The sequence below is a fragment of the Talpa europaea genome (genome assembly GCF_964194135.1).
Source record: "Talpa europaea genome assembly, chromosome: 9".
Lineage (NCBI taxonomy): Eukaryota > Metazoa > Chordata > Mammalia > Eulipotyphla > Talpidae > Talpa > Talpa europaea.
Genome location: NC_140076.1, coordinates 8,363,548 through 8,432,529, shown reverse-complemented (window position 1 = coordinate 8,432,529; position 68,982 = coordinate 8,363,548). Strand labels below are relative to the sequence as shown.

Genomic DNA, 68,982 nt, shown 5'->3' with positions numbered 1-68,982 from the left:
AACTCTGCACTGCCCGGTGCTCTGGTTAAAGGTGCAGACGCAGACACCCAAGCCCCTGAAGCAGAATCTCTGGGGCACGGAGTCCAAGAATCCATGTTTTGAACAGACTCCCACATCCACAGAAGTGTCCCCTCTATAAGCTCCCGAGGGCAGGGAGGGCCAACTGCCCTCACCTGCTGAGCACCAGTTCTTCTGGTCACCAGCCTCCCTAACTGCACATGTCGTCTGGCCTGCCAGTTAACTGGCAAGCTCGCTCTGCCGACTCGCCCTGCTTCCCCACACTCTGCCTGAGCCCCCAGGAGCCAAGCCAGGACAGTGCAGGCTATGGTCTCAAAACCCAAGGATAAGTCAGGTCAAGCCCTGCCACAGAGGCCCTTCTGGTCTATGGAGCAAGGTCCACAGAGCTGTGGACATCCCTGGGTCTGGGCGGATGCGCCCAGAACTGCAGGAAGGCAGATCGAGGAGTGAGCAGCCTCCATTTGCCATGTTTCTGCCCTGCTGCCGTGGACGCAAAGCCAGGGTAAGGCTCCGTCTTACACACCCACGCTGCCCCCTTGGATACAATGGGCCTCAGCGATAGGCAGGTTCATGACCCTCTGGCCACTTGCAGCTTTACTAGGAACAGCCCCCCTAGTTGCTGAGAGCAAAGCTGAGAACACAAAACCCAACATATGGAACAAATCCCACTTCTGAGTCCAGGGCCCTGTGCCCTGAGCCTGTTTCCACCCATAGCCTGTGTGGTGCGTGTTCAGATAATCACATCTGGAAAAGAAATGCAAGAGGACATTTCCCACACAGCTTTGTTTCTTTTTTTTTTTTTTAATATCTTTTTTTTTTCTTTCTAAAGATTATTTATTTATATAAGAACCGGGGCACAGGCCAGATGCACGGGAGGGTGAGAGGATTCACCAGAGACAGAGCAGACTGATGAAATACACTGCTGAGGGGAGCAGTGGGCGAGACAGAAGAGTTCTGCCTCGCCATGTGGGTTGCTCCTTGGCCAGCCAGGGACCCAACTTGTGCTGCAGAGGCTGTGGATTGCTTCACAATGCAGTGCTTAACTCCTTGTGCCACCGGGAGGCCCTAGTGGTTTGTTTCTAGACTTCAGTGAGGTAACCTCTATAAAGCCCCCACCCCAGCCTGCTGCTTAGCTGGCCTTCAACAAAGATAGCTCACAGGTCAGTCCTCACAAAACAGGGATGTACTTTACTTGCAGGCATTACCAGAAAAGACTAGTAAGAATGAAGTAGAACAGTCAACCTCTCAGCAGTGACCCATCTGCATCCTGTCTGAACACCCAACATCTACTCAGCACCCACCCCCTGGGAAGAAGGCCTGAGCTGCCTGGAGCTGTGCAGAAAGGCTGATGTCAGCTCTGGAAGTGCAGACACTTCTGTCCACCTAGGACAGACTGTGCTCAGTAATTATATTTTGAATGAATGCAATGGATCAATCAATAAATTAATCGATAAGTAAATGGCTGACTGGAAGGTACTATCCAGGGAAACGCTGACTCATTTTGAAGATTTTTTTTAAGAATTTGATTTTTAAAAAAGATTTATTTATTTATGCATACAAGAACTGGGGTACAGGCCAGAGGTGCAGGGGGTGGGGGTGAGAGGATTCACCAGAGACAGAGTGGGGAGCAGAACAGGCAGACTGACGAAATACACTGCTGAGGGGGGCAGCAGGCGAGACAGGAGAGGTCTGCCACGCCATGTGGGTATCTCCCTGGCCAGCCGGGAATCGAACCCGCGCTGCAGAGGCTGCGGACAACTTCACAGCGCTGCGCTCAACCCGCTGCGCCACGGCCACCGGGGAGGCCCCTCATTTTTAAGACCTTGAGCGGGTCCGGGAAGCCAGAGGTCTTGCCAGGCGGGGTGACCCGCCCGAGGGGTCGTGGTAGTCACAGCAACGGGCACCTCCGGGCAGGCGCCGTCGTCAAGAGCCCGGGGAGGAAACCATTTTATCTCCACTTTACGGAAGAGGAAACTGAGGCGCAGAGGGACGCGGGAGGATCCTGGAGAAGGGATTTGATCACGTTTTGGAGGAAACACTGGGTCGAGCCCAGGAGCTGAGGCGAAGGGGCGGGGCGCCCCGGGGGCGGGGCGGGGGGCCCGGCTGGCGTCACCCCGCAGCGGCCTCGGCGGTCCGGCGGGACCAACTCCGCCCCTGGCGTCTCCATGACAACAGCCTCCGCGCATGCGCCTCGCGCTGGCGGCGGGGCTGGCGGAAGCCGACCCCGCGGGGCGGGCTTTTAAAGGGGCGCCCTCCGCCGCGGCGGCTCCCGGCTGCGGGCGCAGATGGAAGGACCCCGGCGGCCGCGGGAGTCGGGATCGAGGAGGTAGAGAAGACGCGGGCTGTGTGACCACCCTCCCCCTGGGGGGCCAGGGGCAGAAAATGCCCCCGGGAGGGCGTCCCCAGTGGGCGAGGCAGGGGAGAAGGGACGGTGGGTGACGGTGACAGAAGTTCACCTTGTGGGTGACAGCAGGGGTGCAGGATTGTAGCCCCCAGGACAGTGCGGGGAGCTTGCACTCTGAAATTAAGAGCTGGGATAGTAAGAAGGTTTGGGCTCCACGACTCCCTCATGCCCCAAGAAGGACCTGGGGCTCCAGAGGGCTGGGAAGAGGGGGTGCGGGGCCAGCTTGGGACAGGTGCCTTTTACCTTCCCTGCTTTCAGCCTCCCGCCGTCTCCGTGGCCCGCGGCGGCGCCCAGCCATGCCCAGACCGCCCGCCCCAGGCTCAGTGATTGTCCCGGGCTGGCACGAGAGTGCGCACGGCAAGGAGTACCTGGCCTGCGTCCTGCGCAAGAGCCGCCGGCGGGTGTTTGGTGAGGCCCCTGCAAGCCTGTCGCGTCACTCCCTGGGGAGAAACATGTCACCTGTCGCTCCCCTGGGGGAGCAGAAGTAGAGGGGCAGAGTGTTCACTGCATTCCTCAGCCGTGGGGACCCCTGAAAACTCTATCCCCAGGGCCCCCACCCTCCGAATCTCCTCGGAGCTAATTCCATCGTCAGAGCCAGGAGCATGGAAACAGCGACACCCAGCCAGGAGCCACTGTCACCGGAGATGCTGTTGATTGAGCCCCGCCCCATGCCAGGCCCTCTGCTGGGTACCTTACACACCTGGTCCCATTTAACATCACCAGCACATCTTCCAGGCTGGTACAGGGTCCACCCTAGTAAGTAAGGGCAGCCTTTTGCATATCCTGCTGTATCCAGGATCAGATACAGCATGTGTCCCCCCAGGATGAAGCCAACTCACCCTGGCAGGGCTGGGCTGGCAGGTCAGCAACCTGGCTGAGTATCAGTTGCAGGAGTCAGGCTGCAGCCAGGAGAGACAAGTGGGCAGAAGACTTGGGCCCAGCGAGGGAGAGGCAGCCCACAACTAAGGACTCTGGGGTTCTAGGCCTATAGAGATGTCATAGTCGAGACTGTTCTTTTGCACATTTTAAATTAAAAATATTCACAAAGATCTTGACATATTGGGCCTCCCCTGGTGGCGCAGCAGTTGAGTGCTGGGCTGCGAGGCTGCCCACAGCCTCTGCAGCACCAGTTCGTTCCCCGGCTGCTGGCGAGGGTCCCACAAAAAAAAAAAAAAAAAAAAAAAAAAAAATCTTGACATATTAATTGATTCCAAGGGGTTTATTATAAGAATTGAGAATACTTCTGCTGATACGTCTCCATTAAGGAAAGAATTATGAAAAACCTTACTTTTACATGTGGGAAACCTAGAACATGTGAGAATAGTACCAATAAAAATCATACATGTAGCAATTAAAAAAAAATTCAGGGAGGAAGGACAGGTCACCTTCTGGCCCACAGGGATGCCCCTTAGAACCTCAGGACCTGAATGTCTTTATTCTGCTGCCTTCTCCCTCCAGAAGCTACCATCTGTGCCCCAGACAGGGGAGAGGAGCCCCTGAGAGTGTGGTTACAAGTCCAAGGCAGAAGCAAATAACATGTGGTGTCCTTTGAAAAGAATGATGATAATAATAATTCAGTGGTATTGGAGCAGGCCTCAACCCAGCTCCCCGAGCACCAGTGTTCTCAGCAGAGCTTCACATCAGGGGATCCTGTCTCTGTCATGGAGATCAAGAAGCTGGGCGGGTAACACTGAAGCCCTTAGAGATGAGGTTGTCCATCTAGGTCTGACAGGGCAATCTCAGGTTGACCCCCCACCTCACCTGGCTCCCTCCTTATCCTAGGACTGCTTGAGAGACCAGTACTGTCCCCATCAGTGGCCATTGACACAGCCAGCTATAAAATCTTCGTGTCCGGGAAGAGTGGCGTGGGCAAGACAGCCCTGGTGGCCAAGCTGGCTGGCCTCGAGGTACCCCTGGTGCACCATGAGACCACTGGTGAGTGGGGCCCTGACCCTTTGCCCACCCTTGAAGGCCTTCACTGGGGTGGAGAACAGGATCTGGCCCTGGAAACTGCCCCACCATTTTTTTTCTTTTTTAAATTTGTTTACTTATTTATTTTTGCACAGGAGAACTGGGGTGTAGGCCAGAGGTTTTGGGAGGTGAGAGAATTCACCAGAGATGAGTAGGGAGCAGAACAGGCTGATCTACTGAAATATACTGCTGGCAGGGGTGGCAGGGGGGCGAGACAGGCGAGGTCTGCTGTGCCATGTGGGTCCCTGGCTGGGGCTCGAACTCAGCGCTAGTGCTGAGACTTAACCCCTAGGCCACCAGGGAGGCCCCAGCCCCCTTTACTCTGCCCCCTTGGCAAGTCAGCTCACCTCTGAGCCTACAGTGGCTCCTCTGTCCAATCCCTCAGGGTTGTTGTGGGGTAGGTACTAGAGATAGTGCTGGCAACATGCCTGGCATTGAGCTGGCACAGGTAGGTGCTCAGGAAACTGATCATCCTTCTCCTTTCCTTCTACTGGATGCTGACTGACCCATCATATGCAGCCCCTTCAGGATCCCAGGGCCTTCAGTACCCTCTGTACATACAAGTTATACTGCTGAGTCATGGTCAGGGCCAGGCTAGGTGGGGGGCTCTTCCAGGCAGGTGCGTTCTCCCCCCTGCCCAGAATTCTCCCAGGTCAGGGACTGTGCCTTCCCTGCCAGACTGGGGACGCCCCAAGGCAGGAGCATGTCTCTCCATCCTGTTCCTTCCTGGCCCCCCTCCCTCTCACCTCTTCCTTGCCCCTGCTGAGTGGCCAGTCCTGCTCTCCAGGCATCCAGACCACCGTGGTGTTTTGGCCTGCCAAGCTGCAGACCAGCAACCGCGTCATCATGTTCCGCTTTGAGTTCTGGGACTGCGGGGAGTCGGCACTCAAGAAGTTTGACCACATGCTGCCGGTGAGCGGGCAGGTGGATCCGGGTGGGTCCAGGAAGGGCTGGTTATCTGAGGTGGGCTTCTGAGCACCCCAGCCTGCCTGTTCTGCTGGGGCCAGAATTCACCAACAAGGATGCTGCCCGGTGGGAGGGCTCTGAGCTGGCATTGGGGGCTGAGGCCCAGCCTAGGCTCAGCCCTGGGGCCAGCCACATCCTGCTCTGGGCCTAGTTTCCCACTTTGTAAAAGAAGGGATGGTGCTGAGATTCCTCAGGGCCCAGCGCTGATAAGAAGGTTCTGGTCCCGTGGTCAGAAGCGCTCATCCGTGTCCTCCTCCCCAGGCTTGCAAGGAGAAAACAGATGCTTTCCTCTTCCTCTTTTCCTTCACCGACCGTGCCTCCTTCGAAGACCTCCCTGGACAGCTGGCCCGTGTAGCGGGAGAGGTCCCTGGTGTTGTCAGGATGGTGGTCGGCTCCAAGTATCCTTTGGGTGGCCCCTCAGGCTGTCAGAGGCCAGCCTTGGAAAGGTGCCAAGCAAGAAGGTCAAGGGCCCCACCTCTGCCCCACCTTGGGTTCCAGCCCCAAGGGATTTATCTTAAAGGCTGCAGCAGGGCCTCCCCTAGACCCTGGGCATGGGGCTCCAGGTGGAAGAAGACTGGGTTTCACAGGTGCCTGGCCAGGCTCCTTGACCGTCCCTCAGATTTGACCAGTACATGCACACAGATGTGCCTGAGCGTGACCTCACCGCCTTCCGCAAGGCCTGGGAACTGCCTCTTCTGCGGGTGAAGAGTATGCCAGGACAGCGGCTGGCAGATGGGCGCACCCTGGATGGGCGGGCCGGGCTGTCCGACATTGCCCATGTGCTCAACAGCCTCGCAGAGCAGCTGTGGTACCAGGACCAGGTGGCAGCTGGCCTGCTCCCCAGCTCCCCAGAGGACCCCTCAGCGGAGGCATAGTGACATCATGAGTGTGATCCCTACTCTGATCCTCAGATGACCCAGGCCAGAGGGCGGGACCCAGGGCCTAAGGCTGGGGCAGGAATGTTGAGCTCTTCCTGAGGGTTGGCCTGAGGGCCTGGCCAGGGTGGCAGCCCAAGAGGGCCCTACCCCAGCAGCACTTCCCTGGCAAAAAGCAAGGCAGTGAGGTGGCGGGGGGAGGGGTAGGCGCTCTAGGGCAGAGGTCTGAGGGCATCCAGGTGCCCTCTGGCCTTCTCCCTCTGCCCTGGGGGTCTGGGCTCCTGGACACTGAACAACTGTTTGGGCGGCCCCAGGGCTCAAGCTTCTCCCCCCTGCCTCTTGCTCCCCTTCCCGCTTCTGCAGACCCATGGAGGGTGACTGCACAGAGCAGGTGCCTGTCTGGGCCCTGGACCTCAGGCAGTGTCATCAAGAGCCTGTATTAGTTGATGATAACATCTGTTGTATCAGATAAACTCTGCGCTTGGTGACTTAACACTGAAGTTTTTTCTTGCTTTGTCTCCACCTCAGGTGAAGGTGGGCTTGGGGGTGCTGCTCTACGCACTCATTCAGGCACGTGGGCTCTGAGAGCTGCAGCACCTGGCTTTCCATTGTGTCCTGGGCATCAGCATCCCATCAGCACACAGGAAGGTGTCACATCAAGGTGGCCCAGGGGGTTTCTGTGCACCTGGCCTAGGACCCTGGGCCTTATGTTGGCCTGCATGCCATTGGCCAGTCCCGTGGTCATGTGGGGCTGCAGTGGAGGCTGGGAAATGTAGTCCACTGGTGTGTCTAAGCAGTGGCCCCTCACTCTGCCGTACCTTTCTTGATCATGAGGCTGTCAAGCTAGGCTTAGAATGGGCCCTGCCAGCCTGGGGAGTCGGAAAGCCGCCCTGAACAAAGCCAGGAACTGAACCAAGTGGGCATCAGGGTGTGTATTGGCTTGATGGTAGCTCTGGCCTGCAGCAGTCCAGCAGGGACAGGAGCAGAAAGGTAAGTGACCTTGCCTATCAGTTCCTGTGTCTCACCTCTGCCCCTTCAGCCAGAGACACTGGTGGATGCAGGCCACGGTGGCAGGGGTGTTGATAAGGGGGTTTACACGTTCTCTCCCTGATGACAGCCCATAGATGAACTCTTGGGTTGAGGCCTGGCCTGAGTCTGACCCAAGTGGAAGGGCTCTGGAGGCCCAGGGGTAGTGGCTCCCAAAGTCCTGAGAGGCCCCCCTAGAACAGGCAGCACCAGCAGCCCTGCATGCCCCACACTCCGTGATCTTGTGCTCACATCAGCGCTGCCCTGTAATGTCCCTGTGCCTCCCGCTGGGACACCCCCGCCCACCCTCCTGCACACACGTCATGCCAACCTGTCTGCCCTGTGCTCTGGCCATAGGTTTGGCCATAGGTTTGTCACCCTTCCAGGGCTTCAGGGACCTCTTCCAGCACCTTCATATCCTCAACTGTGGTTTGGAGCTAGGACTTGAGCTTATCCCAAACCCCAGAAAAGAATGTCCCTGGGCAGGACCCCAAGCCTCAGGCCCAAGCAGGCCGCAGGCTCTTTCCACTCCTGGGCCCTAGGCCTTTCAGCTGCAGTTTCTGCTCCAGCTCTGCTTCCAGGCAGCTGGCGGTCAGCCCGTTGCCTCTGTTCTTAGCTCCAGGAAACCTAACCCTGCCTGGGCAGAGCAAAGTGTGAGGGCGGGACCTGAGGAAGGTATCCCTGGGCCTGACTGTGACCTATCAGCTACCCCACATCCTAGCCAGTTATCTATGGCTTCCCACTCCCTCAGAAAGGGAGCTTCCACCTCTGCCAAGAGCCACAAGGTTGTTCTGGAAAAATAACCCACATCCCTTCACCACGGGGCAAGCCAGGTTTCTCTCAGCTCTACTCCAGGCAGAATCCAGCCCTCACCACCTTCACTCCAAACTGAGATGTGAACAAAGCCCTTCACTGTTCCCCCCAGCTCTCCCCAGGACCTCCAGTCCAGGGCTCCTTTCTCAGCCCCTCCAGCCCCTTTCCTATTTAGTAGGCTCCCCCGTCAGGGGCCTGCACAGACATACAGAATTGGGAACCCAGGAGGAGGGGGTTCAGAGCCATAATTCTAATAGCTGGTGGCTGTGCCTGAAGGGGGTCATGGGGCAGGGTTCGGCGGAGTGCTGAGAAGCGAGCATGTGTACATGCGTCCAGATTCAGTGGCTAGCCTGCCACCTGAGCAGCCCACCTGGCCTGGAACTCAGAGGGGCCCACACCTGACTGCAGTTGTCATCTTGAAATTCTTGTGCATTCTGAAATAATTTTGCACTGGACATCGCTGATGCATAGCAGGCCTGGCGTGTCCTGGGAGAAGATCTGAGCTCCAGATAAAACTCCTTTTCTCAGGGCCACTCCTATGGAATACCGAAAGACCACCGGGAAGTTGCCTTCTCATTTTGCCTTCAATTTCTGGAAGGTGCTAGAAATTTCTCAATTGGGTAAAGCCTCGCAACAGTTCAACGACAAATAGCTCTCCACTCACCCACCCCTCTGGGCCAGAGACTTCGAGAAGGGAAGGTGACTATGTCCCCAGGGTGTTTCCAGGGTGGGTCCTAATTTGGAGGGGATCTTTGGAGAAAAGGTAGCTAGCCATGCTCTCTCCTCAGGGCCCTGGAGTTTATAAACGTTGGGGCCCTGAAATGAAGCTGGTGGGAGGAGGGACTGTATTCTGAGTGGTGTTTGTCCATCCCAGAGTTGGCATTTCCAAGCCCTCTCCCCAAGCTGGGCTCAGGGAGCCCCAAGCTCTTTCCCTGTGGATGAGGAGTGCTATGGACTGAATGTTTGTGCCCCCCCCACCACACCCCTTCAGTGTGCATAGGTTGAAACCCTAACTCCCGCGGGGATGGTATTAGGGGTCATTGGGACTGATTAGGTTATGAGGCCAGGGCATCATGAATGGAATTAGTGCTCTATAAAAGGACCCCACAGAGCTCCCGGACCCCTTTCACCACATGAGGGCACGGGGAGAAAGCCCCTGCTATAAGCCAGAAACAGTTCTCATCAGGACGCAACTGTGCGGGCACCATGATATTGAGGTCTGCGGCCTCCGGATGGTGAGGAATAAATGTCTGTTTACAAGCCACCTGCTCTGTTGTATTTTGTTATAGCTGCGAAATAGACTTAGATCAAAGGCTGAGGCCCCAAGAGGGTCAGTTTGCCAGAGTTTGCAGAGTCCTGAAACAACCCGGATGCACTGACCCCTCTGCATCCCCTCCCCCAACCCCCTAATGCTGTTTTCTGGATCCATCCCCTCACAAACTCTCACCTGTCTTCCCTGCTTTTCCAGCTGAAAGCCTGGGGGCTGCCTGTAGGAGGGGGAATACAGTGCTAGTTCCCTCCTCCCTCTCCCTTTTCTCTACTGGTGCCCCTTCCCAGGCTAGCTGAGCAGGTAAGTGAAGCTCCTGCCTGCTTGCTGCCCTTGTGAGCAACAGGGGGGACCCCAGGCAAGGTCCTGCCCCAGGATGAAGAAGGGGACACAGAAGCTGGACCTACAGAGGCTGCTGGACAGGCCTCCAGGGACTTGGGTGAGTTCAGGCTTCCTGGTCACGCCCGGGATCCACTTACTCCCTGGGCAACCTGGTGCCAGCTGTCAACCCCACATGCCAGGCAAGAATTGAGGGGAAGAGGTGCCCAGGTGCAGACAGGTGGGGCTCAGGGCCTAGGACAAGTTGGAGTTGTGTGGAGGCAACTCCCCAGAGGACCAAGCTGGGCATAGCAGGGCATACGTGCTCTCCCGTGGCCTCGCCCTGGGCAGGACAGTGGTGGGGGTGTGGGGAGCCGGTGTTCCGCTCTATTCTGGAAAGAAGGGATTGATCCTGGGAGCAACGTGCATGGACTGAGGCTGAGGGCTGGGAGAGGTGTCCAGAAGGACGGTGGGGGGAGGGAAAACCATGCACTGTGCGTTCGTTCCTGTGTTCACCTGTGAAAGGGAGTTCAAGGCAGCACCCACTTCTTTGAGTTGTGAGAAGGACGTGTAAGATGGCAGCACGTGCGGGCACAGGTGAGGAGCCTGATGACCTGCTGTGCGGCGTCTTGTTCTGGTACTGGCGGCGGCTGTTAGGGTCGTGAAGAGAGAAGAGTCGCAGCTGAGAGCGCCTCCCCCCTACGCTTTATATTTAGCCAGGGGCGGGCGGGCCCGTGGGCGGAGGGAGGGACCGGCAGAGCTGGGCCCGCGGAGAAGCTCCGGGCACCTGCCCGGGCCCCAGGCCCGTCGCCCCCCTCCACTCGGCTGCGCGCAGGACAGCGATGGCCACGTGGACGAGAACCCAGACGACGCCCGTCTCCGCTCGTCTCGCGGCAGCACCGATGCCCCCGGCTCCAGGGGCCACTTCTCCGCGACGGGAAAACCAAAATTGGTGAGATTTGGGCCCGCAGGACTCACCCCCATCTCACCCGGGCGGCCTGAGCCGCTCCCCACGGTGTCCCCCTAAAGCCCCCTGTGCTCCGCGAGGAACCGCGTCCATTTCTTGCAAACGGCAGCCCCTCCTTCTGTTATAGGGCAGCCCCGATACTGAACGGGTTCCTGGCTGTGGGTCCTCACCCGCGCGCTTACAAGGGACTTATGAATACTCCACGACAGGCACACACAAAAGGTTCATAAAAGGTTTATTTATTTTTTTTTAAGATTTATTTATTTATTTATACAAGCACTGGGTACAGTCAGAAGCGCGGGAGGGTGAGAGAATTCACCAGAGTCAGAGCGGGGAGCAGAAAAGGCAGAAGGACCGAAGTACACTGCTGAGGGGAGCAGCAGGCGGCAGGAGAGGTCTGCGCGCCATGTGGGACCCTCCTCCGGTGGCCGGGGAGCAGCCCGGGATCGAACCGGCGCTGCAGAGGCTGCTGGCAGCTTCACAACCCAGCGCTCAACCACTGCGCCACCAGGGAGGCCCCATAAAAGGTTTATTTACAAGGGAAAAGGAAAGAAGGAAAATGCACAACTCAGGGAGAAAATAGGGAAATAAAGTCTTTAATGCGTCCTACCCGATCCGCCGACCTGGAAACCCAAGTCACTCTCCGAGCTGGCGGGATGCTGCGAGCTGGCGGAGAGCCAAAATGGGGGAACCCCCCCCCCCAAAGCCCACGTGTCTGGCTTTATACCAACCTGGCTGCTTAACCCCACCCTCAGGTCCCAGCCACCCTCCCTTGGGTGGTGATGGGATTTGGAGTTCCCAGTGTCTTTGGCTTTGGCCTGGGGTGGGGGTGGCGTCCACAAAGCCCGTATGGAATCAGCTTTAGGACATCCTGTTCCCCCTAACACTTGGAGCTAGTCCCACTCCCTCTCGACGCGGCGCACGCGGCTGCACCCCATTTTGCCCTCAGCGGGACGGACAAGCCAGCTCCCCGCGCCCCAGCCGCCACCGAAGCGGGCCAGGCGGGCAGGCGGCTCCTAACTGCGCCTCCGCCGGCGGGACGGGCTTCGTGCTCGCGCGGGAGGAGCTGCGGCCCCGCGGCGGCCCCAGCGGCAGCGACTCCTGCTGCGGCGCAGGCGAGGGAAGCTCCAGCGGCACCTGCGCGCGGCCCGGCTGCTCCTGGCGGAGGGGGGCGCGGCGGGGCGCGGCGGGGCGCGCTGCCCGGCTCCGGCCGGGGCCCGCGGGGGTCCCTGAGCCAGCTCGGGGAGCTGCGCGCGCGACCTCAGCACCTCGCCTGTAAATGGGCTGTGAAGTGCATCGTCGCTGACGATGCAGTCGTGCAAAGCGCCCCGCAGGCTCTGCACATGGGCGGCGCCGCGTAAGTGGGAAACAGCGGCCGCTCTTGCATGACTGCGGGGACCTAGCGACTCTCCCCACATTTATAAAATGGGGGTGCTAGTTCCCGCCTCGCTTGAACGAGGAAACGCGTGCCAAAGCTCTTTTGAGGGCGGCAAGGACCTGTCACACACACACACACACACCCCCCTCGGTGCCTGCCGGCCGGGTCCGACCAGGATCGCGGGGGGAGGCCCACGGGGCTCTGGCCCCCTGGGAAGCCTCCACCCCGCAGGAGCGCAGCCCGCCGAGCGCGGCGTCGTGCACCTCACCAAGCTGGGCGCACCCTGGGAGCTGCTGGTGCTCCGCGCCGGGGGCCTGAGCCTGCCGGCGCCGCGGCAGGCGGGAGGGGTGGGCGGCGGGAGGGGTCGGCCGGGGAGGCGGATTCTTCCAGGGGCCGGTGACCCCGCCCTTGTCCCCCAGGCTCGACCCAACCGGACCTGAACGGGTCGGCAGCGCTGCTGCGGCGCCTGCGCCCGCGCCACCCTCTGCGGCAGCACAAGCCGCGGGACTTCTGCACGCGCCCCTGCCGCCGCGCCAAGCTGCACAGGTGGGGCGGGGCGGGGCCTCCAAGGGGCGGGGCCTCCAGGTGGGCGGGGCGCCTGCGCGGGCTGAGCCGGATCGAAGCTCACGGTTCCTCTTTGGTTTGCCTGGAGGCAACACCGGCCTAGCTCGCTGCAGGCTGCTGGCCTGTCTTCCCGTGTGCCAGCGACTCCCATCCCTGATTCCCACCCTACAGTCTCCCTCAAGATGCTCGCCTGACTGGAAGACACCCAGCCAGGTGAGCTCTGTGGGTAGGTAGGTTCTCAAGCTTTGGCGGCTGCAGGCCTCCCGCCCTCGGTCCCCGGCTGGAAACTGCGTTCCCGTTGTGTTAGTCTCAGGCTGGGCAGAGGGGTTGGCTCCTGAGCGCTGTTCTGCTCACAGATTCCTGGGCAGTGACTCCCACGACTCCTACTTCTCCAACACGCAAAGGCACCGAGTGGTGAGCCAAAGTCCTGGGAAGGGTGCATTCAGCTGGCACCCTCGGGGCGAAGCTGACGCCAGGATTCTCCCTGGCAGGTGGCAGAGATCCTGGCCCGCACAGTCTCTGGGAAGCAGAAACGGGCAGAGATGGGCATTGCCTGACTGCTGGCCGGGGCGTCTACACAGCATTCCCACTGCATGAGGTAGAGATGACCCAAACTCAACCTTCCCCACTGCTGGGCACCAGGAGAGAATTCTGGGACTTCCCTGCAGCTCGCCCTCCTTCTCGCCCCTTAGGGCTTCTCTGAACTGCCTGGGTACCAGGTGCCTGGTGCAGACCTCAACCCTCGTCAGTTGCTGTACTTATACTGGGCCCGCTGGGGATGCTGGCACAAGTACCAGCCCCTGGACCATGTACTTTGGGGAGAAGGTGGCCATCTACTTTGCCTGGCTAGGTGAGTCTGGCACCAGGGGTAGGGAATAGAAGGGGCATCAAGTGCAGAGATGGGGACTCATGAATGTTCTGTCACCCCTGCAGGCTTCTACACAGCCTGGTTGCTGCCTGCTGCCCTTGTGGGCACCCTGGTCTTCATCTCTGGCCTTGCCACCATGGGCACCAACATACCAGCATGAGTGGCTATGTGGGGGAGGGTTGGGGGTGGACTGGGCCAGGAGGCTGGCTGAGGATAGGCCCTCCCAGGATGGACAGTGATTGCTCCTAGGGAGGAGATCTGTGCCAGTGGGGGTCAGTGGGGGGCCCACTCTGCGATACCTGTGCCACGTGGAATATTTCTGAGATCTGCTCCATGGCCAAGGTGAGCCAGGGAGGAGAGCAAGTGAAGGGGCAGGTATCTGGGACCCAGCACAGGGCTGGCTGCCGGGAAAAGCAGTGCCTGGCCAGGCCTGCAGGGAGCCCTCTCTCCCCCTCCCTCGCAGCTGGGCTACCTCTTTGACCATCCAGGGACTGTGTGACTCAGCATCTTCATGTCCTTCTGGGCCATGGCCTTCCTGGCGCACTGGAAGCGCAAGAGCATCACCCTGGCTCACCACTGGGACTGCAGTGACTTCCAGGAAGAGGAGGTGACACCCAGCTCTGTCTTCCAGGCCCGGAACCTCCCCCTAAGTTCCCAGGGGCCACAAGAAATTCTGGGAAGAGCTCAGACCTTGGAGTCCAGCATCCCAGGCTCCAAATCTGGCTTCTTCCCACACTTCCTAGGTCCCTTTTCCACCCTCCCGACATCTAGGCCACATAAGGCTTGGCGAGGTTACATGTTGGGAGTATATAGGATCTCAGTGAGAAACCCTGCCCGGACCAGGGAAGAAGGCAAAAGCATTCCTCTCACCCACCTGCCCACCAAACATCTAACCCTTGATCCCGAGTCTGGTTGCTTCTTTCCACTGCCACCTCCCTCACCCCACTCCACCCCAGTCTGAGCCACCACCTCACCCGCACCACTGCTGCAGCCTCTCAACAGGTCTCCCTGCTCCTCTGCGTGCCCCACTTAACCCAGTCTTAGCTGCCAGGACTATCTTTTGAAAACACACATCACATGCTGTGCTATCCTCGTCAATACGTGCCAGTGAGTTCTCAGAGGGGATGTGCTTGGAAAAGCACTGAAGCCCTTCACGGCGTCTCCAGGGATCTTTGTGATCAGGCTTCTGCTTGCTCTGGCTTCTTGCTGTTCCTTGACTAGGCCAGGTCATTTCCATACCAGGGCCTTGGCACTGCCAGAGTCCTCTTCCTCCAGACATTGTAAGTCCTTGTCATTTAGGTCTAAGTTAAATGTCACCTTCTTAGGCCTTCCTGGGCCAATCATTCCAAAGAGTCTACTGATCACTGTTTTTATTTCATCACAGCATTTATCACTATAACTTCTTTGTTTCTTGTCTGTGCTCTGCCACTAGAATGTGGGCTGAATGAGAGTAGAGAGCTGTGATGCTCACTGCTACACTCCTGGGGCCAGAATAGCCTCAGCATATAAAGAGGCTTAATAAATGTTTGTTGAATGAATCTACAAACCACTAGTGTACCTTTATCTAGCCATCTAACCATCCATCAGCTGGAATAGACAGCAGTGGAGCCAGACTTGTCATTTCAATAGAGAATTTGATGAAAGGGGCTGATTGCTTACCCAAGCTTGGGAGGACTGAAAACAGAAAGGAACATTACCGTAACAAAGTCAGCATGAATGGTGCCCCCTGGAGGACAGGACACAGCAGGCTGCCCCTACGAACTGCCCCCCACACACTGCAGAATGCTCCCCCTCTACTCCCTCCTGGCTTGGCATTTTTTTGGCTTTTAGGTTACAGTGACCATCTCTGACACAGTTTTCCTTCATAGGATTTATTCACACTCTCATATTTAATTCATTTGGTTTGTGTCTAGTGGACTAGACTCCCTTTGGGGTGTGGACTGTAAGCTCCCTTCAGGGGCCTGCCTTGTTACCAGATAATGCTTTAATCTGTCCCTTCACCCCTCCCTCCTCTCTCCTTTCATCCATCCACCCCTCCGTCCACCCATCCATCTATCCTCATGTCCACTCACCACACAACCACACTGCCATCTGCATCCCCACCTCGTTATCTGTCCACCGACCCTTCACTCCCACATGTACAGAGATTTGCTGTTGGCCTGTCCAGTTCACCCACCCATCTGTCCTCCTGCTGTCCACCCAGCCACCAGTCTATCCAGCTCTCTCCTGCACGTGCATCCATTTGCTGTTTACTTCTGTCTACCCGTCCATGTACCCTCCCATGCATACATCTAGTCAGACTCTGAGGGATAAAGGCCTTACAGAAACAAAAATGGATCAGACCCCCTTCCTGCATGTCCAGAACTCTCTGTGCAGACAGGAAAAGACAGGGGTCTTCCCTCACCGTGGAGTCCTAACCCCCAGCCTCTTGGTCCCCAGAAGGTGCATCTCTGTTGTCCCTCTGATAGGAGTGCCCACGCCCAGAGTTTGCTGCCCTGGCCCCACAGATGGCCCAGAACCCAGTGAGAGGCCTGAATGAGCCCTACTTCCTGGTGTGCACCCACCTTCCACGCCTGCTCACCGGCTCAGCGGCCATCCTCATCATGGTGAGAGGCTGGAGAAGGCTGACCCCTCTGGGGTGGTCTGGGACCCCAGGGGCCTGCTCTGCAGCTCTGACAGCCCTCTTTGACGGCCCCCAGCTCTGCGTGGTGATGATTTTCCTGGTATCTGTCATCATCGACCGTGGCATCGTCAGCATTGCTATGTTCCACACGGGCAACCCTGTCCTCATGACACAAGTGAGTGCCCCTGGAGTGGAGGGTAGCAGCACCTTTCCAGGCCCAACCCCAAGGTAGGTGTTCTCAGGCTCCTCAGGCCCCCTGCGGCTGGGCTCCAGGTGATGGCTATTACTCTGTCTAGGCTGGCAACATTGCCAACATCAGCAGCACTGTGCTCAACCTGGTGCTAAGCCTTCTCTTGGGCCAGGTCTATACCTCGCTGGCTGAGCAGTTCACCAGGTGGGGTGAGTTAGGGCAGGGGATCGCATGGGTGTCCTGGCATCCGTTTGGCAAGTGGGAACCCTAACACAAGGCTTCCTGAAACTCAGAGCCTGCAATCCCCACCGTGGTGTCCCCATCCTCAAATAAGGCTGACAAGAGGCACGTAACAGGCATTAGGGGAAGCTGGGGACAGAAGCATGTGCATTGATCCCATGGGCTGTGCCTGCCCCTGATACCCAATAGAATTCCAATCACCTCTGCATTTTGCCTAAAAATGCACAGAACCCAGACCCTCCATGAAGACGCCTTCACTTTCAAAGTCTTCATCTTCCAATTTGTCACTTTCTACTCTTCTCCCTTTTATGTGGCATTCTTCAAAGGCAGGTGAGGACCTCTCCTCCCCCCAGGCTGCTGCCTCCCAAAGAAGTGCCCCAGCAGAGGGGTATATCCTTGAGTCTCCAGGTTTGTCTCTACCAAGGTCTTGCTGTTGACCTTGACCTTGGTCCTTGAATTCCCTGAGTTTCAATTTTCTCAACTATAATGTATCAGCATATCCTTGGGTAGAGGCAAAACTCTAACGCCTGCATGCATTCATTTCTCGCCCTCCATGAGTGACCCAGGCCTGACAACCCCACCTCCCAGGGCTGTAGTTTGGGTTCATTGCCATTTTTGTCATGGACTTCCTGGACCGGGCACTTGGGACACACAAATGACCCAGAATTGGGCTTTTCCTCTAGGAGCTCCCAGTTTTCAATGAAGACTGGTTAGGAGAATTTTTGATATGCTAGATCCCCAGGAAGTGGTATAATGAGTATTGTTATTTGGTGGGGACTAGAGGGGGACTCACCAGAAGCCGGTCCCTGGCAGTGTGACTGTCTTTTCCTGGGCCAGAAATACCCCATTGGCTTCTCATGGGCTAAGCAGTAGATTTGGGCCATGGTCCCAACAGGTCCATGGAGCATAGCTCTCTGGGGCATGTAAGGGGGGTGGGGTGTCAAGGCTTTCCAGAGCTCTGTCACCAGAGTTAGCTGGTGGGTGGGTGGGAGATCAGAGGGTCAGGAGCATAGTGGGGCGAGGGGATCAGCCTTAGCATGGAGGTTAGCTGTGGCCTGGCCCCAAAGGGCAGGGGGCATGGCCAACAAATGCAGTGGGCCTACAGGTTTGTGGGGTACCCTGGTCAGTACGGCACACTGCTTGGCATGCGCAACGAAGACGTGAGTAGCCTGGGTAGCCGACTCTTGGCGAGGGCAGGGCGGGAGTTATCATGCCCTTAGGTCTGGCCGGGCAGGAGCTGCCCCCAGGGCCTCCAAGGGATGGAGGGTAGGCTTCATGCTCTGGCAGAGAGGTGGGACACCCCTGTGCAGCCCCTAAGCCCTGAGTAAGGTGCCCTGTGTCTGCCAACCACAGTGCGGCCCTGGCGGCTGCCTCCTGGAGCTTGCTCAGAGGCTCTTCACCATCATGGTGGGCGAGCAGCTGGTCAGCAACGTGCAAGAGTTTGTCTTGCCATGAATGCGGGGAGTGGCGAGGGCATGGGCCAGGCCTGGTCAGGCCACGGGAAAGGCTTTTATGAGAGCCAACAGAAAAAAACCTTGAGAGAGGTGGTCAGGAGACAGGGACATAAGTCCAAGTTTTGCCTCTTGTAAGCTCTGCGGCTAAGTCTCAGTCTCCTCTCCCGGATAATGGGGGCAGAGGTGACACTCGACCAGGGTGGAGAAGATGAAATGAGATGCTGAACAGGAAAGAGGAGGGCTTTCTGTTATTATTTTTTTGGGGGGAGGGGGCTCCCCAGACCAAGAATGAACATTTAGGAATGAAGAGCACTGGACTCTAGGTCCAACGGACTGAATTTGAGTCTGGTTTCCCCTTACGATTTGGGAACTCTGGGCAAGGTCTCTGTCTCCTCATTTGTAAAGTGGGGATGATCATGGTTCCTGTCACCGATAGCGCTGGGGGGATGGAAATGGCACCATCTGTTTTCCCTGCCCCCCAAATCCCCCACCCTAGGAAGCTGAAGGGCTGGTGGCAGAAGAGGCAGCTGGCAGGGTTGCTGGGCACCGAGATTGCGCAGGAGCTTTGGCGTTGGGAGGACTATGAGCTCATCCAGCGCGAGGGCCTGTTTGATGAATACCTGGAGATGGGTGAGCAGTGAGTGACCCAGTGGTACCAGGCCCAGCAGGGTCCCTGGAGCCCTGGCACAACTGGGGAGGTGACCCCGGGCCTGACCCTCCCCACCTCCCAGTGCTGCAGTTTGGCTTCATCACCACCTTAGTGGCCGCCTTCCCACTGGCTCCCCTGTTTGCTCTGCTCAACAACTGGGGGGTGGAGATCCGTTTGGACGCCCACAAGTTGGTGTGCGGGTACCGGCGGCCTGTGCCTGAGCGGGGACAGGGCATCAGGATCTGGCTGCACCTGCTTGAGGCCATGGCCCACCTTTCGGTCATCGTGAATGTGAGTGTGGGCAAAGGAGGGGCCCCCGGGGCTCAAGGGGGACACGGAGGTTGGAGACTGGGCAAGAGGCTGGTGTAGGGACGTGGGGTCTGAGGCTGGAAATCGGGGTCAGAGACGGGGAAACAGGCGAAGGGCTGGGCGCTGGGGCCTCGCGCTCAGCTGCCCGCGGGCGTGGCCGTGGCCCGGAAGAGCGCGAGCCGGGCCCTGACCCTTCGGGCTTTCCTGCTCGCCTCCACCTCGGGCTTCCTGCCGCGGCTCCTGTCGCGTGGGAGCAGCAGGGCCGGCTGCGCGGCCCGTCAACCTCACGCTGGCGCCTGCACCCCCGGCCTACCGCGCCCGGGGCAACCGCAGCGGTGCAGGTCGGACGCCCACCAGGCAGCGGGCGCAAGCGCGCGCGCGTGTGTGTGCATGTGTGTGTGCGCGCGCGTGTGTGAGTGTGTGTTACGGGGCGCGGGGCGGGGGTCGGGGGGGGCGGGTCCCTCCGTGGAGCCTGGCTCTGCAGGGCGGGAGGGGCGCGGGCACCGGGCCTGGAGGCGGGGCGCGCGCGTGCGGGAGGCGTGTGGTGGTGCCTAACTGGGCGGGCAGGGAGCCGAGCCCGGGGTCTGCACCGGCTGCGGGACGGCTGGAAAGGCGGGGCCAGGCCCCGCCGCGGGGCGGGGCGAGCCCGGGGCGGAGTCCAGGCTGAATCCAGCCTCCCGGACCCCGCGCCCTGCAGGTACCAGGCCTTTCGCGACGCGCAGGGAAACCTCACCCTCTGCTACTGGCAACGGCAGGCTGTGCGTCTGGGCTCCATCATCGCTTTCGAGGTAGGCTGTGCGTCGGGCAGACCTAGGCTCCAGCTCAGGTTCTGCCGCCGGTTGGCTGTAATGGGATGTGTTGCAGAATAGGAGCTGCTGCTTGCATCGCGGTGAAGACCCAGTGCCAAGGACTCGCACAGTGCCGAGCGCATCTCAGTGCTCGATGGATTCATATCACGACGACCGGACGCTTCTATCTCATGGCCACAGACCCATGAGAAGAGGAAACGCGCTCCCCTCCGCTTTGCTCAAGATCCCCTTTCTCTAACCCCTCGCCTCTAACGGGATCCCTTAGTGCGCCTTTGGGCAAATGACAACCTCTTCATGCTTTGGCTTCACCTGGAAATGAGAGTCGGGACTGCACCCACCTCCTAGAGGTGTGAGGATTAAATTAATCAGTCCCCGGGAAAGCCTGGACGGGCGCCTTGCACTCCTAGCACCCCCTAAATTAAGATTGCTAAGGCGGCCCTTCTGTTTGGCCCCTCTTCTCCCCAGTACGTGGTGTTCTTCTTCCTGCGCCCCATCGCCTGGCTCGTGCCCCCCGACGTGCCAGCCGCCCTGGCCACCGAGATAAAACGCGAGCGCTGCTGGGCCAGGCGGGCGCTGGCGGGCAACCGCGGGGCGCAGCTCTCGGGCGGAGCCCGGCCCCACCCCTGACCACGCCCCTCGTGCCCGCCCAGCTTTTAGCCCCGCCCCTCGTGCCCGCCCTCCTGCTTGGCCTCGCTGAGAGGGAATGGATTTCCACTGGCCCCGCCCCCGCCAAGCCCCGCCCACTCCACGCCCCGCCCACTCCACGCCTCTTCTATTATCTCCACCCGAGTCCCCTGGGCTCTGGACGTCCAGTCAGCCTGCCCAGCCTGACCAAGCCGTGCTTTCTGTCCACTGCAGCAGGGGCGCTGTCCCCGGAGCCCCGGACACAGGGACGAGTGAGGCGGGACGGCTCTGCTAGGACCCTAGGTCTGTCCCATGCTCATTCCACGGGGTCCTCTGCGCTGGCTAGGGCTGGGGAGTACCATGGCCAGCAGCCCCAACTCACCCGGGGCTGGGACAGGAGGATTCGAGTTCCCTGTAGAACCCTAGTCCTGCAGTGTCCCCCTCTTCCTGCTGCGTGTCTCCTGCACTGTGCAGTGCTGACAATAAACCTCTCTCTGCACCCCACTGTCACCCTCCTGTGGGACCTGGTCCCTTCCCACTCTGTGCAGTGTCTCACTATGTGATAATACTCTGGGGGCCAAAGTGGATATCAGAGAAAGGAGGGATATAGTCACTCTGAAATGAATAGTCCCCAGTTTTGGTAGGAAGGTGCCGCAAATAGTTGGGGGTGGGTCCTGGATCCCCATCCCAAGTGCTCATCAAGGCCTGTGGTGCATGAATAATGGCTAGGTCAGCTGGGACAGCTGCTAATGGACCTGCACACACTTCTCACCTGATACCCCTAAAGGTCAGCGTGGATGTACTGGACAGTGGCTAAGGACCTGTCAGTGGTGGAGTTAGATAGACCTGGGTTTGAATATTAGTTCGGACTCTAAGTCATCATGTGACCTTGGCCAAGGAATATATATAGTTCCTTGAACCTCAGTTTCATCATCTATAAAGCAGGGACTTCATAGAGCCGAGGAGAGATTTAAAATGGGGTGGCATTTGTGATTTAACCTGGACAAGCCTCCTGCTCTCATGTGATGAGTGAAAGCAGTCATGGCACCTTCCTAGGGTCCCAGTGGAGCTTAGATGGGTTGAAGTGCTGAGCACACTCCCGGCACACAGAGTTATTAGAAAGTGGGTATTAGTATTTGTGCATCTGTTCACAGCAGCGCCGGGCCACACTGAGAGCTCTACAAATGGCAGGTAGCGTTAGGAGAAGGCCACGCCCCTCTCGCCGGGTTGGGGAGACGGGAGCCCAGCACACAGCAGGCCACAGCGGAGGCTGCTTCTCCTTGGGCTGTTTGAGTGCGTTTATGAAGGGCTGCTTCGGTGTGGACTAGAGTCAGGCTGGTGGAGGCTGTGGGTGAGGGTGGCGAGGTGGGTCTTCCAGGCAGCGGGGAAGGATGGGCGATCACGGGGAGCTGTGATGCTGGAAGGACTGGCCAGGCTGATGCCAGACGCCTCATGTCACCTACTTTCCCGATTTCTGTCTCCCAACTACAGAGATGGGTTCCCACTTAACAGATGCTGTAGCCGGTCGAGAGAACACACCAGCGTTCTCATGCTCCCTGAAGAGCCCAAGGCTTGGGGGGCTTTCTGGGAAGCTCCCAGGATGCTCCCCAGTCCCAGCTCACATTTGGGAAGCCCCAGAAGCGGGTTGACCTGTCTCCTGGAGGAGAAAGCAGTACCTTCCCCCATCTTTAGGAAGTCGGTCTGGGGTCCTTCAGAGCCTCTCCTGGGCATAGGACTCCCATTGTTCCAGCCCCCTCTTGTACCCCAGACTGGCCAAACCGGTTCTGGGGAAGGGGGGCGGGGAGCAGGCACGTTGAGACAGCCACCTGCCCGCCTGCGAGGTTCCCTCCGCCTTCACCTCCCCCCTCCCCGCCCCACACAATACCCAGCCGCTTGCCTGGCCCGGCTCAGGGGCCATGCTGACATCGCCCCCTGAGGACCTGGCTGCAACCCCAGAGCCCTCAGGGCGGCCTGGAGCCCTGGACCGTGCTGGAGGCTGGACGGAGCTCCCTGGCTGAGGTAGGGCCCCTCCTGCTGCCTGCCTGCCTGCAGCCCCATCCTCCTCCCGCCAGTCTTCCCCTTGAGTCCTTTGTGCTGCCTGCCTGGCCGCTGGTCCTGGCCCAGACCCACTTCTGGCCTCCTGGGACTCTGCAGCTGGCCTGGCCTAGATACCCTGTCCAGCTATGACCTCCCGCTTGGCTTTGTCCCTTGATGGGCAGAGAGGTTCTGGCGGAGACCTGCTTCTGAGAGCCAGGGAAGGGGCAGCTGAGGTGGGGGGCAGGGAATTACTGGGCATGGGGTCAGAGGGCCTCTACCTGGACCACAGTAGTGCCCAGGGCCTTCTCTCCTAGCTTTGCCCAGTAGGCTCATTGTCCCAGTGATAGCAGAGCCCCCTGAATGGAACCCTCCCTGGCCCCTGCCCATCCTTCTCAGCCTGCAGAGACGGTGACACAGGTTTCCTAGAGAGGGCAGCATGCAGATGAGGACACTGAGGCCCAGGGATGGGCTGTGATTTGCCTAAGGCCACATAGCTGGTCAGTGTCAACCCAGGGCCTTGAACCTTGACAGCGGCTTTCTCTGTGGGTTCCAGAACCTACAGAGTTAATGTTCTGGTTTACTCATATCATTCTGGAGCCCACAGAGTGGGCACTAGAGTATCCTCTGGGGATCATATCTTGGGCAGCTAATGCCCCTGCCACCTGGGGGCAGTTCTTTCCCTGAAGATTTTTTCTTTTTCTAGCAGAACACACAATATGAAGACACAATATGAACCCAGCTCTGCCCTCCTTGATCCCCAGCATTTTTACTGGGTGCGCCATATCCCTAGAAGGCCGCAGGGCCAGCATCCCAGCTAGAGTCATTCTCTGCACCCCCTGGACTGGACAGAGTTGAAGGCTGACTCACTCCTGACTCCCCCACCACCCTCTTCTAGGGACCTGCCGCCTCTAGCATGGTCTCCCCAGAAGCTTCCTCCAATGCCCCCCCCCACATCCACCCAACCTTCTCTGAAGCTTTAATAGGAGGTGCTTCTGCCCCCAAAGGCACCATGTTTTGCTCATTTATTCCTGCAGTTGACAAGGGGGAAGGGTTCCTCCCTACCCTTCAGGGACTTCTAGAACCCAAGTGGAGAGAATCTTCCAGAATGCAAGGAGTAGGGTGTGCATGCTGACACTTGGATCCATGTTGTAAAGGATTTCTGATTCCTGGAGACAGAAGCCTGTGGTCCCTGCGTCTCCTGCCACATGCTCCTAAAAAAGTAGGGCGTGTCTCATCCTCACTGCCTCAGTTTCCCCATCTGTGTGATACCCAAGGATCTCCCTGACTAGAGAGAGACACTCAGAAGAATGTCCACTGCAGAGCTAGCTGTGGGTTAGGGACGTCACACATGTTCTGGTTAACTCACATCAGCCTATGAGTCAGTCAATTATCCTATTTACCAGTTGAAAAGAGACTTGTTCAGATGGACATTCAGGATGGGGTCAGGTGTGAGGGACAGAGGTTTAAGGTACAAGGTAAAGATGTCCCTGTAGGGATGACCTGGAGGAATAACTGTCTCAGGACAGCCAACCACACTTCCCTCACCCCAGGCAAGGGATGAAGAGAGGAGGAGAAGCAGTTAGGAGGCTGTGTAGAGAGTTGAGGGCGGCCCAGTCAGAGACCCAGCTTTCCCCCCACTGGGTCTCCCAGCCTCTTTCTTCCAGTGTAGCTGACAATGTCACTGTTTCTCTCCCGCCAAGACTTTCTCCCTAAGTGCCCTGGGTCCTTGAGTAGTTCAGGAGGGAACAGTCAGCTATTATTTCCTCCAGGAAGCCTTCCTGGAATGCTCGAGTTGAGCCCAGCACCCTTGGATGCTTTCTCTGGCTTGGCTCTTGCCAACCTGCATTGTAACTGTTTTCATTTGTGGCTCCCCACCAGAGTGGCAGCCCCACGGGGCACAAAACATTTGTCCGACTGTCTCCTCAGTTTTTCTGAGCTCCACATCTGTCTCTGAGTATCTGGGTTGTCGGAAATTTTCAGTCTTTGTCTCCGTTTCCATCTCTGGGTCCCTGAATGTCTCAGCATCTGTGGTTTTCTGGCCTCAAGTGTTTTTGGGGTCTCGGTTTCTGAGCAGCTGTCTAAAGGATCTTCCTTTCTCTCGGTCCGTCTCCTGGGTCTCCTGGCCTTACCAGGCCTGGCACTGCCCGTTTGGCCTGAGGGGCCTCTGGAGGGGGTCCTTGCTGCCACGCCTGCCCACTGTGAGGCCAGGCTAGGGTAGGCCCCCGCCCAGCCCGCTGCCTGCTCCCTCCCTCCCTGCCTGCTTGCCTCACCACAGGGTTTGATGAATCAAACTCTTTGTCTGGGTGGGATCTCCCCCAGCCAGCTGGGCAGAGAGAGGGCTTCCCCTGCCGGAGCAGCTGAACAACATCAGAGGCAGCCTGTCTGCTGGAGAGGTGAGGGGCTGCAGGAAGGCAGCCAGCTAAGGGCCTGGGGCAAGAGCTATGGGGCTCAGACCCTTGGATCCCTAGGCCCGGCCCCCGGCCCCAAGCTCCGGCAGCCTCGCTGGGATGACTCCCTGCCCAGAGAGGACCCAGTCGATTTGGTCCGCTCCCGGGGCTTGGCGCTGGGGCTGGGGAGAACCCCTCTCTCACACCAAGCTGGGAGAGGGGCTGCGGCACCTCCCTGCCCTTCTCTTGGGAGGGCCAGCCTCATCTGGGTGGTGGCCTGCCTGCCAGTCCATGACCCTCCCAGCCAGCTTGGCATGGGTGTGGGCAAAACTCAGTGCCAAAGGCTGCCACTCAGCATGGGAGGGGAGGTTGGATAACAGCAAAGCCAGGACTCCTGGGCCTGTGTGTTTGTGTCTATATCCTGGTGTGAGTGTGAAGGTATCAGGAATATGAGAAAGCTTGAGTGGACCTGTAAATATCTGATGGGACAGTGTGTGTGTGTGTGCATGCGTGTGAATATATCTGGTGTGTATATAAGTATGTGTGTGTTAATGTGAGAACCTGTGAATTAAAAATGTATGTGCAGATGCCAACATGTGTACTGGGGAGAACATGCATGGAACATACCTGGATGCATGGGACAGTGGGTGTGATCAGATGTCAGGGGGCTGAAGTTAGACTGGCTGGGTGCAGTCTGGCTCCACCACAACCTCTCTGTGTCCTATAAAATGGGGATAAAAGTAGCATCCCCTCGGGGTTGTTGTGAGGCCTGAATGGGAGCATATGTGTAAAGTCCTTGGCCAGTATAGCCATTACTATAGATTTAGGCATCTGAGTGTGCTTTTTTTTTTTAAAGATTTATTTATGCATCCAAGAACTAGGGTATAGGACAGAGGTGTGTGTGTGTGTGGGGGGGGGTGTGGTGAGAGAATTCACCAGGGACAGAGTGGGGAGCAGAACAGGCAGATTGACTGAAATACACTGCTGAGGGGCGCAGCGGGTGAGACAGGAGAGGTCTGCTGTGCCATGTGGGTAGCTCCCTGGCCGGGGATCGAACTTTTGCTGCAGTGGCTGCCGATGGCTCATAGTGCTGAGACTTAACCCCTTGAGCCATCAGGGAGGCCCCCGAGTGTGCTTTGCAGAGATGTGTGTACCAGGGCTTGTCCAGGTCTCCTGGACACAGTAGCCCACTGGCAGCCCTGGAGTCCTATGTCTGCCTCTGACACCTTCTCCCCTGCAGGCCCAGGTGGGTGGCAGAGCAAAGGAGGAATGGACTGTAGGCCACCTGCCACCCTTCAGTCCCACCTGGCCGGGCCGCCTGGCACTGTGCACCGCCCAGTAGCCGTGTGTCAGCAGGAGAGTCTGTCCTTTGTGGAGCTGCCCACCCTGCAGCCCCCCAGCCCTGTGTGTCTGGATCTCTTTCCTGTCGCCTCAGAGGAGCTGAGGGCTCCTGGAAGCCGCTGGTCCCTGGGGACCCCTGCTCCTCTCCAAGGACTGCTATGGCCACTATCCCCAGCAGACCCAGACACCGAGGTCTCCACTGGTGGGGGAATGCGGCCCAGCAGGGCCGGCAGCTGGCCCCACTGTCCTAGTGCCCAGCCTGCAGCTCTGGAAGGACCCTGGAGTCCTCAGCACCCACAGCCACAGCGCCGGGCCAGCCATGGCTCAGAGAAGAAGTCAGCCTGTGAGTCACCTGGGTGAGGGGGTGGTGGCCCGGCAGGGTGGATGATGGAGAGCTTGCATGGCTCCTTTAGGTCCCTTAAGTGCCAAAGTTCCCAAGTGGGCAGGACAAGTGGGAGATTTTAGTGATGAGGAAACTGGAGCTCAGGGAAGGCAAATGACTTGTCCAAGGCTCCCTATTAAGCGAGCGGCTGTCCTGGGCTCCCTGGTCCCTCTGCCCATCTTTTGCCCACTGCTGTCAGGTTCTGTGCTCTCTCTACCCCCCTCGACATCCCATTGTTCTAAGGACAAGTTCCCAGGAAACACATGGGCCTTGCCCTTGGGCACTTCCCTCAGATGCTCTGGGCCACAGGGAGGTCCCTGCAGTAGCAGGAAGGAGGTGGGGACAGTCCCCAGAGGACACCCGCCTGTGCTCTCACCCCATCCTCCTGCAGGGCGCAAGATGCGGGTGTACCAGTGTGAGGAGGCCCCTAGCAGCCCGGAGGCCCATGCAGTCTTCCTGGAGCCTGGCCAGGCAGCAGAGCCGGCCCTGAGCACCGAGGAGCCTAGGACCCTGGAGCTGTCCGGGCCCACCCGAGTGGGCATCGAGGGGCCTGAGCGGAGGCGCTTCTCAGCCTCGGAGCTGATGACCCGCCTGCACTCTTCCCTGCGCCTGGGACGAAATTCCGCAGCCAGGGCACTGACCCAGGGGTCGGGCACCACAGCAGCCCGAGAAGGTACCAGCTCCTCCCCCGGGCCCTGAGAGCAGCCCATGAACCAGATGGCCAGTGGGGCACAGTCCACACTCACCGCACACCTGCGCCTGGTGCTGGTCAGCTGCAGTGTGGCACCCCAGTGCCCAGGGCCACTCTTGGGCCCACACCCTCCGCTCTCGCCCTCTGCAGGGAAAGCGTCTGCAAGGGAGTCGCGCAGTGCAGAGCCGAGGGTGGACGGCGTGGCGACGCCAGCCCCTGCTGACCCGAGCGCGGGCCATGGAGGCTGGCCCGAGCCCAGGTACCACCTGCCCCTCGGGACGGGCTCTGCTCTGCGGCGAGGCCCCTTGGAGGAAGAGGCTGACCCTGTGCCTTCCCCAGGCTGGACGCGCAGGAGGAGCCGGCTCTGGGTTCCAGGAGCGGCAGCGAGCGGCGCCAGTCTCGGTTTCTCCTTAACTGTACGTGGGAGGCGGCCCGGGCCCGGGCCCGGGGACCGGGGAGCTGGGGCGTTGCGGGGTACAGCCCGCGAGAGGCAGAGAGCGGCCTTCGGGACGCGGCGCAGGGGCGAGAGCTGCTCGCGGCGGGATGAATGAGCTCGTCCCGCCTCCGCCCGCCGGGGCTCGCGGAGAAGCGGTCTGGGGGGGATACCGGGGGGGGGCCGGGGGGGCCGGCCGGCAGGTGCCCCACGCCGTCCCCCGCCCTTCTCCCCGCCCAGCCGTCCTCTACCAGGAGTACAGCGACGTGGCCAGCGCCCGCGAGCTGCGGCGGCAGCAGCGCGAGGAGGAGGGCCCGGGGGACGAGGCGGAGGGCGCGGAGGAGGGCCCGGGGCCCCCGCGCACCAACCTCTCCCCGAGCAGCTCCTTTCGGGCGCAGCGCTCGGCGCGGGGCTCCACCTTCTCGCTGTGGCAGGACATCCCCGACGTGCGCGGCAGCGGCGTCCTGGCCACGCTGAGCCTGCGCGACTGCAAGCTGCAGGAGGTGGGTGCGGGGCCCCCCCGGGCGGGCCCCCCGGGCCGCGGGCAGCAGGGGGCGGTCGAGGGCCCGGAGGGGTGGGCGGGGCCGGGGGGCGGTCGAGGGCCCGGAGGGGCGGGGCCAGGGAGGGGAGGGGCGGGGCCTTGGGGCGGAGCGCGGGTTCTTGGGGGCGGGGCCGGGGCTGCCTAGGCCCGGATTTAGCGGGAGCAGGCCCGCGGGATTGCGAAAGGCAAAAGGTGGGCAGGGTACCCCGCGGGCCAAGGGGGGCCCCAAAAGGGAGGGGTTGGCGGGACTGTCAGCGCGGAAGGTGGGAGCTAGGGCCTGTCAAGGTGGGGCTGACGAGAAGCGAGGGGAGAAGAGCGCGGGCAGAAGGCGAGGGGAGTCAAGCGGGGGCGGGGCCAGCGGGACACGCCCCGGGGCGTGGCCAGAGAAGGGGCGGGGCCAGGCTCGGCCCCTGCCGCGGATCGCGGGAGGCGGGGACGAGGCAGGCGGACCCTTGCTGGGCGCAGCACCAGGCGGGGCCCAGAGCAGGGGCGTCCCTCTCGCCGCAGGGCCTTGGAGGACCCGGGCTGGGCGCGATGGGCGGGGCTGGAGGTGAAGTCCGGGGCCCCTAAGGGGCTCCAACAGTGGCGCACTGCGGGAGGCCTGTGCCCTCTCGGGGTCTGGGGCGGGGCGGGGCTCGAGAAGGCGCCGAAGGGGGCTGTGCCGTCGAGGGGGGTTGCAGTGGGGAGGCGGGTATGCCAGACAGTGTCTGGCCCCGCTCTTTCAATCCCCCACCTCCATTCCCACCCCCACCCCGTCCGCCCTCGCCCAGGCCAAGTTCGAGCTCATCACGTCGGAGGCGTCGTACATCCACAGCCTGTCGGTGGCCGTGGGGCACTTCTTAGGCTCCGCGGAGCTGAGCGAGTGTCTGGGGGCGCAGGACAAGCAGTGGCTGTTCTCCAAACTGCCCGAGGTCAAGTGCACCAGCGAGAGGTGAGGGGGTGGTCTGTCCTGGACGGCCCGAGTCCGAGCCTGCCGTCGGCAGGGCTCCAAGTTCCGTGGTCTCTCCCCGGCACCCACCACCCCCCGGACGCCTTGCTGACCCCTCAGGTTCCTGCAGGACCTGGAGCAGCGGCTGGAGGCAGATGTCCTGCGCTTCAGCGTGTGCGACGTTGTGCTGTACCACTGCCCGGCCTTCCGCCGAGTCTACCTGCCCTACGTCACCAACCAGGCCTACCAGGAGCGCACCTACCAGCGCCTGCTGTAGGGCTGGGGGCTCTGGAAGGGAGGGGGATACAGGGAGCCCCAGGCAGGCGTGGGTCGGGGAGGACCGAGGGAGAAGAGGGGTCCTGAGAAGGTCTGTGTGACCAAGATAAACTAGACCCAAGCCGAGGGGGAGGGAGCATGTGCTGAGAAGGCATCTGAGAGGCCAGTGGGTGGCAGGGGGTCCAGGACTAAGTGTTCATAGGATCCATGAACCCACCTGTGATGCCAGACACCTCCCCCCTTTTCCAGTCTGGAGAACCCCAAGTTTCCCAGCATCCTGGCTCGCCTGGAGGAGTCTCCTGTGTGTCAGCGTTTGCCCCTCACCTCTTTCCTCATCCTGCCCTTCCAGAGGATCACCCGCCTCAAGATGCTGGTGGAGGTACCTAGTGGGCACCAGGGAGTGCTGCGGCTGGGCAAGGGAGATGCTGCTGTGTCCTCCACAGCCCCTGCCGGCCTTCAGGGTGGGCAGGGTCGAGGCGGAGATGACAGCCTGCCTGATGGTGCCAACCCCACCCTCCAGAATATCCTGAAGCGGACAGCACAAGGCTCTGAGGATGAAGATATGGCCACCAAAGCCTTCAATGCCCTCAAGGAGGTGAGCTTGGTGGGCAGGAACCTCCCCGAAACCCCAGCATGTCTCTGAAAGAGCCCAGCTTTCTGAGTGCTGGGTCCCCAGATGGGGTCTGAGGCTGGGCTCTGGGAGCCTGGCTGCAGGTGACCCACCCTTGGCCTTCCCAGCTGGTGCAGGAGTGCAATGCCAGTGTGCAGTCCATGAAGAGGACAGAGGAGCTCATCCACCTGAGCAAGAAGATCCACTTTGAGGGCAAGGTGCATGCTGGCAGCTGGTGGGGCGGGGCACACAAAGGGGTGGCTCTTGGCCCCACCTTCCCTGGGGGCTGCACTTCATCACTTCTCACGCCTCTGTCCCCTGTCCTGTGCTCTCTGCCTGCTGCCCCTGGGCCTGACCTGTCCTTCTCCTCCTTCCTCCAGATCTTCCCGCTGATTTCCCAGGCCCGCTGGCTGGTTCGGCATGGGGAGCTGGTGGAACTGGCACCCCTGCCCGCAGCTCCCCCTGCCAAGCTGAAGCTGTCCAGCAAGGCAGTCTACCTGCACCTCTTCAATGACTGCTTGCTGCTCTCACGGCGGAAGGAGTGAGTGGGGACACGTGTTGGGGATGGGGGAGGCTCCCTTCATCCCCACCAAAAAGGCGCAGGAGCCCCACAGCCCATGGAAAGGCTATACCACCAGGGCACCTTGCACCTTGGAGGCTTCCTCCAGGAAAGCACAGACAGAGGCAAGTCCATCTTCGGACTTGAGAATCAAGGGCTGGACTGTGTGGGGAGGACTTGAAGCTGCTCTGAATTTAAGCCAATTAGAGCAGAGATTAAAAGCATGACCCTAGAGCCCCAGCTCTGCCCCGAGGCATAATGGTAACTGTCAACACCTATGTTACATGCATGGATTACTCCCTTTAATCCTCTCAACATCTCCGTGGGAAGCAAGACCCCTTGTTAGTCTCAAGATCATGGAGCACAGAGGTCAGGTCTGTCTGCTGCCAGATCCCAGGCTCTTATTCACGCCACTATCCTGTCTTCCATCTGTGGAATAGACACTACCATGTGGGGAGATTCAAATGGAGAATAACACGTGAAAAGAGCTTAGCACAGTGCCTGGCACACAGTGTTCACTGTGCTTATTAGAAATTTGGACGAAGGAGAAGACTTCTTGAATGCGATAAGTCTTAAGGCTGGATGGGATGAAGACTGTCATCTTGTTCTATGGGAAGAGTTTGTTCCCGGTTGATTGACTCATTTACTAAGATGTCATTGGACCCCTGTTCTGCGCCAGGTCCTTGATGAATGCTGGGGACACAGATGGAGAGACTTGTTCAGTGAAAATACATCCTAATAACCACCTCGTCAGGGTTTTGAGGAAGGGTGTACTGCCACGATATCATCCTCTGTTTTTGGACGCTCCACAATAAACTTCATAGAGGAAGGAGCATTTGAGCTGGGTTTTGAAGGATACATAGGAGTTTTCCAGGTAGAGGAGGAGTTTGCAGCGGGGTAGGGGGCATAGCAAAGTCACAGTAGGCCCGCTGGCCGGTTCAGCAATGTGTTTGAGGGATGGTGGTTTCTAATGTGCCTGGGTTTGTAGAGAGGAAGGTCGGGAGAGGGAAGTTGGAGTGTTGAAAGTCATGATAGAGCAAGAAAGCATGGAGAAATAAGCAGAGGAGTAAAATTCAACTCCTGGCCAATTTGGAGGATGGACTGGAAGAGGGGAGACCAGACTGGAAGAGAGGGGTAATTGCTCTTGCAATTACCCAGTTGCAAGCAGGAGGAGCAGGAAGTGGCAGGGGCTTGGGGATAGGGGGTTCCGGGATATTAATGCAGTAGACAGATAAGGCATATCTGCTGGTGGGTGTGGGGTGAGAGAGAGGAAAGAGATGAGAAGGACTGAGTTTCCTCTTGGGCAACTTGCTGGGATGTTTCACTAGAATGGGGCCGGCGAAGGGATCTGGTTTGGAGTGGGAAAAACTGGGTTCTCTTTACATGGGCTAAGATGAAGGCTCCTCTGGCACAATCTCTCCCCACCCACCCACCCTTCCCATGAGTATTGAACCCACATTGTGAGCCAGGCAGGGGCAGGCACTGGCTTATAGCAGCCAACGAGAAACAAAGCTCGGCCTTCGTGGACACAATTAGAGTCAGACACCAGACAATCCACGGGTCTCCTCGGGGGCTGCCTGTGTGCAGGGATGGGTCTCCATGGCCTCCCCCTTGTCCATGACCTGGGGGAATGGCTGGCATTCCTGACTCCTTTGGAGAACTTGGCAGGCTGTCGGGGAGGCTGAGCTCTGTGCAGCCAAGCTTCCTTGAAATCACCTGGTCCTGGGGGTGGGAGCTGGCACCGGCGGGCTGACCACCCCTCCACTGGTCCTGCAGGCTGGGGAAGTTTGCCGTCTTTGTCTACGCCAAGATGGCCGAGCTGCAGGTGAAAGACCTGAGCCTGAGGCTGCAGGGCATCCCTGGCCACGTGTTCCTACTTCAGCTCCTCCACGGGCAACACGCAAAGCACCAGTTCCTGCTGAGGGCCCGGACGGAGTGAGTAGCCTGGCGATGGAGTGAGGAAACCCCCCCTCCCCAGCAGGCAAAAGGCTTCAGGAGGGTGGCATGAGGGGCCGAGCTGGCAGGCGGGGGCTCTGGGTTGGCCCTTTTCTGCTCAGAGCTGGTGGGGCACCGGCTTGCGAATGGGGGAGGGAAGACACGGCCTGGATCCTGGGTCTGGACATCATCGCCATCGTCTCCAGTCCTCCCAGCCCGTTTCAGCGCCCTGGTCCTGGGAGGGTGCACTTAGCTTGTGACAACTGTTTCCCCCTCCCTAGAAGTGAGAAGCAGCGATGGATCTCAGCCATGTGCCCCTCCAGCCCCCAGGAGGACAAGGAGGCCATCAGCGAGGGGGAAGGTAGCTGCTGTCCCCAACCCTACCCAGGGCCCGCGTCCTTTGGGCTGGGCACCTCACTGCTCTCCTTCCCTGCAGTCCTGAGCATGTGTGCCAGGGCCACTGGGGGGCCATCAAATGGCCCATAACTGGAGCCAGGAGGGACGGGATTCACCTGGGGTTTGTTTTAGGGGAAGGGAGAAGAGTGGGTGCGGTGGGCAGTGGGAGGGGCAGCAGTGAGCACTCCTACCCCCAGATCTGGGGAAGAGTTCAAGGCTCTGCTCTGGGGAGCCCGGAAGGATGGGCAGGATTCTCGCAGGGCGAGAGCCCCCATGGGCACAGGCAGCATCCTAGCATGACAGAGCCTTTTAGAGCCTCCTGTTTCACCCCATAAACGCCCATTTACCAGTTAGAACACAGAGACACAGAGGTAAAGTGCCTTAGCTAAGTTTATCCAACCAGCAAGTGGCAGAGCTGGGGCTGCATAATTGCAAAGAGAACAGGAACCAGAGTGGCTGTGGGGTGGCGGGGTGAGAGGTCTGCCTTGTTGGCTCAGAGTTCTCCTTTGGATATGAAGGAAGACTGGAAAGCTAGGGTAGTGCCCAATCATGGAGGGCCTTGATATAATGGAACTGGGTAGCTACTTAGGGCTCTTTTTTTTTTTTTAAAGATTTATTTTATTTTTATACAAGAGCTGGGGTACAGGCCAGAGGCGTGGGAGGGTGAGACGATTCACCAGAGACAGAGCGGGAGCAGAACAGGCAGATGACCGAAATACACTGCTGAGGGGAGCAGCCAGTGGGCACGACAGGAGAGGTCTGCCATGCCATGTGGGAATCTCCCTGGCTGGCCGGGAATCAAACCCGTGCTGCAGAGGCTGCGGACAGCTTCACAGCACTGTGCTCAACTCACTGCGCCACTGGGGAGGCCCTACTGAGGGCTCTTGAGCAGGGGAGTTAGCACTGAGCTAAGGAAGGGGAAGGAAGGGCAGTCCTATGCGCCCAGAACCTGCCATGTGCTGGGCCCAGTGCTAGGCCTCTTGTATATGCATTTATTTTATTTAATCCTCATCACAGCTGTATTAGGTAGATTCATTTGTCATGTCGGAGAAAACCGAGGACCAGAAACATTAAGTAACTTGGCTGAGGTCACACCACCAGTAGGTAGCAGAACTAGGATTGAAGCCAGGTCTGGTCCCAAAGACGGTTTTCTTGATACCATCAGCCCACCATGTACTAGAGATGGACAGAGCGGTAGACCTGGTCTGGAGTAACATCCTCTAACTTGAACCAGGAGTCCTGTTTGGGTTAAGGGGGTGAGTTTCACACTCCAAAGAGGTTCCTTTTTTTTTTTTTTTTTTGTGGGACCCTCGCGGGTGGCTGGGGAACGAACCGGCGCTGCAGAGGCTGCGGGTAGCCTCGCAGCCCAGTGCTCAACCACTGAGCCACCAGGGGAGGCCCCCCCCAAAGAGGTTCCTAAAGGATGAGGAAAGGCAGCCATGAAAAGATCTGGGGAAGAGCACTCTTAGAAGAAGGAACAGCCAGTGCAAAGGCCCTGAGGCAGGAGGGAGCTTGAGTTTTTGAGCAATTGCAGGACGACCCGTGTGGCTGAACTTCATAAGCAAGGAGGTGAGGAGGGGGGCAGTGCTAGATCATCTAGGGCTTTGTAGGCTCCGGGAACTTTAGATTTTATTCAGGAGCGGGGCAAGCCTTGAGGCTCTTAAATGGGGAAGTGGATGACTTGAATCCCTGTTGAGGATGGACTGGAGGCAGCACCAGGGTAGCATCAGAGGGCATATAAAGGGGGCATTACTGTTTTGTGGGTCTTGAGGGCAGCCGGACATTGGCCTGGAGGTGGCCAGGGGCAAAGTGTTGGATTGAGCTAGGGAGGTAAGAGCCCTGGGCACAGAAGCAGGAATCGGAGCCAGAGAATGATTCACATGGGGCTTGTGTTTGAGGTAAGAGAGGGGTGGGAGGGGCAGAGCAAGAGGAGCAGCAGTGGCCATGCTTCCACCCCCTACTTCCTCCTACTGGCCCCCATGCTGCCACCCCTGCCCCATCCTGCCCTGGGGACCCACTCACCCTCCCCGGGGCTGTCAGATCGCCCCCAGGTTCAGTGTGTCAGGACATACAAGGCCCTGCAGCCAGATGAGCTGACTTTGGAGAAGACGGACATCCTGGCAGTGAGGACCCGGACCAGTGACGGTGAGAGGAGCCTCTGGGGAGGGCCTCCCCGATGGGACTGAAGTGGGCAGGAGGGAGCTTGCTTCCTCAGACACAGCAGGAAAAGGCATGAAAGTATTGATCCAGTGCAGCATGCAGGAATCAAGTGAGACCGGAGGAGGAACTTCTTGCCAGTAAAGCTGTAGGAGTGAGAGTGATTGGTGGGGCAGAGTGGGAAATACCCTGGTCGGAAAAAGTCAGGAAAAGCAGGTCAGAAGTTCACCTGCAAGATTGCTAGAGGGAGGGTCCTTCCTGGAGCTGGGAGATTCTGAGATGACGTCACTTCCGCCCCAGGGCCGCAAACAAGGCTTTCATCAGGCCTAGGTGTTTCCTCTCAGACCTGGCCCTGGGGTCCCTTTGATGCCACTGATGCTGCTCCTGGCCTGTGTGTCCCTAGGCTGGCTGGAGGGGGTCCGCCTGGCAGACGGTGAGAAGGGGTGGGTGCCCCAGGCCTACGTGGAAGAGATCAGCAGCCTCAGTGCCCGCCTCCGGAACCTCCGGGAGAACAAGCGGATCACGAGTGCCACCAGCAAACTGGGAGAGCCCCCGACTTGATGGGCAGCCGGGGTCTGGGACCCCAGCTCCATGCCCGACTCCTGGACAGGTCTGGAGGAGGCCTGCAGTGTGTCTGGGCCGCAGCTGCTGCAGCCAAGACTTCTGTTCTGTGGCCCTGGCATCAAGAGTTAAGGCTGGACGTGGCAGGGGGTTGCCTTGAAAGGGTCTCCCCTGTCCTCACATCTCATGTCCACTCTTCTGGACTGAAGGTAGTGTCTTCTCTGGCATGGGGATCACAACAGGTGGCCTCAGTTTCTGACAAGGACAGGTGTTCTCTCCCTTTCATGCTGGACCCTGTTGGATTCTCAGTCCTTCGAGCAGGGCCTGGCTGGAAAGGCACTGGTGTCGATGGGTGTTGGGACCTACCTTTACCCGGGGTCTTCTGGCCAAAGAGTACGTGGGCCCTGGTTGCTGTGACTTGTCTGTAAATAAACTCCTGTAATGCCTTTGCTTGGAGGGAGTGGCCCTCTGGAGCCGCTCCATGCCCACCCCCACCCATTTCCCCTGCTGGAGATCAGGAGGGTCTCTGGGGATTTGCCCTCTGTGGCGCTTACTTCTCAAACAGAGGAAGGTGAGAGAGGGACTCTGTATCGGTTAGATTGATTTTGGCTGCAATTTACAAAATATCAGATTCGAATAGGCTTTAATATTAAAGAGAATTTATCACTCCTGTATTTGTTTCTTGTAGCTTCTTTTTTAAAAAAAAATTTTTTAATTTTTTTAAATTTTTTTTGGTTTAAAGATTTATTTATTTATGCATACAAGAGCTGGAGCTCAAGCCAGAAATGCGGGGGGTGAGAGAATCCACCAGAGACAGAGTGGGGAACAGAACAGGCAGACTGACTGAAATACACTGCTGAGAGGAGCAGCGGGCAAGTCAGGAGAGGTCTGCTGCGCCATGTGGGTAGCTCCCTGGCTGGGGATCGAACTGGTGCTGCAATGGCTGCAGATAGCTTCATAGTGCTGAGACTTAACCCCTTGTGCCACCAGGGAGGCCCTGTTTCTTGTAGCTTCTGTAACAAATTCCCACAAATGAAGTGACTTAAAACAACAGAAATTTATTCTCTCACAGTTCTAGAGGCCAGAAGTTGGAAGACAGTATCGCTGAGCCTAGACCCAGGTGTTGGCGGGGCTGAGCTCTGTCCTGTAGTGGAGACAGTCTCCAGGGGAGGGTTGCTCTGGGCCCCCCAGCGTTCCTTGGCTGGTGGCTACATCATTCCAGTCTCTGCCTCTGTGGTCCCACATTGCCTTCTCTGTGTGTCTGTATCACATCTCTGCCTCCCTCTCTCAGGAATACCTGAGCTTACATTTCTAAACTCCCCATCATATTATCCTTAAATTATATCATTTATTATGTATTATATCATTTATGATATGATTTATTATATCAATTATATCATCTGCATCTCCACTTTTGTCATGTGCAATAATATTCACATGTTCTAGCCATTTGGGGACCATTTGTCAACCCAACACAGTTCTCATCAATGACAGGGTGGGCTTCAGGTAAGGCTTGATTCAGTAGCTCAGTGATGTTACCGAGGACCCGGCTCTTTCCATTTCTCTGCACTGTTGTCCTTGGTATTGGCTTCACTCTAAGTCTTCCAGGGGCTTCTTCTTTCACATCTGACATGGAAGATGAGAATCATCTTTGAGAACATCCTGAGATGTTCTCTGATGGGACCAGCTGCAGTCACATGCCTACCTCCTGACTCATCGTGGTGGCTGGGGATGATGATTACGACAGACCTAGTGTGGGTCGTGTACTCAGCCTCTGGAGGCAGGCTGTTGTCTCCTCTGGAGCCGCATCAGGTCCCCAAGAGGAATTTGGTGGTAACTGCAAAGGAGTCAGTGTCGAGGAAACCAATCTTCATTGAGAGCCAAGTCACTCAAGAGAGTGGAGGGGCCTGGGAGTAATGACTATGGACATGAGCACACCTGAGGGTCAGGAGCATCCTTCAGCCCTCCAAAGGAGGTTATAGGCAAGGAAACATGAGTTGGGTGGTCTCAGCGGGCAAACAAGGGGTGGAGGGCAAAAAGCTCAGGCCCTCCCCAGTGGCGCAGAGGTTGAGCGCTGGGTTGTGAAGCTGCCCGTGGCCTCTGCAGCGCCGGTTCGATCCCTGGCTGCTCCCCGGCCACCGGAGGAGGGTCCCACATGGCGCGCAGACCCCTCCTGCCGCCCGCTGCTCCCCTCAGCAGTGTCCTTCGGTCCTTCTGCCTGCTCTGCTCCCCGCTCTGGCTCTGGTGAATTCTCTCACCCTCCCGCGCTTCTGACTGCTGAGGGGAGCAGCGGGTGAGACAGGAGAGGTCTGCTGTGCCATGTGGGACTCTCACCGGCCGGCCGGGAATCGAACTGGTGCTGCAGAGGCTGCGGACAGCTTCACGGCGCTGTGCTCAACCCTCTGCGCCACTGGGGAGGCCCCATCCATTACTTTCCATGACCTTGAGAATTGCGGGGATTTCTGGTCCGTGTTTTGTTACACTGTCCCTCCATTTGGCTTCCTCATGATTAGCGGGAGTGATGGGTCACGGGGGAAGAAGTGGCCTGCTCGTCCCCTGGCTCAGGAACAGTCTCTACGTGACTTACTAGCCTTGATTATGGGGAAGCTGGTGTCTTCCAGCCTCTTGGTTGTGAGGTCACCCTCTCCCCTTGCTTTGTGCTTGGGAAGCAAGTAGAACCCACACTCAAGTGGAGGGAGGGTACACCCCATCTCCCAGGGGATGGATCTGCACTGACTTTTCTGCAAGGAGGATTTGTGCCTTTCCTCTCAGGGATTTTGTCCATCATTTATTAATATTTCTAGCAGCGTGGACCTCTGTGTTTATGAATTTCCTCTTTGGGGCCATCACTTGATGCTAAGCTGCTCATTTTGCTGTTCGCACTGTCCTTTCAGGTTAGCTCCCGTGCCTGGTGGGCCTGCCCCCTTCTGGATTTTGACATTTCTTGACTTTCTGGCACTGGATGCCCCTGGCTCTCATCTGGGGTTGTCTAGCCTCAGTGCCGGAACTGGCCATTTCTTTAAGGAGTGGGGTGCATTTTACTGGGGAGCAGTGTCCAAGATCCGGGTGCTAGGGCTGCTCATTGACTACTGAGGTATTGTTGCTGGACCCTCCTGCTGGGCAGAGGTAGGAAACAAACAAACACTATGTGAGTTAGGCAGCATACTTAATGTCTCTAAGTGCCAGGTAATGGGGATGGCAGTGCCAGCCTCACGGAGCCTCTGTGAATAAAGCATGAAGGGCTGACTGTGTCTGGACCCTAAGAAGTGGTAAAAAGGGTAAATGGGGTGGCTTGTATTTGTCAGGGGTGAAGCCAGAGCATGGGGTGAAGGCAAGGGGGTGAGTTCTCTGACCCTTAAGGATTTAAGGAATGCAGCAAGTTCAGGGCCAGGATTCCCACACGAATCAAGACCAAAGGCCCCTGTGGCTTTTCCAGAGCTGAATCTGCCTGGGGGAGCCACGGCTGGCACCGGGTTGGCGGAGCAGAGGAGACACGTCTTCTGCATTCAGCCTGCCCTGGCGCATCTGGATTCTGGCTGATACCTAAGTCTGGGCTGGAGCCCCAGAGGCTGGGACTGGGGTGGCTGGCTTTGGGGCCTTGCTGCCAGGCAGGGGTGCAACGGGCCCAATTCCCTCAGCCCCCATCTGCCCAGAGGGTAGATCCAGGCCAGCATCTTGGGGAAGCCCCTCTTTCTTGGGGAGCCCCTGCCTCTGCCCAGCAGGCCCTGCCCCAGTGTCTGGCTTTGGCCAAGGATCCAGCGCTCTGCCCCTGCTTGCTGCAGAAGGGGATGAAGGTGGGGGTGGTATTGGGCAGGACAGGGCCCGTCTGGGGCAGGGGTTTTGGCCCCCAAGACTGTCTGCTCAGCCAGTCTCCATGCCAGGCGCCTGCAGGAGCTCATCTAATGGCTTCCGGGAGGCCCCTCCCTCCCTAGTTACAACCCCCTTCTCTGACCAAGGCGTGCTGTCCCCCACCCTTTTAGTCCCCAAACATACCTATTGTTTTGAAGATTTTATCCTGAAATGAAACTGTTGAGAAAGGGGCTTGTTTAATCGTTCACCTTCAGGACACGCTGAGGTTTCAACCAGGAGCCAAAGCTTCAGCTCCACAGGACTCTTGTCCAAGCTGCCCCCCCAAATCAGTCATTCACTTACTTGCTTTTTTGCCCACCCCTCCCTCCTTCCTTCTCCCTCTCCTGCTCCCTCTTTTCTCCTTCCCTCCCGCCCTCTCTTTGCTTCTTCCTGAGCCCCTTCATCCTCTCTGTTCCTGTCTCTGTGGACCGGGACATAGCGGCACCTTCTCACCCTCACAGGTGAGTCATTCAAGTGACCACATGAGATGCTGGGGGGCCCCCAGACAGCCTTGAGAGCCGGCCAGGATGGGGGAGCGGCAGGAGCTCCCCTGCGCTCTTGGCAGGGTGTGAGCTGACACAATTCCTTTGGGAAACAATTTGGTTGCATCTGCCAAAGCTGAGTTCATGCCCACCCCTCACTCAGCAATTCTGCTTCTCTCTTTGGGCAGCTTCCCACAGATCTGCGTACACAGCCCCCCCCCCCCCCGAGAACACAGAGCAGGATGTGCTTAGTGCTGGTCCTTCATTTTTTTTTTAAGATTTATTTATTTATTAATGCAAGCACTGGGTACAGTCAGAAGCGCGGGAGGGTGAGAGAATTCACCAGAGCCAGAGCAGGGAGCAGAACAGGCAGACCGATGAAGTACACTGCTGAGGGGAGCAGCGGGCGGCAGGAGAGGTCTGCGCGCCATGTGGGACCCTCCTCCAGTAGCCGGGGAGCAGCCGGGGAACGAACCGGCGCTGCAGAGGCTGCGGGCAGCTTCGCAACCCAGTGCTCAACCGCTGCGCCACCCGGGAGGCCCCCTTCTTTTTTTTTTTTTTAAAGATTTATTGCATGCAAGAACTGGGGTGAAGGCCAGAGATGTGGGGGGTGAGAGGATTCACCAGAGACAGAGCAGGGAGCAAAACAGGCAGATGGACCACAACACACTGCTGAGGGGAGCAGCGGGCGGCAGGAGAGGTCTGCCACGCCATGTGGGTAGTTCTCTGGCCGATGATCGAACTCAGTCACAGCAGTGATATCGCTAAGACTTAAGCCCTAGGTCACGGGGGAGACCCCTGCCTTGTCATTCTGATGCTGATTTCTTCCGCTTCGCAGAAGCATTTTAGTCTGACATGGTCCTATTTGCTTATGTTCTCTCATTTCTCTTGCTGTTGAAGGCAAATCCATTGCCCTCTGAAGTGGGCACTGCTGGTCCCATTTTACAGATAGAAAACCGAGGCTCAGGGGCCTCCCCGGTGGTGCAGCGGTTGAGCGCTGGGTTGTGAAGCTGCCCGCAGCCTCTGCAGCGCCGGTTCGATCCCCGGCTGCTCCCCGGCCACCGGAGGAGGGTCCCACATGGCGCGCAGACCTCTCCTGCCGCCCGCTGCTCCCCTCAGCAGTGTCCTTCGGTCCTTCTGCCTGCTCTGCTCCCCGCTCTGGCTCTGGTGAATTCTCTCGCCCTCCCGTGCTTCTGCCTGTACCCAGTGCTTGTATAAATTAAATAAATCTTTAAAAAAAAAAAAAAAGAAAGAAAAAGAAAACCGCGGTTCAGAAAGTAAGGCCCCGGCAAGGGTGTGCACGCAGTCTTGGGCAGTCTTGCTACTTGGCCTCAGACTCCAAGCTCATTCCCACCCCAGGGCTTCTGTGCTGGCTGCTCACTCTTCTGGGATTTCGTTCCTTCAGCTCTTCCAGTCCAGCTCCTTCTTGTCATTTGGGCCTGATTCAGACATTACCTCAGGAGACCTTCCCTGAGCAGCCTCACCTAGGCGTCTCCCGCCACAGTGTGGGTTCCTGTTTATCCACTCACTGGCCTGTTGACTGTCACCTCCTCATTGCACTGAGCCCCTTGAGGGCAGGGACCTTGGGCTTGTGGCCTCGGTGCCCAAAGCAGCGCCTGGCACAGAGGAGAAGCTCACAACTGCTTGTGGAGGGTCTTGAGGGGATGGGAGCCCAGCTCTGCCTGACTCCTGAGCCTGAGCTCAGATCTGCTCTGCCCCTCAGTTCCCACGACAGCCCCCTACTCTCAGCCACATGGTGCCATGGGGCAGGTAGCTGTGGGTGAGGCTGCCCCGCCTGAGCTAGCATTGCTGTGGGCACCCAGAGACCAGCTTAGCCACTCTCAGCACCCTGACCTGGATTTGAACCTGGGCTCAGCTCTCACTTCCTGTCCCTGCATGACCCTTCCCATGCAGGGTCCCTCTCTCCAGACCTCACGTGTCCTCCCCAGGCTGCATTTCTCCCAGGAGAAAGAACAAGAGTGATGGGCTGATGCACAGCAAGAGGGGCTCTGGCTAGGCCAGAGGTGCACCCTCTGACTGTGGGAACCGCAGCGCTCCTGGGCGGTGGAGGAAGGAGCCGCGGTGTCTCCGCCCCGAGCAGCGTGAAGAACAGGATGAACACTCATCTGCTTGGGTGGGGTGCAGGGGCATGGACAGGTTGACCTTTGGAAGCCACTCTCGAGCTCTTGGCTCTCAAGCTGCCCCAGGGCTGGAGGGCTGGGGACTCAGTCCTGAAGGAGGACAGGGGAGGCAGGTGCTGGCATGGGGATGCTGGCGTTAAGTGTGGGAGAAGGGCCTCCCCGGTGGCGCAGCGGTTGAGCGCTGGGTTGCAAAGCTGCCCGCGGCCTCTGCAGCGCTGGTTCGATCCCCGGCTGCTCCCCGGCCATCAGAGGAGGGTCCCGCATGGCGCGCAGACCTCTCCTGCCGCCCGCTGCTCCCCTCAGCAGTGTCCTTCGGTCCTTCTGCCTGCTCTGCTCCCCGCTCTGGCTCTGGTGAATTCTCTCACCCTCCCGCGCTTCCGACTGTACCCAGTGCATGTATAAACAAAACAAACAAACAAATAAAAAATAAATAATAAATAAAGCATGCCTCTATAAAAAAAAAAAGTGTGGGAGAAGCTGGAGAGAGGCTGAAGGGGGCAGAGGCTGGACCTGCTTATTTATCTGAGTCAATAAGGATGCTGGGAATTCTAAGGTGCTTTGGGGTGTCCAAAGCTGGGCGTGGGGATGTGAACCCACAAGTTGGAGCCAAGCCGACCTGGCTTTGGGTCCTGTTTTGACACTTACAAGCCACAGTGTTCTAGCGACTTACTTCCCCTTTCTGAACCTCAATTCTCTCACCTGCTAAATGTGGTTAGTAACGTAGGTTAAAGGAGGTGGGCACCTTAAAACAGGACTTTGCAAAAACGTTCTGCAAAAGGAGGTGCTCTCCTGGGGCTGACCGGGCCATGTCATTACAGTAAATGGCAGAGTTGTTGTCCTGAGTCCAGCCTCTGCACCAGGAATGAGGTCACCTAATCCTTGGAAGAACAGTTCCTTTGTCACCCGTTCCATATTCTGCAGTGAAGGACTCTGAGGCTAAGAGATGACACGTTCATCTCCAGTCACAACACTTGGAATTCACGACTTAAATCCCCCCCATCTGATTTCAGTCCAGTCTTCTGCACCCCGCCCCATACATATCACTCTGGATGACTGATAAGGGACTTCACAAACTGTAAAGTGATGAATAGCATCATGGTCATCCTTTGATTTTTTGTGAGAATTGCTGCTCCTTAGCTGTTTTCTCTAGTGGGCGCCGCATCCTTCCAAGTTCGGCCACCAGGGGGCAGAAGAGTCCAGGGATGGGACTAAGGGGTCTCCGCTGCGCTGGGGGTAGCGGTGCCGGGCTACCTACCCATTCTCTGGTTAAGGATGGGGTAAGGGAGGACGCAGCCTCTGAAAACTAGGAGCTCATGAGCAGACCTGGTCTCAGCTCTGATGGGGATGCTGGGAATTCTAAGGTGCTTAGAGTTTCCAAAGCAGGGCAGGGAGTTTGTCTGTCAAGGTCCCCTCTTCCAGGAAGTTCTCTGCTGGCGCTAGGGCTGAGTCAGGAGCCTCCTTGGTCACAGCCTCAAGGGCAACAGCATTACAGGGCACATCACCACCTCCACGCCCCACTGGTCAGTCACACCTTAAGGGCAGTCGTTTGGGGTCCCAACACTCTGGGTTCATTGAATACGTGTGTGTGTGTGTGTGTGTGTGTGTGTGTGTGTGTGTGTGTGTGTAGGGGGATGCCTGAGCCGGAACCCCTTCTGAAACTACCCAGAAGGTGGAGTGAAGTACAAGGGATGTAGGATGCCTGTCTGTGGAAGGCCTGGAGACCACCCCTTGGGCCTGCATGTCTCAGCTTCTATCGAGTTCTTGGCTACATAACTGGACAATAAAAATCACACTTGCCCTGAGCTCTGATGACCTCCCTTAACCCTCTGACAACCCTCTAAGCAGTTTCTATTTGTCTCATCCACATTTTACAAAGAAAGAAACCGAGGTTCAGTGACTTGCCTGAGGTCACACAGCAAGTAGGAGGCAAAGACTCTGCACCTGGGCCCACCCAACCCAGGGCCCTTTGTCATAATAACTGCCACCATTACGCCCAGCTCGCGAGGCCCAGGCCCATCTAGCAGCCCCCATGGTCCTCACAGCAGCTCTGTGAGGTGGGCAGGTGGGATGGGCACCTGAGTCTGCAGTGGAGCCACGCGGACTTGCTTTGCGAGAAGCTCTTCCCAGCGCCGCGTCGGTGATGTCACAGCAGTGCTGGAAATTGGCATGAGGACAGTATCAACTCTGTATAAAACATTATACTGAGCTTAGGAACAGCTGTGAAATAGACAAACGTGGGCTTATGACGTGAAAAATGAAATTGAAACCATACATTTTGTAAATAAAGGCAATCACAAATGGCAAAAAAAAAAAAAATAGAAAAAAAAAGAAATTGGCATGAGGAGTACACTATAAAATCAGCCCCCTCATCCTGGCACCGCTGGTCCCACCTACACGAGAGCCGGTTGTAAATCATTTGCCAGCACACCACTGAGCGGATACGAGCCCCCTGAGGCCTAGAGCAAGGTGAGTGAGGATACCTAGCCACCCACAGGCTCTGCTTCCCACCGGCTTCGCCCCTTGGCCTGGCCTTCCTGGTGCCTCTGCCCTCCCTCTCTTGGCTCACACCCTGCCTGGGTGTGGAGATGATGCTGTCTGTGGCAGCCGAGCCCCTGATCCTGTTATCCCCTCTAGGGTGTGACCAGTGCCTTCCCCAACCGCCCCCTTCGCCTGATTAACTGTGGGTGTCCTGACCCAGCCCATCTGCTTAACCCCAAGTGAAGTCTTAGTCCCCGCTGGGCACTGGGATACCTAAGCCCCAACTCTGTGGAGGCCTTCAATGCCCCTAAAGCTGGGACCCATGGCAGGGTGGCACTGATCTCCCCCAAAGAGTGACATCAAATGGTGTCACATGGACCTTGCCTCAACACCTGTCTGCACCTGCCCCCTGAAGGGTGGGGCAAAAATAAGGTGCTGCAGAAGGCAAGTGTGGACGTGCTCTGGGAGGCTATACTGCCGGGCAGTGGTGGTATCAGGCAGCCTTGGTCATTTGGGGTGCTGGTGGCCCCCAGGACTCAGCCCACATTCAGCTCAGCACTGGATCCATGACTTGGGGGCCCAGAAAGCAGCAGGAGGCTGGCCCAGGCGCCTGAAGTTGAGGCCATGGACTGGCAGGGGGAGGAGCTGGGGGCAGGACGGAATGCCCACACACTCTTCCCAAACAGGTGCCTCCCTCCTGGGCACCCCCCACTGTGTCTGCCAGTTTTCAGGAAAAGGACGATGCAATCGCTGAGTCGGCGTACTGAGGCTGGTATCACTCAGGCAGCTCTACAGGATGAGCCTGCTGCCTCCAGCGCCCAGCAGGGCCGGCCCAGGGGCCTGGACCTGGCCAGGCTCCCGTTACCCGCCCTGCTCCATTGTTCCTGCCCGGCCCCCGGCCCCACCCTCTGGCCCAAACATCACCTCATGCCCAAACCCAGCCTCTCTCCAGCTCCCCAGATGCCAGCCTTGTTCGTCCCTGGGGCAAGAACGTGAGTCAGGAGACTGGGGCTGGAATTCCAGGACCATCCTAACTGGCTGTGTGACCTTGGGCAAATCCCTTGACTTCTCTGAGCCTCAGTTTCATCATCAATGAGAGGCAAGATTATTCCCTCGGGACCACGTGGTTGAAAGGATAGAAAGTGCCCCGCAGGGTGCTGGCATGCAGGGTGCTGGCATGCAGGAAGTGGCTCTCACGGACTCTTCCCCCTTCCCCGACATGACCTCTCCACCAGGGCCTATGGGGAAGAAGGAAGCTGATGAAGCTTCTGGTTGCCCACCAGACACTAAGCAGCATGCTTCCAACATGCTCCGCATGCGCAACGTGCACTGATGAAATGGGCTCGTGCTCCGGTGCGACTCACATACCAGGTCTGGGGGTCCTGGCATCAATGGAGCCTCTGGTGGGGGGGTGGGCGAGGGAGGGCACTACTGGGACCCTTGTCAGAGTGAGGTTGCTACTGGAGAGAATCCAGCCTGTCAAAGAGGGGAGTAGGTAAGGCTGCCTGGGGAGGGCGTTGGCCCCGCGCCCCCAGGCTGGGAAGCCTGGCAGTCTGGGGAGCCTGGCAGTCTGGGGAGTCTGGCAGTCTGGGGGGCAGCTCTGAGTGTGGCCCCTGGCCACGGCGCCATGCTGGAGGCCTAGTGCCCACACCATGGTCTGGCCACAGCATGCCACCTCTGCTCCTCACAGCTTCTTCTTGTCTGATTTGGGGTCTGGGAGGAATTAATGAAATTGTTACACTAGCAGCATGGCAAGCACCCTCCAGGACTAGCAAGGGGGAGAAGGCAGGGCGGAGAGGGCCTGGGCACCAGGATTGCTTAACGATGACTGGTGCAGAGGGAGGAGTATGTAAGTGAGTGGTGGCTGGAATCAGGAAGTGAATCAGTGAATGAATAAGTGGGCTAGTGAATGAATGAATAAGCCGGTGCCGTAATCATCTGATAAACACTGATACACTCTCTTCACATGCCCACATTCTTCTAAGTGCTCTACTTGGCTGCATTTACTCAGGCTTCCCCCAAACTTTATGAAGCAGGCGGTGTTACTGCCTCCGCTTCTCAGAGAATAGACCGCAGGCCCAGAGAGGTTTAGTAACTTGCCCAAACCCACACAGCTGGTAACTGATGAAGCTGAGTCTTGAACCCAGTCAGGCTGGCTCCAGAGACTCTGGGTACCAGGTGGGAGTGGGACCCCAGGACTATGAAGAGAATTCATAATTAAGAGGAGAAAGGATGGATTTTGCTATCTAGACCTCGAGACTTCAAGGTTGTCATTCATTCATCCACTCTTTCGTTTTCCACATCTGCTGGTCACTGGCCCACTCATTCACTCACTGAGGGCTGACTCTGGAGGAGGCCAGGTAGAGATGAATAAGATGCTGTTCTGCCCTGGCAGAGCTTCCTCTCCAGAGCTCAGCTCGGGTTCTGCCTCCTCCAGGGAGTCTTCTCTGACTGCTTCTACAGAGACCCACCGCTCCTGGCCTTCCCTCAGTTTATCTTCGCAGGTGCCTGCTTCACTCACCAGCCGGGCAGGGCTTGTCTGACTTCTTAGTATACCATGTGCATTCAAGAAATGCTTAAAGAAGTGCGCTGTTGCTACTGGGTCCCCTCCTGGCTACCCCAGGGTCCCCTGCTCTTGGCTGCTTTCTCTCCTCACTTCATCCAGGGTGCTCTTAGGACTGGACAGAGCCCAGGGGGCCCCACGCCCCTCAAAGTCCTCCCCATCCCTCTGGTGGAATGGAAACTTCCCAGCACTGGTCACAGCCAGGGGCCCAGGTCAGCAGGCAGCACTGGGATTCACCCCTACCCCCAGGAGGGAGCAGACTGGGCCCGCCCTAGCTCAACAGCCACAGCAGCCTCTTCCTTCACCAGCTAAATGTTTGTTTTCAAATTCCTGAGGCCTGCGTCACCCCCACCCCTGTCCCTGCTGGCCCCGGGCCTGCCTTTGCTTCCTTCCTCCCCTTGCTTGACCAGGCTGGTCTTCAGGGTGGGGCACAGGCCAGGCTTCCCCCTCCCGCTGCCCCCCAACAAAGGCCAAAGCCATGAGCTGGCTGATAGGGGAGTCCCGGAGACTGGCGGGTCCTGGGATTGGCACACGGGCGTGTTGTGCAGAGTATGCAGGAGTCTCTCCTCTGGCTCTCCAGGGAGCAGGGCTAAAAGGCCAGGCCAGCATTCTGCAAGGCCGCTGTGGTCCTCGGGGAAAGCCCCGGAGGCTAGCCCAGTCCAGGACTGATCCAGCTCAAGCTCTTCCCAGCTGGGAGTCTCAGAGCTTTGATCTCCAACTTGACCTCCTGGGCACCTGAGTACCCCTCCTGATGGAGTCCTGGGCTCCCTCCTGTGAGTTTCTGATCCCAGGTCTGAGCAGAGCGAGGGGGGTGGGGCCAGAACCTGCCACGTGCTTCCCTGGGGGTTCTGAGGCTGGCCTTAACCCCACCGCAGGACTATGGTGCTGAGAGCTGCAGTAAGACCACCTAGTGGAGACAAACTGGGCCTCTGACCCAGGTTGCAATCCTCTGTCAGGTGACAGCTTCTAGAACTGCACGTCCAGTTGGGTCGGCACTCGCCAGGAGTGACTATGTAAATTTAAATTAACTAAAATGAAATTACTAAATTGAAGGCATTTCAAGTGCTCAGTAGCTACGTGTGGCCAGAGGCCACCACACTGTACAGGGAGATAGGGGATATTCCCACCCCTCTGTCACTCCACCCACAGAAAGTTTTCTTGCGCTGTTCCCTTCTGGAATGTTCCACGCAGGCTGTGATACAGGTCTGTTTCGTGCACTGTCGTACGGCATCCCGCGCAGGGCGTGGGACAGAGCTGAGGATTAAGAAAACAAAATTCAATTGATTTTTTTATGGTGGCAAAATACACGTACAGAAACTTTACTGTTTTAACCATTTTCAAGTGTTCAGCTCAGTGGCACAAGGTGCATTCATATCGCTGTGCAACCATCACCCCTGTGCTTCTGCAGAACTTTTGCATCACCCCCAACTGAAACAGTAACTCCCCATCTGTCACTGTGCTTTGAACAAATGCGGTTTGAATAAATGTGGTTTGAACATGACCTTGGTCAAGTCACTTCTCTTCTCTGGGCTTTCGCTCCTTATCTACAAAGTCTGGACCAAAGGGCGTGTGCCCACCTGGCGGGGGTCTTGTAAGAATTAAGGGAGATAAAGTGGGTGCTTAGCACAGGTGCTGGCTCACAGTAAGTGCTTGTCAAATATTAGCTGTTGCTTGTTCTTACCCCGCCCAGAAGGTTTCCCTGAGTATCCCGCACCAACCTGCTCTCTGAACTCTGCATTCAAGTAAACAGAAACAGGTACCGCTGCTGGTGTGAGTCACACAGGTGTGTTTTGTCTCTGGGGCGGGACCTGTGCTGATCCTTCGTGTCCCCAGCTGGCTAGCTACCCTGAGGACCACTGAGTCTGGTTCCCAGAGTGCTTTCACCAACTGCCTCCCCTGAGACCTTCAACACCCCCTGGGATGGGGCGAGGAGCTGGAGGGAACCCTCAGGGGAAGGCTGAGGTCCCAGGCAGTCTGGGAAGCAAGTGGCAGAGCCAGGTCTCAGGACAGGAACCCTGACCCTCATCTTTCCAAGATGTCATCTGGTTGGCACTTAGGAACCACCACCTGGATGGATAGCTGGCCTCCATGGATGGACGGATGGATGGACAGATGGATGATGGATGGCTGATGGATGCATGGTAGGATAGATGGATGGATGGGTGATGGATGGATGGATGATGGGTGGATGATGGCTGGCTGGATGGATGATGTATAGATGCTGTCAAGTTGATGAGCCTTGTTTTGCAGCTGAGGAAACAGGCTCAATGAGGTGCTTTGTAAATATTTATACATTGAACGGTGTCAGCTGGCCAGGCACTCTCAACCCTCTAGTGCCTTTAATCCCCGTGGCAAGAGACAGCGGGGGCAGTTGCGGGCCCTGGACAGGAAGTTATCACAGCAGAGCAGAAGGAGAAATAACTCTGGGCCTCCGTAAGCTAAGAGGGATTTCTTTGGCTTTGGGGACAGACAGACTCAGATCTACCACAGATCTGGAGATCCAGGAGCAGCCAGCCTGTGGATCTTCAGACCTTTTAAGCTGAGAACCCTGTGAGATGCTGTCTCTGCTGTGGCGCGGGTCACAGGGAGCAGGTAAGTGTTTTACAACCGGCTCTCTGCAAGGAAAAAAAAAAGGACTTGGTTGGTCTCATTTACCCATCACTATTTTCACTCACGGTTGAGTTCAAGGTCCCAACGGAACTAGCTCAGGAAATCCATGAACATGAGCAGTCCACGCTCCCTGTAGGCGCATGTAAGAGGACCCAACGTTCCTCCCATGCCTGCAAACTCAGCAGTCTCATCCCCTGCCCATGCTTCTCCCTCCTCACCTGTAAAGTGGAGCTCTTTTTTAAAAAAAATATTTATTTATTTACGCATACAAGAGCTGGGGGGTAGGCCAGAGGTGTGAGGGAGTGAGAGGATTCACCAGAGACAGAGTGGGGAGCAGAACAAGCAGATCTACTGAAATACACTGCTGAGGGGAACAGCGGGCGAGACAGGAGAGGTCTGCTGTGCCATGTGGGTCACCTCCCTGGCCAGGGAGTGAACTTGTGACGCAGTGGCTGCTGATAGCTTCATTAGCTGTGATTTAACCCCTTGCACCACCAGGGAGGCCCTAAAGTGGGGTTCTTATGGTTCCTGGCTTCAGGGCTGTCATGAAGCTATCCCAACCCAGAGGTGAGGTGGGACCATGGGAGGTTACACCTTCAGCCCTTGAATGGCATCTGTAAGGGTCCAGATGCAGCAAGGAGTCTCAGCTGTGGGGGCCCAGCACCTCACCCCTTTTTCCCACTGCTGGACCCCTGGGCAGCCTACCTTTCCTTCTCGATCCCTGGTCCAAGGATTTCTGGGTTGCCCAGTGAGGGTGATCATGCAGTCCCTTGCCCTCCCCTTTGAGTCATTTCCAGAAGCCAAGCTGGGACTGGGGTAAGGGGAGGGCAGAGCAGCCAGCTGGTGATGACAGAGTTTGCCCAAACCTGGACAGACAGGCTCACCTGCCCCATTCTAATCCCCCTCATTGACCCTGGCTTAACTGCTGGCACCAAGGGAGAGGGGAGGAATTCCCCTCTGCCATCCAGGCAGCCCCTCCTATCCCTCTGGCACCCTGACCAGACCAAACCCAAGGGGTAAGTCTTTGACAGTGGGGTGCCAGAGATGGTGACACTTCCTCTCTGCAGCTTTCTGGCTGTTGCACCCAGAGGACAGTGAGCCAGGAAATTAGGGGTCGCTGGCCATGTTGAGGAGAGTCCTTCTTACTTTGGAAGGAAACAATGCATACCTGGTATTCTAGAAGTTTCTTTCCAGGAAAGAAGTCTTGAACACAAAACAGTATTAGGACAGAAAGGTGCTTGGGGGCAAAGATCAGCCTTCTCCTACAGAGATGGCGAAACTGAGGCCAGCGAGGGGAAGGGTCATGTTCACAGTCACAGAAGGACCCAGAGGCTGAGCCTTATCCCCACCCTGCCCTCAGAGACCCCCCAGTCCTCTCTGCTGCCCAGTGAGTGGCAACAGAGACTGGAAGTTGGGGGCACCACAGCACAGCATAGCTGTTCTGGGGAGAGGGATGACCAGCCAATCCTGTGATTTCCCAGGGACACCCTGGCGTGGCTGAGGGGTTCTGACCACCTCACAGGAGATCCATCACCCCCAGGAAGCAGACTACCCTTTGGGAAGACCCAGAACCTGAGAAATGAGGAGGCCATGAGGCTGGGGTGGGACATTCTGCCTGCCCCCCCCCACCCCACTTCCCCGGTGTAGATGTTGCTGCCGTGAGCCAGGACCTGGGGCTCAACGGCTCTGGCCTACGTTCTCTGTGGCCTTGGGCAGGTCATGTGCCCCCTTGGCACCAGTCTCTCTGGCTGCAAAATAGGTGGTTTGGACCAGCTCAGTGGTGGAAAACTTGTTTTAAGCTGTAGAATAACTTTCCAGATGCCTTCTATAGAAAACAGACACAAGAGGGACAGATCTGGGGGAGCAGGGTTTGGGGGGCAGAAGGACGCAGGGATAGAGGGGCTGGGGTCTAGAGCCTCAGCTGATCAGACACCCCCATCCATGGGGAGGACTCTCAGCGCCCCCTGGGACAGAACCTCTGCAGGGGCTATGCCACCCAAGGGGGATTTTATCGGCAAGAAGGGTGGCAGGCGGGAGTCTGGCCTGGCACCACTCCTGCCGCCTAAAAGCTGGAGAGAAAAAGAGAGAGACAGACAGAGAAGTCAAGAAATAGATACAGAGACGGAGGCAGAGAAAAGGAAATCAAGAAAGGCAGCCCCAAAGAGAAAGATTCGGGAACAAAATGGAGCGAGAACGACAGGCAGAGAGGAAGGCGGGAGAAGAAGACACATGTTTCCACTCAAAGTTCTTTCTTGTTTAAAATAAAACCGACCCAACAATCTGTGCTGCTGCCGCTTGGCCGGAGCCCAGGCCCCAGGCAGGGCATGACCACGGGCCTGCTGGCCCCCTGCCTGGGAAATTCAAGTAATGTTTGCCTGGGGCCTGCGCTCAGCCACCTCTGACACACACAGCGGTGTCCCCTGACACCGGCTCAGATCGGAGGGTCGCGGGAGAGCTGCCTGAGCAGGCAGGGCCCCTGAAGCCGCTCGCGGATGCCCCCCAGGACTGGACGTCCCCCTCTGGAACAGCCAGCCACCGGAGGCCTAGGGCAGAGACTGGGGCAGGGACCTCGGCCAGGAAGAGGCCCCGGCAGGGACAGCTCAGGCTCTGCTTTACCTCAGGCTTCTCAGCAGGGGCCTAGCACCCCCACCTCCCCACCATGCTCAGAGGCCCTGCACCCTTCGCTCCTCTCTGGGCTGGCGACACTGCCTGGCAGCCCCAGGCTCAGAGCACTTGGCTGGGAGTGAGGCGTGGGCCATGGGTGCTGTGTTGGGTGCAAGGGAGGCAGGCTCCCCAGGTGGGAGTGTCAGGGGCCTTGCCCCCAGCACACCTGTCCAGGCTTGCTCCCAGTGCCCCCATCTCTCTCTCTCACACACACACACACACACACACAACATACACACACACAACACACACACGTATCTTTTGCACTCAGACTGGTCTAAAGCTCACGTACCCTGGCAAGAATGAAGCTGGACTAGAAGAATGGAGCAGTTATGGAGCGGGCTGCTCCTGACCCCCAGGCACTGCCAAGTACTGGACACGCCATCCCGTTCAGTCCTCGCATCCCACGAGGCTGGAGCCGTCATAGCATTCCCTTTACAGACCATGAAACTGGGGGGGGAGTTGAGCTCACGTGTGCTCACCTGCCCCAGTCCTGCTTCCGAGGGGTAGTGGGGAGCTCTTGGGATCTGGGGCCACCCCTGGAGTCTCAGGGCCCGGGGAGGGCAGAGTCCACCCTCAGGCCTAGGCGCCCACCCCTTCTGGAGCCAAGAGAGGCAGGACTGAGAATAGCTGATCCCCGCGTTTTGTTCTTGGCACGAGACGAGACACCCGGGTCCAGACTTAGTGGGGAATGGCGAGGGGCCCACGGCCCCCTCCCGCGGCAGGCCTGGCCGCCCCTGCTCCTGCCTGCTTCCCTGCAGCCCGAGAGCCTCAGCTTCCTGATCAGCACCCCTCCGCGTCAGCTGATCTGGGGGGATTAAAGGCGGTCATGAGGGGCTGGGGGGAAGGCTGAGGCCCTCACGTGGGACTCGCATTTCCCAAGGACCTACTGTGTGCTGAGCGCTTCCTGATCTCAAGAAGTCCTCACAGCAACCTACAGCATAGGAGATGGCGGGAAATGGAAGGTCAGAGAAGGGAGGGGACTTGCCCAAGGTCACATAGCAAGTCAGAGGCACATCTGAGTGGCCCTGCTCCCCGTCGGGGAGGTTCCCCTGTGCTTAAGACACCCCTGTCCTGTGGCCTCCTCCAGAGACAGAGAAAAAGACAGAGATAGACAGAGCAGACTGGACACCAGCTGGCAGGTGCAGACCCAGAGGAAGGAGCAGGCTTCTCCCAGAGGAAGATTCCTCCCCTGCTGGCCTGCGCCTGCCCTGCCTAGGCCCGCCCCACCCTCATGCCAGGAAGAGGGCCAATGGGAGCCCAGGGCTGTTGCGAGCCAGCCGCAGCAGTCTGGGTGTCAGGGGTTCCTGAAGGATGGGAAGGCGTGGGCGCAATTGTAGAGAAAATGGTAAGGAAAGGGGGAGAGGGAATGAGGAGACACAGACACTTGATCAGGGTGCTGACATCATCCTGCTGAGGGTCTCAGCAGCCCTTTATTTATACATTTCAAGCAAGCTGTGAGTGCATAAGCATATGCATTAAGGCAGGAAGATAACAATTGTCACATCATTCTTAAGAACAGTCAAGTGTCTATTTGCCCACCTGCAGAGATCACGACATTTATTATTTTTTTGATTTAAAGAAGGTACAGTTGCCCAAAAAGTGTTCTTAGAGTAGTCATTTACCTTAAACAACCAGTCATTCTATTACTAGCAAAAAGCTTACTCTATTACTGCAACTAGCATTTCTATTTTTGCCATAGTGAGGGATTAACTAAGGGTTAGGGGAGATAAAGGACAGGAAGTTACCTGGGGGAAGGGAGACAAAGGAATTTTTTCTAACCTACAAAGTTTAGACTAACATATAGCCAAATGATTAAAGCAAAAAACAGAAGGTTTTTATTTAGAAATCATCATCTATATTGTTTTAATATCGATTCGATATTTAAAGAACTAAGGGCCTGGAGGACGTTAATGCCAGGCAGACTGCACTGACTCTTCCCCAGCTCCCAGCTCTTAATTAAGGGAGGAATTCTCCTAATTTAACAAAAGGGTTTTCTACCTACTACTCCCCTACTTATCTAGTCAGCCTAGTTTCTGTATCTAATTTTAAGATCAAGGGAAAATTCCTTTTGTCTGTAAGATTGTTGATTGTTGTTTTAGGGAACTACAAATATTTTATCAGGGGCAGGGTTGGAGATGGTTACAGCTTTTGATTCTCAGAATGGTTAACATGTGACATAACAGTTGTAACATTGACTATTTCCAAGTGCATTATTTGTGCTGCCATGGTTATTAGCTCCACCAGTCATAAGATTGCTATTGACTTATTCTTGAATGCATCCTCTAACAGCTACCATACCAATTGTCACTTCCAGGGAAATCAGCCCTAAACAAACAGGAAGAATTTAGCAGGAGTTAGCTATGACGCCTCCTGGCTCATCAGGAATTTTCTTACACTTGGAGCATGGATCTCCTCTGCCACCCAACTGCTATCTTTAAAGTATTGGAATTTCCTTCTCCAATTAGCCCTTGCCTCAAAAGACCACATCTCCATATTAAAGACTTGGCCAGGGGATGTTTATAACCTTTTGTTCCCAGAAGTTTTTTCACTTGTTAATGTAAGGCCAAATGTTGACTGCCTTTTGGCAGAGAAAAACTAATTTTATAAAAAATGTAATAATTGTATTATGCAGTGCCATTTGCCATCAAATTGGTTATTGAGTAATTGATCAGTATTTGCAGTTTTACTTTTAAATGCGTATTTTTAGCAATGGTAGAAACTAGCCATAAACAAATGAGGAGAATCTTGGAGTCAGCTAACGAGATTCCTGATTTTTCAGAAATCTGCCCCATGCCCGGACTTTTGTCAGACGACATGAGTAGCGCAGCTCCCATTACAGGGCTTCTCCACCGGAGCCTCCCGCAGCCAGACTGCCCTGTGCCAGAGTGTGGAAGGGGCCTAGTCCCCAGACTTGTCCAAGAGAGAAAGAGGCGCACGGACCTCATTAGTGAGGATTCTGGATGGGCATAGAGGATTGGGGAGCTGCAGGATGGGCAGCTGGGCCCTGGAGTGTGGCCCTGCTGTGGTGTGACTTCAGGGAGGCACAAATCCCTCTCTGTGCCTCAGTATCCCTCTAGGTCCCCATGTTATAGAGCAACCCCGATATTAAACAGGTTCCTGGCTGTGGGTCCTCACCCGCACGCTTTAAAGGGACTTATGAATACTCTACTACAGCCACACGCAAAAGGGTTAATAAAAGGTTTATTTACAAGAGAAAAAGAAATAAGGAAAATGTACAACTCAGGGAGAAAATAGGGAAATAAAGTCTTTAATGCGTCCTACCCGATCCGACGACCTGGAAACCCAAAGTCACTCTCAGAGCTGGCCGGATGCTGCGAGCTGGCTGAGAGCCCAAAAATGGAGAGCCCCTCAAAGCCCACGTGTCTGCCTTTTTGTATCCACCTGGCTGCTTAACCCCACCCTCAGGTCCCAGCCACCTTCCCTTTGGTGGTGATGGGATTTGGAGTTCCCAGCGTCTTTGGCTTTGACCTGGGTGGGGGTGGAGTCCACAAAGCCTATATGGAATTTGCTTTGGGACATCCTTTTCCCCCTAACACCCAGAGCTGGAAGTCTTCCCTCATAGGGCTGCAGGCTTGAGAACTGAGGATCCCTTTCAACTAGACCCTTGTGGGAAGGCAGGCTGGGGCCCAACCTTGTGCTGCCCGCTTTCCTCTGGTCCTCCCAGCACACCCGCCAGAAGGCTACTACTAGTCCCTCCCCTTGACAGATGAAGAAACTGAGGCTCAGAGAGGCTTTGTGCAAAGTTACACAGCCCATTGATTTCACGCCGGCCCCTCCGCTCAGGATGCCAGACCCTGGCTGCCGCGGGACCCTGGCAGGCTGGTTCCCCTTGGTGGGGCCAGCTGTGAGGCCCTGGGCCCCACTTGTGGCCTCCTTCCCCCTGGTGCCAAGGTGGCAGAGGAAAGATGCCTACCTGCGCCTTCCCCCACCCGCCAGCCCAGCGGCAGGAACAGAGCCACGACACCCAGGAATGCCGCTGCATTCCTGTGGTGGGGGTGTGGCTGCCCCTGGCTCTGTTTGCCCCAGGCCATGCCTGTTGCTAAGCAAACTCAGCTCCAGGGGCTGAATCAGCAGGTTGGGCAGCCCTGTCATTCCCCGCAAATCCCCTTAGCCAGGAAGGTGGTGGCGGGAGGGGAGGCGGAAGCACCACTTCCTTGGAGGTGGGAGGCCTCTTGGAGGTCCAACCTGTGAGGGAAGGCTGGGAGCGGTGGGGTGGGTGAAGAGGTCAGCAGGGATACTCCCTGCAGAGACGCTGGAAGGCATCTGCCCAGCGGGGGGGGGGGGGGGGGGGACTTCAGACTGGAAGGGAAGCAACAGCTTTACTGAGCCCCCCTGGGTGCCGGGCGCCATGCTGGCTGCTGTGCCTCACTATCAGGCCCTCTTTTCACATGGGGAAACTGAGGGTGCAGTCAGGTCCTCAGTGTGTCAAGAGCAGAGAGAAGCCTCACTTAGTCCAGGGTGGGCAGGGAGAGACCCCTGTTCCTCCAGCCCTCGCAGTATGAGCCTGGACTAGGCCCTCTCTCTCCCCTGACCTGGGCCTCAGTTTCCCACCTCTGCCAGGCCTAGTCTCTCCAAGCCCAGAGAAGGAAGGAAGGCGATGTCCCCCGCTGGAGTGGGGCCAGTCACGTCCTGGGCTCGGCTTTGATCTGGCGGTGTCTGCCTTCAGATCCCTCGTATCTTTACGGGCAGTGTTCCGGGCGCCACCCTCAGTCCACCCCACCCCACGCTGGCATCCAAAGGGCAGAAAGGGCACCCTGCAGGAGCGAGCAAAGTGTGGAGCAGAGGGACTCCAAGGGTCCCTCCCAAACGGCTGCCTCTGGGTGCTGGTGTGCTCCCCTTGACAACTGGGGGCCTGTGTGCATTGGGTGCCAGGGTGGGACAGAGGGTGAGGCCGTGGTGGGGGCAGGCCAGGAGGCCAGCAGTTTCGGTGCCTGGTTTTGGTGGTTTTTTGATAAGAGAAGGAAGTTGGGGTCAAAGTCTGTGGGAGCCAGGGACAGGGTGGGGCCGACGAGGGGCTCTGGGTCTGATTCCCAGCCTGCCTGGCATATCTGCCCCACTGCCCCTGGTCTGAGACCTGCTGCCCTCCTGCCCTGGACCACTCTTAGGCTTGGCGGGAGGGAACCTGGACAATGATCTAGCGGGTCAGGGCTGAAAGAGGCATCTGTGGCTCTTGTCTGAGATGTATACTCAGAACCCAAGGGCTGAGGGGTGACCCAGCCCCTAACACTCTCGCTGTTCCGACAAATCTCCCCCCCCCCCGCCCCGCCCCGTGCTGAAGGAGCTCTGCCCCCTCCCCTTGTGGGGTTCACAGTCTGAGAGGTAGACAGAGACAACTGCTGACTTCACCTGGTCAGACCAGTGTGGAGGTGAGAAGGACCCAGAGACCCCTCGTACCCACCAGCTGGGTCAAGCTCTAGCTGGAAGCAGTGGGGGGGGGGGTCTCTGTGAGACTGGGCTGGAGGCACATTTTCAGGCTGTGACATGAGGTGGATCCTCTCTGCAAAACAGTTATTACTGCCTGATCCACCGGGCCTGGCGAGACAGGGAGGGTCTATTACAGGGTTGGAGCTGCAGGCAGCCCTCCCTCCTCACCCCACCCTGCTTACCACACACACACGCACACACACACGCACACCCAGGTCCAGACACACGCAGTCTCGGGCGCTCATGTGATTTTGAGTGTGTTCCCCACTTCCCTAAGGCTCAGTCTCTTCATCTGTAAAATGAGGATGTGACCCTTCAGGACACCAGGGTCTGCAGCAGCTGCATGTGTCAGTGCCTCCTGCCCCCCCTCCTCGCACTCCCAGGCCCGGGGCACGTAGACAGGGGCACGAGCTTCCCTGCACATGCATCTGGCACTCCCTATGCCCATGCAGCCCTGCTGAGTGCCCCCACTCACACGTAACCCACACATTCTTGCTTGTGGACCATCACAGAGGGCAGCGCACATAGGCATATGCCTCAGCAGTTGGGGGACAGCAGCTGGGTCCCCAGCCCCCCAGAGGTGCACTCCCTCCCTAGCAGCATGCTGTCTCTGGCAGGATCTTCAGTCTCTGTGGCCCTGCCCTCTCCCCTTAGGAAATGCCAGGGAGGGGGGTAGTTGTATGTAAAAGAGGTGTCTCTGAGCCTCAGTTTCATATGTAAAATGGGATTATAGTCATTTGAGGTGACAGGGCAGGGGGTAGATTCCATGAAATGATCTAAATCAAACGTGGTGAGCATGATGTGCCTGGGGCACAGCAGATGCTGAGGAATGCTGCTGGGGTTGCCCAGGGGTGCAGAAGGTGGCGAATGTTGGGTGCTCACAATCACTAGTGGTGATTGTATTGTGCGGGCTGCCCCGGGGGGGGGGGGTGGTCCCTGAGCCCCCTCCCTGTTTTGAACCTCAGTGTCGGGAAAGGGTCTGCGGGTCTGAGGCAAGCCTGCAGTTACCTTACTAGGAGCCCAGGCCCATGGACCCCAGATCTCAGGGGTAGGGTGAGGGGCTGGGAGTGAACCCTGGAATGTTTGGCCAGGGACACATGTAATTAACTGCCTGGGTCTGCACAAATCTGGCGATCACAGGCTTGGGGAAGCAGCAGAGGGGCACCAACCTCAGGGGCACGCAGTCTGATGGGAGAAGCGCACCCTCCCCCTTGCCAGGAGCATCTAGTCAGAGGCTGAGGCAGTGCCGTGGAGGTGACCCGAGGCTCTCAGGTGTCCAGGATGTCGGAGCTGGGAGGCCCCTTAGGTTTGCTCCGGAATCACTGGGGCTTGTCCTGGAGAAATCCACACAGGCCACAGGACAGGGAGCATTGTGGGATGGGGGTGTGGGCCCCAGGACTGGGAGTCTGCAAGCCCTTCTAGAGACCTTCAGAGTCGGGATTTTACACTCAACCTATCAAACCCACACAACTCCATGGTCTGGGTCCTATGCTTGACTGGGGATCAACCTGTCCTTTTACAGATGGGGAAACTGAGGCCAGAAGAGGAGGTAGTTTTCTGCCTGTGGAATGCACAGACCCCTGTCGGCCACTGTCTTGCCTATGCACCAGGTTGGCATGAGTGTTACAGGGCAGGGAGAGGGGCCCTGGGGACCACCCTGTTACATGAGCACAAAAGATGGATGTGAAAGCTGAAGCCCAGGGCCTGGCCCAGGGATAAGCTCAGCGATGCCCAGAGGTGGGTGGTGATGATGATGAAGGCCAGCGGCCCCAGGTGAGGCAGAAGGCTCTCTGGAGGAGGTGGCCCCCAAAGGCAGGGAGATGGGGCCTTGACAGGAGGGACCCCAGAACCCAAGGGATAAGCCAGCAAACGGGCAAATCTCCCTGGACTGCCGCCGCCTCCAGGCCCCCCCCCGTTTCCATGGTGACGGGGCCGCCCCTCCAGGGCCCCGGACCCTTTTACGGGAAGCAGAGGCGCAGAGGCGGGTCCTCGCAGCGGGGAAGGGAACCGGGGCAGGGCTGTAAACTGCACGCGGCGACCCTCAAAGGCGGCACCTGCGGGGCCGGAAGCCGGGGCGGCCCGGGTGCAAGACGCGAGGGGGGCTGCGGGGGGGGGGGGGGGCGCCCCTGGTCGCAGCCGCTTGTCTCCCCCGCAAAGCACTTTCCGGTTGGAGCCCCTTAATTCACCCGACAGCTCCCTGGGCAGGTGGGGCACCCACCCTGCTGGGAACCGGAGCTCCCGCCCCCCAGGCCCCGCATCCTGAGCCCTCCCTGGGTCCCCTCGGGCAGCTCCTTTGTCTCTCCCCCGCCCCCCTCCCGCCCCCCTCCCACCTCCTCGCCTCTCCTCTCCGTGGCCGGGCTCCTTCCTCCTTCCGGGGCTCTTCTGGGCTCTCCTGGCAGTGTCCACCCTGGTGTTTGTCTCTCGCTGCCTGTCTCTTGTCAATCAGCAGCGGGAAGTGGGGGGAGGAGGGGGTACCCCGGCAGGGACGCCCAGGGCTGGGGGGAGGGGCAGTGGCGGCTGGGCCCCCAACCCTGAGGGGATTGTTCAGGCCCCGCTTAAGGAACCTGAAGACAAGGATAGAGGTTGGATTGTTGCTGTTTTTTAAGATTTATTTATTTATGCCACAAGAACTGGGGTGCAGGCCAGAGGTGCAGGGGTGAGAGGAATCACCAGAGACAGAGTGGGGAGCAGAACAGGCGGACTGACCGAAGTTCGCTGCTGAGGGGAGCTGCGGGCAAGGCAGGAGAGGTCTGCTGCGCCAGGTGGGTAGCTCCCTGGCCCGGGATTGAACTCATGCTGCGGAGGCTGCAGATGGCTTCATAGTGCTGCATCTTAACCTCTTGCGCCACCAGGGAGGTGTAAGTGTTAGGAGTTGGCACCTCAACTCTCCGTCCAGGGTTCCCACAGACCACACGGAGCCAGAGATGCAAAAGCTAGCTTAAGCTAGGGTCCAGCTCTGCCTGGAGTACTGACACAGCAGTCTCATCAGGTTGAGAGAGGGACCCCCTCCCAGAGCAACCGGCTGTTTTGTACTTTGTTGACAGGATGCAGGGACTTTTCTTTTTTTTTTTTAAATAAGTTCTGTGTTTATTTATTTATTATTTATGTATTTATTTATGCAAGCAGTGGGTACAGTCAGAAGCGCGGGAGGGTGAGAGAATTCACCAGAGCCAGAGCGGGGAGCAGAGCAGGCAGAAGGACCGAAGGACACTGCTGAGGGGAGCAGCGGGCGGCAGGAGAGGTCTGCGCGCCATGTGGGACCCTCCTCGGGTGGCCGGGGAGCAGCCGGGGATCGAACCGGCGCTGCAGAGGCCTCGGGCAGCTTCGCAACCCAGCGCTCAACAGCTGCGCCACCGGGGAGGCCCATGGATGAAGGGACTTTTCACATCTGGGGCAGGGTCCACCCTGACTGGATAGCTCTCATGGTGCCAGCCAGGTTTCATTTATCCTTGGCTTGTGGTTTTTGCCCCGAAACGAAACTAGCTGTGCCCTTTTGAGATGACACTTATTTCTCAGAATGGTTGCAGTCTTGCTCATCTTACATAAGTTTAGATTTTTTTTTACAGTTATGTGTTTATCTTTGGATGTGTCATTGATGCATACAGTGAAAAATGGAATTGGCACGTAGGAAGAAACACAATAAAATATCCAACCCTTCCCCTGTCCACCCCCACCACCAAGGTTCCCCACTCCCCAGCTCTTCAAGGCAGGACTATCCAGGTTCCTCTCCCGCTCAGGCCCAGTGCAGCATTCGGCACGGAGAGCTACAGGCATGAAGGTGTGTGTCAGTGCCCTGGACTGGCTGAGTGGCCCCTGTAAGGGCCAAACCAAGGACTGTGTGAATGTGGCTAGTATGGACAAGTGGTCTGTGGCGTGATGGATGGGATGCCAGACAGATGGATGGATGAGCTGGCGGACAGACAGACAGAGAGGAGCTCTGGGGGGTGACTACTTGACTGAGCAGGGCTGTCTGGGGAGTGATGGATGGGGCACAGAGAGGGTTGTGAGGGGCCAGGTCAAGGGGGGCAGGCAGGAAGGCAGGCAGGATGGATAGATGGACAGATAGACTGACAGATGAGGGGTAGGGAGTGGAGGAGTGATGAGAGACCCTGCTGAGAGAGGGGACAGGGTCTTGCTGGGGAGGTGCGGCAGGGGCGACACATAGGACCAGGTGAGGATGGATTGATCACTGCTGGGCAGGCTACCGATGGATGGACAGACTGATGGACTCATGGATGGATGGATGGGTGGGTGCGGAGGGGGGCCAGGAAGGAGTGACCATCTTCCTGCCGGAACTGGTTGATGGAGGTGGATAGACAGAAGGCGTAGGGGTGGGGCGGAAGCCTGACTCCTAGGGGTTCCTAAAAACCCCCTGAATCCTGCATACTTGTGTGTGTGTGTGCATGTGCATGCACACACATGTCAACATGCAGGCCAGGTGAGGTGTGGGAACAAGGGCTGGTGTGTGGGATCCCTCCCTTCCATCGGGGGCTGGGCAGAGTCCTGGTGGGTTTATGCAGGGATCCACTGGCAGGAAGGGGTCCCGGCAGGTTCCCTGGTGCACATGGCCGGTGTGCCCGTCAGTGCTATGGCAAAGGGCAGGGGCCAGGGTCAGACCTGGAGGTTCTCAGGCAGAAAGCAAACACAGAAGCTTCCCAACTTTCCTCCCTTCTTCCTGCCCTTCCACCAGGCTGGCAGCCAAGCTGCCAGGACTCAGGAAGCAGGGTGGCACCTGGCAGGTACGGTGCCAGCCCCGGCCCCCCCCCCCAGCCTGGTGTCAGTGATAAAAATAATCACAACTGACATTTATGGAGGACTTGCCATGTGCCAGGCTTTGAGCCAAGAGCTTTCACACTCTCTTCCGCTCCCCCACATTGGTGTGTATTGTAATATTTTTATCCCTGCAGAACTCAAGGAGGTAAAATTCATCGCAGGTCACAGTGAGAAGGGGCTGTGGGAAGCCCAAATTGTGCCCTGGCCACCCACGACCTAGTTCCCCTCAGGGCAGAGTGCAGGGAAGAAACGGAGGGGGTGGGGAGGTGGTGAAGGTTGGGGGAGGAAAGACAGGAGTGATCCCCAGAGACCACTTGGGGTTACCCAGGAGAATGAGGGATGTTCACGGACACCCATGAGCTTGGATTCAGATGCTGGCTTTGCACTGGCTTCTGTGACTTTGAGCAGCTGAATGTACCAGGGCACGCCTCAGTGGCCTTTGTGTGTGACATGGCGAACATGCCCTTTACAGGGCCTGGTGTAAGGAGGAACACCCCTGGGCCACATCGGAGGATCCAGCAACTCAGATCAGACCACCTCCTGAAGCAGCCCCCACCCCACCCCTGCACTTAGCAGCAGTGGAAAACCCCCAATTGTCCCATTACTTGTCTACCACATTTGGCAAATGCTAACTGAGCCATCTTCACAGCTCTCTGAGAGGAAGCCACAGTTACCCCAGTGTACTGATGACAAAAGTGAGGTGCCAATAGTAAGCAGCTCAGATCACACTGGGGGGGGCTGGTTATCATGGGCGGGGCGGGGGACGGGGCAGGGAACCATGTCTGCCCATTCATTTTGTAACAGGGTGGTCCCCAGGAAAGGGGGAGGTTCCCTGCCCCACCCAAGGGAGGGTGGAGCTGAGCAGGAAGAGGAGAAGCTGAAGAAGAGACTGAGGAAGGAAGCAGGATGGAGCCAGGAGACCTGGAGGAGGCGCATGGAGCCTAGAGACACGTAAAGAAACTGCACTTGTCTTTTGGTCGTGGACTGGGTGACACAGGTGTGGGTGAGACCCGTGGGGAGGTGACAATGGCAGCTTTTATCTTGATGTTGATTTTGCTCTTTTCCTTCCAGGCCTGTCTGGTTGTTTCTGACCCTTTTCTGTGGGTCCCACTGGAAGATGCTTTAGACTTGTGGCAGGCTTTGGGGCCTTGTTCTGGGCCGATCCCATATGGATGGACTTTTACCCACGAGGGGACGGGTAACTTTGGGTGCTTCATTTAGAAACTAGACTCTTTGCCTTACCTGTATTGTTTGCTAGTTTTATTAAAGTTCCTTCCCATTAAAGTCCCATGTGTTTTGTGTTGATGCGGCGGATGGCAGAACCCATTTAGAATAGGCAGGTTTGCGGGGCTTGGGCTACCCCTCTCCCTGTCCTATAACAATTTAACCAAGCTGTCTGCCAGGCTGCTGAGAGAGGTGCACCAAGAACAGCAGGCAGCACCCCCCACCTCTCCTGAAGCTTACACAGGAATAGGGGGCTGGAATACACAGGAATAGGGGGCTGGTTGGGGGAGACAGACAACAGACATGTAAACAATAAAGCTTGGAGTAGCAGCTGGTGGTAAACGGTAGGTATAGCGCTAAGCGCAGCTGGGCAGCGACACTGGGGGATCTGCGGTGGTGGTGATTTTAAATAGAACAGTCAGGTGGCTGCTGCTCAGCTGAAGTTCAAGCAGGATCTGAAGGACGGGAGGAAGCCAGCCCTGAAACCGGAGGGTGGGGTGGGGCCACAGCCATCTGGGCAGCAGGAACAGTGCGTGCAAATGTCCTGAGGCAGGGCCACCCTATTTCTGTTTTCAGATTCACTTATTCCAAAGCTCGAGAAGAGGCACCTTCCGTGCCACTGACACCTTTGGGCCCTGCGATAAGAACAGGAGAAGTGATTAACTGAGAAAGTGAGGGAGTGAGGCCAGAGTTCTTGCCTTCTGGCTCTCTCTGTCATCTCTAGCCTGTCCCTTCCCTTCGTGGGCCTCAGTTTCCTCCTTTGTAAATAAAGGGGCTGGACTTTATCTCCAAAGATTCCATCTTGCTGGGAGGAGCTGTGATTAGTTCCCACGCATGGGAGCTGGGGGCAGTTCAGCTCAGGGCTTGGAGTTACTCCTGAGTTTCACGATTCCAACCTTGAGCCAGTGACTCTGACTTCCCTGTCCTGTAACAGAACCTCAGCGTTCTTGTCTGCAAAATGGGGACAGCACCTGCTCCTAAGGGTGCTCGTATGCATGAGATGAGGGCGCTGCAAAGCCCTTAGCTCAGGGCCTGGCACATCATCGCGGCTCAACAAGTGGGCACCACCTTTACTTTGATTTTTCAAACACCTGCGGTCGGTCGGTGGTAAGAGAAGGCTTCCCCAGAGGGAGCTCTAAGCTGAGTGTGGAAGGAGAGAGAGGATGTGTCCAGACCTGGAAGGGAAGACCAGGAGAAACGAGGGGTGACAGCCTGGAACCACGAGCTAGAGGCTCAGGTCTCTGAATCCGGGTGGAAAGCGCCTAAGCCCCCAGGCACCCCAAGCGGTGGAGCCCCCAGTTGCCAGCAGGAAGCGGAGACCCCGCCCATGCCGGAGGCCCCGCCCCGTAGCTGGGTCCGTATCCAAGCCCGGCGGGCAGGATTTGCCTGGGAACCCACTTCAAAGGGTCCCAGGAAGTTTGAACAAGCCCCAGAGGAGGCGGCACAGCCTCTAACCCAGCTCCGGGGGTGGGGGAAGCCCCGCAATTATGGGGAGACTTCCTCCCACGCCCCTCCCTCTAAATGCTAACCCACTTTTAAGCATCTCCTCTCGACCTCCATCTGCTTCATTGGAGGCAGGAACTCTGCAAAACTTCCGCTGAGGCAAGTTCACCCAGAAATCTGAAAAGCTGAATAGGGGGTCTGGCTCTGGGGCTGCGCTGGGGGAATGCGTTCTTTTGAAAAAGCTGGGGCCCTAATACCCGCATTTGTGTGTAAGGCACCACCGGTGGCTGAGAGCTTATGGTGTGCCAGGCTCCACTGGGCATGGCAAGATGGAATAAAACGGCCTCCATCCCTCAAAGAGCTCCCTGCCTAAAGGGGAGGGGTGGGGAGGAAGTAATTATAACACAGTGTGAGATCTGAAGTTTGTTCCAGGATGAAATGATTTATTTGGCCTGGGGGAGCCCAGCCGGCTTTTCAGCAGTCACTTTTCCACCGTGAAGGTAACAATAGCCAAGATTTAACGCACACTCACTGTGCCAGACACCGTGCTAAGGGCTGTACGGGTATAATCTCATTTAATCCCTGCAGCAGCCTGGAGATGGAAACCATTATTATCATGCCCATTTTACAGATGATGCAGCCGAGGTGAAAAGGCTCGCCCAGGGCCATACAGTGGGTTAGATGGCAGAGTCCGGGTCTGCACCACCATCCCTCCCAGCGCTCATTCATTTACCCACCACTGCTGTCAAAGTGGCACTCCGTGTACCCACGAGGGTGCTCCCAGGTTGATGGAATCCAGGTGTAAATTCACACTGGACAGAGGCACACAGGCCTGAAAACAGTGGGTTCACAGCAGGCCTGGCCTTGGGCGAGCCACACTGCGCTTCTTTGTTCTCCTCTGCCGTGTTCAAGCAGAGACCATAACTTTAGGCAGGTTGGCTTTCCTCTCTTGGGCCTCACTTTATTACTCTGCAAAAATGGGACAACTGGGCCTCCATGGTGGCACAATGGGTTAAGCACGGCCCTGTGAAGCTATCTGCAGCCCTTGCAGCAAGAGTTGGATCCCTGGCCAGGGAGCTACCACATGGCACAGCAGACCTCTCCCATCTTGCCCACTGCTCCCCTCAGCAGTGTATTTCGGTAGATCTGCCAGTTCTGTTCCCCGCTCTGTCTCTGATGAATCCTCTCACACACCCCCAACCCCTCTGGCCTGTACCCCAGTTCTTGTATGCATAAATAAATAAAACTTGGGCCTCCCCTGGTGGCGCAGGGGTTGAGCACTGGGCTGCCAAGCTGCGCGCAGCCTCAGCAGCGCCGGTTCCATCCCCGGCCGCAGGGTGAGGGTCCTACATGGCGCGAACACCTCTCCTGCCGCCCGCTGCTCCCCTCAGCAGTGTACTTCATCAGTCTGCCTGCTCTGCTCTCCTCTCTGGCTCTGGTGAATTCTCTCACCCTCCCATGCTTCTGACTGTACCCAGTGCTTGTATGAATAAATAAATAAATCTTTTTAAAAAATAAATAAATAAAACTTTTTTAAAAGGGGGGGTACGATTATTTTCCAGGGCTGCCTGGAGAGTAAATAGGGTCACAGAGGTGCAGTATAGAGGCCTTCAGGACTTGGGACTTGAGGGCGTGGAGGAGCTGACAATGACTGTCCCGTGTGAGCACACACTGAGGACTCTGGTGTGCAGGCTGTGGCTCTCGTCAGGCAGATGCAAAAGGGACAATTTCACACTCTGCCTAGGGTCTAGCTGGAGACGGCTCAGAGGCTCTGAAAGACAAGGAAGAGTTCAGCAGGCTGAGGCTGGGGTGACAGGGCGGAGAGGGCCTGACCCCTAGGGTCTTGTCACTAGATCACCCTGAACTCCAGCAGTGAAGGGGCATGTGATTCCAGACCAGGGGCGGCTCCCGGAGTTCAGTGGAATTCAGTGCCTCGAGAGGCAGGTGACAGAGAAGGGGTACCTCTGAGGGTGTGTGCTGTTCTAGAATGCCAGCTCCAACAAGTAAGTCTGCTCCTGTGCAAAGTAAGGTAACGGTGCCCACCTTGTGGAGGTGTCATGAGAACTAAGAGACCAGTGTAGGTGAAGTGCCTGGAACTGGGCCTGGCACATAGTAAGCACATTGAAGTGTTGGCTCCAGGCCTTTCTCAGGTGCTCTGGCAGGCCCCAGCAGCAGGGACAGAGCACAGGTTTGGGTGTGTGTGTGGGGGCGGGGGGGGGGGCGGGTGGCAGTGGGATGCTGCTTCAACATTTACCTTAAGTGTCTGCTTGCCCCCCGCCAAGTCCAAGCAAAGGTGGGTACCTGAGCAGGTTGTTTGAGGGGGGCTGGAGCTTAGCAGGTGAGGCCGAGGCACCCGCACACAAACACACTCAGGCTCCACCTGCCTGTACCAGGAGCCTCCTCGCTGCAGTGGCACTCAGGCCCCGAGGGCTCTTTGGGGCCTTTATGGGGTAATTCCATCTCCATTAGGGCTTATTATGTCACTATAAATACCACCTTTCCTTGCCGCTTTATAAGTCTCACCGAAGAACTTTCCTCAGCATCTAGTCACCCGGAGCAGGAAGGACTTCGGGTTGGGACAGGAAGAAAGGGAAGGGCGTGTTACCAGCTGAGTGACTAAAGAGCAGAAAGCTGCCCCCACCCCACCCTCTGCTGCCACCTTACACACCACCCCTTCCCATAGGCCTCTGCTCACGTCACGTCACGGCATCCAGGTCTGTGCCCTGGGCCCCTAGCCAGGGTCTGTGTGCACCTGGGCTTGTGGGTCCAGCCACTCACAGACCCAACCAAACTCCCAGCCTCACAAAAGGCACAGAGACTTCGCACAGCACAAAACCAGCCAGCACGTCGCTCACAAGTTCAATCACCCCCAAAGGTGGCAGAACACCTACTGTGTGTCACCATTGTGCTCCCTGCAGACAGAAAGCCTACAAGCATTTCTTCAATGACACACAAATGGCATGTAACACGCGTGTACAGGCAGGGTCTGACTGACAATACACACAGAGTCTTACATGCATCGCAGTGTCCGTGGCCCAGAGTCCATGTCCAACGTGTCGAACAGAACCCTTATCCATGTTGTGTACCCCGCGCCCCCACACACAGTCCCAGCCCACGCAGGCACCTGTGTGCCCCGCATACCCCACCCACCACAGAGGCTGCCGCTCTGGCCAACACTAAGAGCTGAGATCTGACGCGTGCCGTCCAGCCACGGCCCATGCGGGTGACCGCAGGGCCTTACTTGATCCCTGAGATAACCCTCTGAGGCCGGTGTGTGCATCTTCCAGATGAGTAAACTGATGCTCACAGTCAAATAGAATGACTTTTCCCAAAATTCGCAGGCTGACTCCGCAGTCTGTGCTCCAGGAACGGCACGCTCGCACACAGGCTCAGACACCAACTCACATCCACACACACAGCCCCAACACGTCCACACACTCATTCTCACGGACACTTGCACACTCACACCCTCTCAGAAGACCCAGGGCTCCCCTCCCAGCATCTTGGTCAAAGGCTTTAATTATACTCTCTCCACACCTGTAATTAGCCCCCCTCCAAGGGACTGGATTCCCAAGGGCAGGCGCCAAGGCTGAGAGGCAAGACATCTCCAGGGAGAACCCCGGTACTGAGCGGCCCAGCACGGCCATTAGGGGAGCAGGTCCACGGGGTAGAGGAGAGAGGAGGTGGGCACGGGAGGCTAATGCCTGCTGGGAAATCTGGGCTGCTCCAGCTGCTCCTCC

The 68,982-nt window shown here is 57.5% G+C and overlaps 3 protein-coding genes across 3 annotated transcripts; all 3 read left to right on the top strand.

Moving 5' to 3' along the window:
- Nucleotides 1–2,718: 2,718 nt before the first annotated feature.
- CPLANE2 (ciliogenesis and planar polarity effector complex subunit 2) lies at nt 2,719–6,466 on the top strand (the record flags this gene model as incomplete). Its single annotated transcript, XM_084241854.1, has 5 exons — nt 2,719–2,830; nt 4,205–4,357; nt 5,181–5,305; nt 5,621–5,757; nt 5,979–6,466. The coding sequence occupies 5 exons, from the start codon at nt 2,719–2,721 to the stop codon at nt 6,232–6,234; spliced, it is 783 nt and encodes a 260-aa protein (XP_084097980.1). The 3' UTR covers nt 6,235–6,466.
- A 3,250-nt stretch (nt 6,467–9,716) lies between these two features.
- On the top strand, nt 9,717–20,336 carry LOC311177848 (anoctamin-7-like; the record flags this gene model as incomplete). The annotated part of the gene is given in 26 exon segments (XM_084244086.1): nt 9,717–9,779; nt 10,494–10,610; nt 11,575–11,740; nt 12,235–12,366; nt 12,423–12,549; nt 12,924–12,981; nt 13,059–13,119; nt 13,122–13,165; nt 13,260–13,375; nt 13,377–13,417; nt 13,501–13,591; nt 13,685–13,707; nt 13,710–13,777; nt 13,899–13,931; nt 13,935–14,042; nt 15,904–16,041; nt 16,135–16,233; nt 16,355–16,457; nt 16,707–16,818; nt 17,594–17,648; nt 17,842–17,939; nt 18,439–18,572; nt 18,674–18,882; nt 19,099–19,241; nt 19,598–19,688; nt 20,175–20,336. Coding segments are annotated over 26 exon segments (2,592 nt in total).
- A 5,675-nt stretch (nt 20,337–26,011) lies between these two features.
- ARHGEF19 (Rho guanine nucleotide exchange factor 19) lies at nt 26,012–35,567 on the top strand (the record flags this gene model as incomplete). The annotated part of the gene is made up of 15 exons (XM_084241661.1): nt 26,012–26,441; nt 26,872–27,153; nt 27,322–27,430; nt 27,511–27,587; nt 27,845–28,107; nt 28,916–29,076; nt 29,194–29,346; nt 29,599–29,728; nt 29,870–29,944; nt 30,088–30,177; nt 30,340–30,500; nt 32,295–32,453; nt 32,735–32,814; nt 34,890–34,994; nt 35,410–35,567. Exons 1-15 carry the CDS (start codon nt 26,027–26,029, stop codon nt 35,565–35,567), a joined length of 2,418 nt encoding a protein of 805 aa, XP_084097787.1. The 5' UTR covers nt 26,012–26,026.
- Nucleotides 35,568–68,982: the final 33,415 nt, after the last annotated feature.